Genomic DNA, 72089 nt, shown 5'->3' with positions numbered 1-72089 from the left:
CCTAAACCAATTTGTAATAATAACAGTCATTAAATGATCTAAAGCCAGAGTTAAATGGGCACGGGAAATAATAACAATTACTGTGCACATGTAGGTTTTCAAGACATACACACTAACCACTAACCCATAATGATTATGACTGATTTATCTCTTTTAAACCAATATTCTGAGAAAATATGACCGTTCAAGTATGACTTAAAAAATAAACCAAGTAAATAAATACTGCCACGTCAGCAACAGAACTTGATAATTATCAGGATTTAAAAGTCATCAGAATATGGCTCCTTAACTCGAAAAGTGAATGTTTACTTCTGTAATTCTTCACACAAATACTGATATGGGTACATCAGAACTTAATCATCAGAACTTCCATCAGAACTTGTCCTCAGAATTTATGCAACTGACACTTATACTGTTCATTTAAAATAACATTTATCACCACAGTAATTTTCATCATTCATATGGAGTGTATGTGTGTGCAATAAGCTAAATATCAGACAAAGAGTAAAGTCTGATTCACTTCAGTACATCTTAGAAGTAAGGCATAACTAAGAACTTTGCTCAAAATCTATCATTATTCTGAAGTCTACTGTAGAATGAGTTCATGCATGAGTCCACCTCAACTGTTTTGTGCTCATTTTATGCATCTTTTGAAATTCTTTTTACAGTGGCTTCTCAGTGTAAGTGAGTCACAGCTGCTTATCAGAATTTATGCTATTATCAGAGTATTTCTCCAGTAATCAGAGAATGTGAAAAGTCACCAAGAAAATTTTGATTTTGCTTTTCTAATGCATATTACTTAATACCAGCAATGCACTTGGGTCTTCCCTTCCACATTTTTACTCTAGATCTCAAAGGAGTACCTGATATTTATTTCCTTTTTTTCTTTTGATAAGTGAGGCTTATCAGCACTTAGTACATCCATCAGATTTACTAACATCAGAACTTAATATATAAGAAGCACTATTCTACTTTTTGACTTAGTAATAAGATACACAAAGTAAATTTCAACAAAGCTCAGTATCAGAATTTGCTAGTATTAAAAGATTTCCATATAAACAATTACTTCATACATGGGATCTTTAGTATATTAAAGACTACTAGGTAAGCATCTAGCACAGTTATCCTCATTGGATTGAATAGTCACGGAAACATTCATATCACTATCAGAGTTTAAAAATTCACATCAGACAACAATCAGCACTTAAAAAATTTCAAATTAGGCACAGAATACACAAAGATAGTAATATCTGTAAATACTGATCATAAAGTCTGATGTATCAGAACATAAACTAAGCAGATTTAGAGAAAGAACCTGAAACCATTCCAAGTTCATTTACCAATATTATAAAAGTAGCTTCACATAGTGGTTTTGTGAAGATATCTGCTAGTTATTGATCTATTGGAACAAAATACAATTCCACTGTACCTTCATCCACATGTTCCCTTATGAAGTGGTACCTAATGCTGATGTGCTTTGTCATTGAGTGTTGAACTGGATTACCTGTCATAGCAATAGCACTTTGATTATCACAGTTAATAGGGATTTTAGAATATGTTAACCCATAATCCAGTAACCGATTCTTCATCCAAAGAATCTGTGCACAACAGCTTCCTGCAGTAATGTACTATGCTTCTGCAGTTGATGTGGAAATTGACTTCTGTTTCTTGCTAAACCAAGAAACCAATCTGCCTCCAAGAAATTGGGAGCTTCCACTTGTGCTTTTCCTGTCAATTTTGCATCCTGCAAAATCTGCATTTGAGTAACCTATTAGCTTAAAGTCTGATTCTCTAGGATACCACAATCCTAGATCAGCTGTACCCTTAAGGTACTTGAAAATTCTTTTTACAGCTGTTAAGTGAGGTTCTCTTGGATCTGCTTGAAATCTTGCACAAAGACAGGTAGCATACATGATATCAGGTCTACTTGCAGTTAGATAGAGTAGTGAGCCAATCATACCTCTGTAATCAATAATATCTACTGATGTACCAGTATCCTTATCCAATTTTATTGCAGTGGCCATAGGAGTGTGTTAGGAATATATGTGCATTAGTTTGATGATATGTTTAACAAAACACTTAAGTAGAAATCTAGTGTTTGTAGCCTCAACGGATAAGACCATTTTGGCTATCCGTTGATGGTGTAGCTTTACTTAGAAATAAGTCTAGTGTTGTAGCACATTTCAGTCTCTGAATTTGAGATATAAATTCTTAAATGTTGAGGGAAATTATAAGTCATGTTGACTACTAGAGGATATGCAGATAGGAAGGCCAATTGTAAGTATTTCATGCCTTGTAATTTTGTATAAATGAAATGGTGTCAACGGATAACATAAAGACCTTCAACGGATGAGAAACAAAGCTTCAACGGATGTCTCTAAAACTTCAACGGATAACATCCTTCAACGGATGAGTGCATCAACGGATAGAGCTTCAACTGCTAACACATCAACGGATAAAGCCATCAACGGATGAAGGCTTCAACGGATGTTTTGTTGAATAGTAGTTGACAAGTGGTAGTTGTACCTACAAACAGAGGCACATGGGTTGACAGAGACAACTGAGATGTGGTAGCCTATTTCAGGAACATCAGAAAAAAGCAGCCGTTCTACTCTAGTACAAAGAGGCAATAGTCAACAAAGTACTTGAGTGATATGGAGAAGAAACAAGTGGATAACTTATTTTATTATTGTATTTTTTATCTTTGTCTTCACTTGTACACTTGGTGATATATTAACCAAGTAGTAGCTAGTAATTAGAGAAGAATTTTTCCAGAGCTGTTTAGAAAAATCTTGAGAGAAAAATTATCTAGTTTGTACTAGGACGCAGCTGTGATCAACTTCTTGAATCACAGATTTTCTGAAATACCATCTCTGGTGGAACAACAATCCACCAGAAAAGTTTTTAAGGTCTGTTGTGTTCTTTACATTAGTGTTTGAATATATATCTGTCAGTATTAGCTTAAAGCAATTCATACACTTGTTTATCTTAAACACATAGCCTTTGAAACTGCTCAAAACTTGAAAAAGTTTTGAGATTTACATTCAACCCCCCTTCTGTAAATCTCATTGTTAGTTCATTAGGAATAACAATTGGTATCAGAGCAGGCTCTTGACACACAAAGAGTTTAAAGATCTTGGAAACTAACAAAGATGAGTAAGAAGGATATTGGAGTAAAAATCCCAGTTCTTGACAAAGACAGTTATCACCATTGGAAGGTGAAAATGCACCTTCATCTACTCTCCCAAGATGAAGGTTATGTAAACTGCATTGAGAATGGTCCTCACATTCCCCACAAAGTAGCCACAGTTGCTACGGCCACAATTGCTGTTGGTCAATCCATTCCAAAACCTAGAGCAGAATGGACAATGGAAGACACAGAAGAAGTCCACAAGGATAAGAAGGCTATGAACATTTTGTTTAATGGTCTTGACAAGGATATGTTTGATAATGTGATAAATTGCACAACTGCCAAAGAGGTTTGGGACACAGTTCAGCTACTGTGTGAAGGTACAGAACAAGTAAAAGAAAACAAAATGCAGCTTCTCATTCAACAGTATGAGTATTTTTATTTTGAAGAAAATGAATCTTTAAATGACACATTCAATAGATTCCAAAAGCTGTTGAATGGACTGAAGCTGTATGGTAGAGTGTACCAGGTGAAGGATTCAAATCTTAAATTTTTAAGATCCTTGCCAAAGGAATGGAAACCCATGACTGTCTCCTTGAGAAACTCTCAAGATTATAAGGACTTCACTCTTGAAAGATTATATGGAATCTTGAAGACTTATGAACTAGAGCTGGAACAGGATGAGGTATTGGAGAAGGGAAGAAAGAAAGGAGGTTCAGTTGCCTTGGTAGCTGAAAATGAGAAAGAATGCAGACAAGAAACTGTGAGATCAACATTAAAATCCAAAGATGGCACAAGCAAATCAGAATCAAGCAAGGGTAAGGAGCAAGTTGCTGAGAATGAAGACAACTCCAGCCAAGATGACTCTGATGGTATTGATGAGCATCTTACATTTCTGTCCAGAAGATTTGCAAAGATGAAATTTAAGAAAAACACTAGAGCCACTAAACCTCATAAGAACATGGTGGACAAATCCAAGTTCAAGTGTTTCAATTGTGGTATAAGTGGACACTTTGCAAGTGAGTGCAGAAAGCCAACTTCTGAAAAGAAGAAATTTGACCAAGTAGATTACAAAAAGAAATATTTTGATCTGCTCAAGCAAAAGGAGAGGGCTTTCATTACTCAAGAAAAAGATTGGGCAGCTGATGGAGAAGAAGAGGATGAAGATGTGGAATATGTCAACTTGGCTCTCATGGCTGCTTCTGAGGAAAATGAAGTTAGTTCATCAAGCAACCAGGTAATCACTACTGATTTAACACAGCTTACTAAAGAAGAGTGCAATGATGCTTTTAATGACATGTCTACTGAACTGTATCATTTGCGTGTGTCTCTTAAATCTCTTGCTAAAGAAAATAGTAGGATTAAAGAGAACAATTTGTTTTTAAGTAATAGAAATGCTGTGTTAGAAGATAAGTTGATTGACCTAGAGAAAACTAAGCTACATTGTATATCTGTTGAAAATGAACTAGCTGAATCTGTTAAGAAAGTAAAAATACTTTCTAATCAATTAGAGAGAGAGCAAGAGGTGATTAAAGCCTGGAAGACATCTAGGGATGTTAGTGCTCAAATTGTCAAGGTCCAAGGAATTGAATCATTTTATGAGACTGCCTGGGATAAAAACAAAAAGAAAATGGAATTAATTGATGGGCTGTCAACGGATGTGGAATCAACGGATGATAAAAATTATCCGTTGAAGGAAGAAAAGGAGCATCCGTTGAAGGTTCCTCAATTAAAACAGGCAGATGTTTCTAAAAGTGAAAATCTAAAGAAACTCAACAAAAAGTTTGGTTCAACTTCCAAGAACTTTGTCAAAGAAGAAGCAAGCACATCCAAAGATTTCAGTAAGGTGAATATAGGACACATGACCTTAGAACAGTTAAAGAATAGGCTCAAAGTGGTTGAGGATAAAAAGGAAACTAAAAGGAAATCCAATAGAAATGGGAAGGTAGGGGTTAACAAACATAACAATTACACACCTGATAAGTATGCTCCTAGAAAAAGCTTTGTGCATTGTAGTAGTGTTAATCATCTATCTGCTAATTGCAAATCTATTAAGAAAACTCCCATACCTGTGCCCTCTTCCATGCCTAATATGTCTGCATCACCTCTGCATGCTATGCCTGTTATGTCTCAACAGAATCCTTATGCACATTTTGCAAACATGCCATATTTTAATAATCCTTATCTTGCTGCATTTAGTATGCCTCAAATGCCATACAATATGCCAATATGGAATAACATGCTTGCACAATCCATGCCTTATCAAATTCCAAATGTGCTAAATGATTCTGTGACTAACCCTACACCTCAACCAACTACATCTAAGATCAAGGTTGACTCAAAGTTACCTAAGTCTAAAGATGCAGGAGGAATGAAGTCTAGGAGAAAGGCTAACAAGAATGGACCCAAGGAAACTTGGGTACCAAAATCAACTTGATTGATTTTATGGTGTGCAGGGAAAAAGAAGAAATCTATGGTACTTGGACAGTGGCTGTTCAAGACACATGACAGGAGATTTCTCCCTGCTCACAGAGTTTAAGGAGAGAGCTGGCCCTAGCATAACCTTTGGAGATGACAGCAAAGGGTTTACTATGGGATATGGCTTGATTTCAACAAGGAATGTCATAATTGATGAAGTTGCATTAGTTGATGGTCTCAAGCACAACTTACTGAGCATCAGTCAACTATGTGATAGAGGGAATACAATTTCCTTCAATTCAGAAGCCTGTGTTGTCACCAGTAAGAAAGACAACAAAGTGGTTCTAACTGGAGTTAGAAAAGGAAATGTGTACTTAGCTGACTTCAACTCTACAGATGCAGAATCTATTACTTGTCTCTTCAGCAAAGCAAGTTCAGCTGAAAGTTGGCTATAGCACAAGAAGCTATCCCATTTGAATTTCAAGACAATGAATGATCTAGTCAAAAAGGACTTAGTTAGAGGAATTCCTCTTGTTGAATTCTCAAGGGATGGTTTGTGTGATACTTGTCAGAAAGGCAAACAAAGGAAAGCATCATTCAAAAAGAAGCTTGAAACAACAATTGATGAACCATTACAGCTGCTACATATGGATTTGTTTGGACTAGTCAATGTATTATCAATTGCAAGAAAAAGATATTGCTTGGTGATTGTAGATGATTTCTCAAAGTTTTCATGGGTCTATTTTCTTGGATCAAAGGATGAAGCAAGTGAAATCATTATCAATCACATCAGGCAAGTCAATAATCATCCTGACTTGAAGGTTAGGAATATCAGGAGTGACAATGGAACTGAGTTCAAGAATTTGACAATGAGGCTGTTCTGTGAAGAAAATGGAATCATGCATGAGTTCTCAGCTCCAAGAACACCTCAGCAAAATGGGGTAGTTGAATGAAAGAACAGATCTTTAATTGAGGCTGCTAGAACAATGCTTGAAGAATCAAAGTTACCAACATATTTCTGGGCTGAAGCTGTTAATTGTGCCTGCTACACTCAGAATATTTCTTTGATCAATCAAGCTAAAGGCATGACTCCTTATCAGTTGTTCAAGAGAAGAAAACCAACTCTAAACTTTCTTCATGTCTTTGGATGTAAATGTTTTATACTGAGAAATCAATCTGACCATAAAGGGAAGTTTGATGCAAAGGCTGATGAAGGGATATTTGTTGGTTACTCAACTGGAAAATCCTATAGGGTCTACAATCTAAGAACCAACATTGTTATGGAATCTGTGCATGTTGTGTTTGATGATAAAAAGATTGATGGACTAACAGATGAGGGACACCATGAAAGACTCAAATTTGACAACATTGAGATATATTGTGATGATAGTGAAGAGGAGATTGATGGAGATGACACTTCAAAAGGGATTCAAGATATGCCCTTGGATAATGCACAGAATTCTGCATCCGTTGAAAGACATAGTGCATCATCCGTTGAAGTACATAATGAAGCATCCGTTGATCATAGTTCATCAACGGATAATCGATTTACATCATCAGTTGATAGAACTCCAAGTTTCCTGCAAAGGACCAACAACTCAGGGGGAGTTTCAACTGATCAACACTCTGTCTCACATCACGACAATACTGAGGCCACCTCATCTAGAGCACATCTTCCACCTCAAAGGAAATGGACCAAGAATCATCCCTTTGAACTGATCATTGGTGATGCATCATCTAAAGTGCAAACAAGAAAAGCTACTCAAAATGAATGTCTGTATAGTAGTTTTCTATCTCAGGAGGAACCTAAGAAAGTGGAAGAAGCCTTAATGGATCCAGATTGGATATTAGCTATGCAGGAAGAGCTGAACCAATTTGAGAGAAACAAAGTTTGGAAGCTGGTACCCAAGCCAAAGAACAAGAGTTCCATTGACACAAAATGGGTATTCAGAAACAAGATGGATGAAAATAGCATTGTCATAAGGAATAAAGCCAGATTGGTTGCTAAAGGCTATTCTCAACAAGAGGGAATAGATTTTGATGAAACATTTGCTCCAGTTGCAAGACTTGAAGCCATCAGAATATTTCTAGCCTATGCAGCTAATGCCAATTTCAAAGTCTATCAGATGGATGTCAAGAGTGCATTTCTAAATGGGGAATTGGAGGAAGAAGTTTATGTAAGCCAACCTCCAGGTTTTGAAGATCAAAATTTTCCAGACTATGTGTATTATCTGTTGAAAGCACTCTATGGACTAAAGTAAGCACCTAGAGCCTGGTATGAGACTTTGTCAAAGTTCCTTCTAGATAATCATTTCACAAGAGGTACTGTTGACAAAACTCTCTTCTTTAGAAATGTTAATGGCTCTAAGATACTTGTACAAATTTATGTAGATGATATTATATTTGGATCTACAGATGATAAGTTTTGTAAAAAGTTTGCTATATTAATGCAAAGTAAATATGAAATGAGCATGATGGGAGAGCTAACTTACTTTCTTGGGTTACAAGTAAAACAAGTTAGTAGTGGAATTTTCATTAGTCAAACTAAATATATTTATGATTTTTAAAGAAGTTTGACTTAATGGATTGTTCACCTGCAAAAACTCCCATGGCCACTGCCACTAAGCTTGAATTAAACAAGGCTGAAAAGTCTGTGGATATTACAAGTTATAGAGGCATGGTTGGCTCACTTTTATATTTAACTGCTAGTAGACCTGATATAATGTTTTCTACATGTCTCTGTGCTAGATTTCAAGCTGACCCTAAAGAATCTCACTTAGTGGCCATTAAAAGAATTTTCAGATATCTCAAGGGGACTCCAAATCTAGGAATTTGGTACCCTAGAGAGTCTGGTTTTGATCTAATTGGCTACTCAGATGCAGATTTTGCAGGTTGCAAAATAGACAGGAAAAGCACAACAGGCACCTGTCAATTTCTAGGGAACAAGCTTGTATCATGGTTCAGCAAGAAGCAGAATTCTGTTTCCACATCAACAGCTGAAGCTGAGTACATTGCAGCTGGTAGTTGCTGTGCACAAATACTATGGATGAGGAACCAGTTATTTGACTATGGTATGACTGTTGACAAAATTCCAATATTTTGTGACAACACAAGTGCCATGGCCATTACTGAAAATCCAGTGCAGCACTCAAGAACCAAGCACATTGATATCAAGTACCACTTCATTAGGGAACATGTGATGAAAGGTACAGTGGAACTTCATTTTGTTCCAAGTGAACAACAAATTGCAGACATATTTACCAAGCCACTTGATGAATCAACATTCACAAGATTGGTAAGTGAGCTAGGTATGCTTAATTACTCTTAAAATTCATGTCCTTATTGCAATTTGAATTGAAGCCTGAAATGTATTAGCTGCAAGAACAAATTTGATTTTTAACACAGATTATTCCATCAATGGATATTCCCTATCCGTTGAAAGTTAAAATTATTCTGTCAACGGATGTTCATTATCCGTTGAAAGTCATATACATTTCTGGAATTTTTATCCGTCAACGGATAAAACTGAAGTGCTCTTCAACGGATGACAGTTTACCTTATCCGTTGAAATATCACATCAGTCGATCAAGTGTTTCACAGCCGTTGATTCTATTGTCTTAACCGTTGATACTCATACATACAGCTGTATGTATTTGTTTTAAAGGTAGTTTTTAGAATACTTACAGTTTATTCTTAAACGGCTGAAATTCACTTACATATATTTATTGTTTAATCTCTTATTTATGCTTTTTAATTTGAGAAAGTATATAAGCCCTTCTGATTTTTCATTTTTTTTTACTTTACGCTTTCTTGAAATTTCAAAGCTTTTACCATTTTCTCTCTGCAAAACCTTCAAGTTATTATCTGCAAATTCTACTCACAACAATGGCACCAGTAGTAAAGATTATGTCTCAATCCGGATTCATCTATGAGAAGAACAATTTCATAGCTTTGGTAGAAAAGAATGAAGCCCACTCCGATTATCACAAAATGATGGACTTCATCAAAAACTGTAAACTTAGCTATGCAATGCTGGAAGCCCCAACGATTTACTGTGAAGTAGTTGAGGAGATTTGGACAACTGCTGAGTTCAACTCAATAGATATGACTATCTCCTTCACTCTCAAAGGTAAAAATCACTGTGTTAACTGTGATGATTTACTAGCATGTTTTAAATTACCTGAGAACAATGTCATGACACCACACACTGATAATGATGTATCCAGCATGTTAGATTCCATAGGTTATTCTCTTAACTCTGCTAGTTTAGGGAGTATTAAAAGAAAAGGCCTTAGGAAAGAATGGAGTTTTCTTGGGGATGCCTTTATCAAGGTTTTCTCTGGGAAAATTAGCAATTTTGATGCCATAACTTCATCTCTTGTTAATATGCTCTATATGCTTGTTTCTGATAGGTATTTTAATTTTAGCAACTATGTTATGCTAGAATTGGGTACTAGATTAGGTAACAAAGCTAATAGATCTAATAACATCTATTATGCTAGATTCTTTATGTTATTGGCTAACCATGTTGCTGAAGGTTTGGTCATAACCAATGAGAATAACAAACTCAAGTGCTGGGCACAAGAGAAAAGAGTTCTTGCAGATTTATTGAGAATGGATCTGAACAGCAGTGTGCCATTGGTATATTTACCAATCATGAATGCACCTCAGGTAAGTGAGGTAATTGCTTCTACAACTCCTACCTCTTCCAACCCCTCTATTTCTTTATCTTCTAGTGTGGCCATGGAATCTGTGACAATGCCCCAACAGATTCCTACCAAGGTCACCAAAACTAAACTTTCAAAATCAAAGACAAAGAAAGCTACCTCTGTTGTTTCTCAAAAGACAACAGTTGTAACATCTACCATTAACCTTGAAGGGAGTGAACAGGGTGTGAGTGGTGAGGGGAGGGGTGAACATCAAAGAAACCCCCAGGATAAGGAAGGAGAGATAAGTGCTTCCCAAGCTAGCCAAGCCACAGTTTCTCAAAAAGCTGTGGTGGTTGAAAGGGTTACTAGCATATCCCTAGCTGCATCCTCCCAAAAGGATGTAACTATTGAAAATAGTTCCCAACCAGGAACACAGAACAAACGAGGGAGGGACACTAAAGCTAAACACTCACCAACAAAAGCCTTTATTAGAAAAAATAGAGCAAGAACCCAATCTTCTACACAGGGTGCACACACTGCACAGATACATCCATCTATATCTATGCCTTCTCAAACTCAGTTTGATGTGGCTCCAACAAATGTGGAGTCACAGCCCCATTCTCTCACAATTAACACACATCAATCACCACACACTTCTTCACCATCTCTAGATGTAGATATGTTATTCCCATCAATTCCTGATTCTCCCTCTTTACAACTCAGGGAGGAGCCCCACTCAAATACAGGTGATCATCATCTTTTAGATGATTTGTTGGATCACCCGCAAATTCTTTCAGATGTAATTGAAGGATCTGTGTCACCAAAACTCATATCAATCTACACAGATTCAACACTTATATCACTTTCAATTTCTACTTCTTTTCCTTCTTCAACGGATATCACTCATCCGTTGACAAGTGGTTGTTCTTCAACGGATAAGCTTAACAGCAGTTATCCGTTGATACCATCAGTTTCACCTTCAACGGCTATTCCTCATCCGTTGATAGTCTCTACACACACAACTGAAACAATTCCAAGTGTAGAAGACTTGATTACTGTACAATCACTTCTAGGACTGAGGGAAGGGAGTGACAATTTGAGTGAGAGGCTGGGTTGCTCCCAGGCAAAAGGAGAGATTGAGAGCTCAAACATGCATGCTATTTTTTCCAGCATGGCAAAAGTAAGTGAGAGGAGTACCACCTTAGTAGGTGAAGGTGGGGGAGTGAGTTGTGTGAGCCAGGGGGAGCCCCTGATGCAAGAACATAGAGAAAATGAGAGAAAGGCAGGTACAGCAGAAATAAGGATGGATCCAGCCATTGCTAGTGAGTCAATGATTGTGAATGATGCTGAAAAGGAAAGACAATCTCAACAACATTACAAAGCTGTTATTGATAACATTTCCTTGGATGCTGACACTTTTACTCATCCTATTTCAGCCTATCAATTATTGGCTGCACAGGGAAATGTGGAGGCAGAAAAGACACTACATCTAGTACATACAACAACATCTCTTCAAAGGGACAAAGCTGCTATTAACAAGATGCCTTCAACAGCTGGTGAGTCATTTGAAGAATTTGGAGTAAATTCTGATGATGATGACTTTGTTTCTTCTGATGGAAGCATGAACTTAGGGGGAGATGAAGGCCCTAGTTCTATTCCAAATCTACCTGAATGGGCCTTCACAAAGGAGTCTACAACAGGGCAATTCAATGTCTCCTTAGTCAAACAAATCAGTACTATCAAACAGGCCATTCAGAAAACTTCTCATGCTGGTACAAAGGCTATCCTTACAGCCCACTTGGACTCACTGCATCTCATGAAGTTGCAGCAAGTAAGACAGAATCTGAGTGTGGATGAACTCAGAAAGGATATTGCTGACTTGAAATCCTACAATTCTGAAAAATTGGATTCAGTCATGCCCTATGGTACAATGCAGGACATTTTGTTGAGATTGAAAAAGGAATCACATACTGAAAAGAGGCTGGCCAAATTGGAAGACAGAGTTCAAGTTATTGAAGATTCTGTGGCCACCATTCTTCACAACCAACAATCTCAAACAAATCTACTTATGCAGCTGGCAAAAGCACAGGGCTTGACCCCTCTCCTTGATGATAACAAAAAGGGGGAGAGTAAAAGGGAAGGGGAACGAGAGCCATCTACAAAAATCCAAATATCTAAAGTGCTAGTTCCTGCCATCACTACTTCTCCAATCATTCAAATCAAAGGAAAGCCTGATGGAATTGATTTAATCCAGCTAGCAGCAGCTGAAATTCAAGTGAAAGAGCAAAGGAGGAGAATTGATGAAAGGATGCAATAGCTGTTTGGCTCAACACAAGATAAATCAATATCTGTGAAACATAGCACAAAGGTTGAACCAATCAATATGGAGCACAAGCCAGAAAGGAGAAATAAGGTTGGAGAGACTTCTTTCAAGAATCTAAAACCTATGGTTCTCAAGCCCAACACTAGATCCAGCAAGGACTCCACAAAGAACCCTCTAGACTTTGCTCAGATGAAAGAAGTGGACTTTCCTCTTCCAAAGCCTGATGAAGACAAAGTTTTGGGTACTAGCATCATAAAACACAAGGAGACCATGGATGAGGCAGTAAGGAGAAACATGGCTATTATCTTTAGAGAGGGAAAGAGCATATGTGTGATGCAAGGACATCCCAAATTCTCAATAGCCAAGAGGGAAGAAACCAAAAGGTTAAAGAAAGAAGCTGAAAAACTCAAGGCTGACAAAAGAGCACAAGCAAAGCTTGAACAAAAGCTAAAGTCAAGTCTAGTTGAAAATGAGAAAGGAATTGAAGTCAGGGGTGAAGACAAGATTGCAAACTTAGATGAGGTTTTTGGGAGTATATTTGGTGAAAGTATGGAGGAAAAAGAGGAATGGCAGAAGGGAAACAGAAGAAAGGCCAAGGCACATAGAAGGAGTGAAGGCAACACTGAAGAAACTAAATCTCTACCTTCCATACCTGAACCCTTTGTTGCTGATCCCACTATAAACATCCATGGTGAACCAATCATCCCAAAAGAGGAACCTATTGATTGGGACACCATCAATTTGCCTACCTTTTTAACCACTCTTCCACTACCAAAGAAACAGAAAAGAAAATCCAAATCTACACCTCCCCTAAACTCTAAGAAATTCACTCAAAAACATAAACCTAACCCTAAGCCACCCATTTCTAAAGATGATTATGTTCACATCTGTGACATAAAAGAAATTTCAGACATTGAACTCTATCTGGATGAGCTGGAGGATGTAAGGGGAATTGCTGCTTACAGACAGCTACCAGAGAGATTGGTGTTCAGATACAAAGGAGCTGGGGAAAGAACATGGCCTCTCTACAGGATTCTGAATGAAGGCTACTCTACCTTGATCAGAGTCTTTTCAGCCATACAAAAGGATTCTGGCTTTACCAGGACTGCCAAGACTGAAATTCTCAACAAGATTGCCAACATAAGGAAAACTTGGAGGGAGCCCAATGCCTTGCCCAGAACCTTACTCATTCAAGAAAGGGGAACTACAATTCACAAATCACCTCATTGGTTGATGGAATTCAGAGATGATAAAGGAGTCAGAATATTTTTCAGACTTGAAGACCAACTCAAGATTGCCAGCAATGAAACTCTCAAAGAAATGCAATCTAAGTTGGATATCAGTGATGAAGATGAAGCTGAATTCTTCAGACAACTCCAACTCCAAATTGAGGAAAATGACAAAGGGCTAGGAAAGAAAACCAGGGATCAAAGAAGAAAAAGATGATTTGCTCAGGCTAGAGGAGCATCCTTGGAAATACTGTAAATCTTCAATTACCTTCTAGTACATACACTTTTGCAGCACTTTTGAATTTCTACTTAGTTTCAGTTCATATATTTGTTAAGTGTTTCGTTATCATCAATTTAACCTTGAATTTATGTCTACAATTCTTATAGACATAAATAGGGGGAGATTGTTAGGAATATATGTGCATTAGTTTGATGATATGTTTAACAAAACACTTAAGTAGAAATCTAGTGTTTGTAGCCTCAACGGATAAGACCATTTTGGCTATCCGTTGATGGTGTAGCTTTACTTAGAAATAAGTCTAGTGTTGTAGCACATTTCAGTCTCTGAATTTGAGATATAAATTCTTAAATGTTGAGGGAAATTATAAGTCATGTTGACTACTAGAGGATATGCAGATAGGAAGGCCAATTGTAAGTATTTCATGCCTTGTAATTTTGTATAAATGAAATGGTGTCAACGGATAACTTAAAGACCTTCAACGGATGAGAAACAAAGCTTCAACGGATGTCTCTAAAGCTTCAACGGATAACATCCTTCAACGGATGAGTGCATCAACGGATAGAGCTTCAACTGCTAATACATCAACGGATAAAGCCATCAACGGATGAAGGCTTCAACGGATGTTCTGTTGAATAGCAGTTGACAAGTGGTAGTTGTACCTACAAACAGAGGCACATGGGTTGACAGAGACAACTGAGATGTGGTAGCCTATTTCAGGAACATCAGAAAAAAGCAGCCGTTCTACTCTAGTACAAAGAGGCAATAGTCAACAAAGTACTTGAGTGATATGGAGAAGAAACAAGTGGAGAACTTATTTTATTATTGTATTTTTTATCTTTGTCTTCACTTGTACACTTGGTGATATATAAACCAAGTAGTAGCTAGTAATTAGAGAAGAATTTTTCCAGAGCTGTTTAGAAAAATCTTGAGAGAAAAATTATCTAGTTTGTACTAGGACGCAGCTGTGATCAACTTCTTGAATCACAGATTTTCTGAAATACCATCTCTGGTGGAACAACAATCCACCAGAAAAGTTTTTAAGGTCTGTTATGTTCTTTACATTAGTGTTTGAATATATATCTGTCAGTATTAGCTTAAAGCAATTCATACACTTGTTTATCTTAAACACATAGCCTTTGAAACTGCTCAAAACTTGAAAAAGTTTTGAGATTTACATTCAACCCCCCCTTCTGTAAATCTCATTGTTAGTTCATTAGGAATAACAGAGTGGATGCACTTGAACAATCTTGCATTCCAAATTTCTTCAACAAATTTCTGGTGTACTTAGATTGACAAATAAAAGTTCCTTCTTCATTCTGCTTGACTTGAAAGCCCAGAAAATAGCTAAGTTCTCCCATCATACTCATTTGATATCTTGACTGCATTAGCTTGGCAAACCTTTTACAAAGTCTGTCATTTATAGAACCAAAAATGATATCATCAACATATATGTGCACCAAAAGTAAGTCATTTCCATGGTTGATATAGAACAATGTTTTGTCAATAGTCCCTCTGTTAAATCCACTTTCCAGAAGAAACTGAGCTAATGTCTCATGACATGCTCTTGGAGCTTGCTTAAGGCCATAAAGTGCTTTATCAAGTCTGTAAACATGATTAGGAAATTTTGAATCTAAAAAACCTGGAGGTTGTTCAACATAGAATTCTTCTTCGAATTCTCCATTAAGAAAAGCACTTTTTACATCCATTTGAAAGACTGTAAACTTTTTGTAAGCAGCATAAGCCAAAAATATCCTTATGGCTTCCAATCTAGCAACTGGTGTAAATGTTTCATCATAATCAATTCCCTCATGTTGAGAATATCCTTTTGCAACCAGCCTTGCTTTATTCCTTGTAATTATGCCATCACTATCAGTTTTGTTTCTGAACACCCACTTTGTACCAACAACAGATCTGTTCTTTGGTCTTGGCACCAGGGTCCAGACTTTATTTCTTTCAAATTCATTTAACTTTTCCTACATTGCTTGCACCCAATCAGCATCTTGAAGAGCTTCTTCCACTTTCTTTGCTTCAGTCTGAGAAAGAAAAGAGTGATAGAGACATTCATTTGATGTTGATATTCTACTTCTAATACCTGCTTCAGGATCTCCAACAATCAAGTCAGGTGTATGTGTTTTTGTCCACTTCCTAGCAGATGGAAGGTTATCTCTAGAACTGGATGCTCCCCCATGATCCATGTTATCTCCATTAACATTGTCTGATGCCTGAAATTATGCTCTCTGAGTTGGATCCTTCAGAATTTGAGTTTCCAGAATTATCAAAACTTGAGTTTCCAGAATTATCAGAACTTGGCCCATCAGAACTTGATGAATCAGAACTTGAAGAGCCTGTTCTAGAATCTGATGCCTCTTGAGATGTGGTTGAATCTTCAACATGCTCCCCCTGCACAGGTGCATTTTCCTTTGGCGTAGTTACCACAGTTTCAATGACATCAGAGTTTAATCCATCAGAATTTGCAGTATCAGGATTTAGACTGTCAGGATTTACAGTATCAGAATTTAAAACTTCATTCTCAAATCTCAGCTGATCGTGATCATTGAAATCTTCAAGTCCAGTAATCTTCTTATCATCAAAAGAGACATTGATAGATTCCATGACAACCCTTGTTCTTAAATTGTAGACTCTGAAGGCTTTTGTGGAAAGTAGATATCCAACAAAAAACATTTCATCAGCTTTTAGATCAAATTTAGATAGCTGTTCAGGATGAGTCTTAAGAACAAAACACTTGCATCCAAATACATGAAAATGCTTCAGATTTGGCTTCTTTTCCTTCACCATCTCATATGGTGTCTTTCCATGCTTGTTAATAAGTGTTGCATTCTGGGTAAAACAAGCAGTCTGCACAGCTTCAGCCCAATAATAGGTTGGTAACTTTGCTTCATCAAGCATAGTTCGTGCAGTTTCAATAAGAGTTCTATTCTTTCTTTCAACAACTCTATTTTGTTGTGGAGATCCAGGAGTAGAAAATTCCTGCTTGATTCCTTGGTCTTTGCAGAACTCTTCCATATTCAAATTCTTGAACTTAGTGCCATTATCACTTCTTATGATTTTCACAGAGTCTTTAACCAATTTATCCAGTTGCTTGACATGATCAATCAAGATAGATGCAGTTTCACTTTTTGTGTGCAAGAAATACACCCATGTGTATCTGGTGAACTCATCCACTATGACCATAGCATATTTCTTCTTTGCAATAGACATGACATTCACTGGACCAAATAGATCAACATGTAGTAGGTGATAAGGCTCAAGAATTGAAGATTCAGTCTTGCTCTTGAATGAAGATTTTCTTTTTTTTGCCTTTTGACATGAATCACAAAGGCCATCAGGAGCAAATATTGATTTTGGCAGTCCTCTCACAAGATCTTTCTTGACTAGTTCATTTATATTGTTGAAATTTAAATGAGAGAGTTTCTTGTGCCAATTCCAGCTTTCTTCGATTGATGCTCTACTTAACAGACAGATTGCAGAACCATCGGTACTTGTTGAAAGCTTGGCTTCATAAATGTTACCATGCATGTATCCTTTCAGAACAACTTTGCCTGTAGATTTGCTTACAACTTCACAGTGTTCTTCAAAGAAATCCACATGATAACCTCTGTCACATATTTGATTAACACTCAGCAAATTGTGTTTAAGTCCTGAGACTAGAGCTACTTTTTCAATAATGACATTCCCAAGATTGATATTGCCATATCCCAGAGTTTTTCCCATGTTGCCATCTCCATAAGAAACACTTGGGCCAGCTTTCTCCACAAGTCTTATAGTAGGGCTTTATTTCCAGTCATATGTCCTGAACATCCACTGTCCAGAACTAGGATATTTTTTATGTTGCCCTGCAATCACAAAGACCACTAATGATTAGTTTTAAGGACCCAGACTTGCTTGGATCCTTTGGCCTTATTAAGTTTGTTAACATTTGCAGCGGATTTAGCATCAGATTTTATGTTAACAGTTTTCTTATCAGAATTTGCAATATCAGACTTTGCTTCAGAACTTACACTAGAAGGAATAATGCTAACTTTCTTTAAAGAAGGTTTTATTTGATAATAATCATAGTACAAACTATGATATTCCTTACAAGTATAAATGGAATGCCATAAAGTACTACAATGAAAACAAGGATTTTGTGTCATATATCTAACAGACTGACTCTTAACTCCTGATTTTGAAGGTAAGGAGTTTATGTTCTTATTCTTCCTGCAAAAAGAAGCCAGATGGTTAGAATTTCCACAGTTATAACATTTCTTTTTAGGAGAATTAGGAACGGGCTTATAATCATTGCTTTTATTCACACCTACTTTTCCATTCCTATTTTTCCTAGGTGGCTTTACCTTGTTTACAGCTTATGCTTAAGCTGCTTCTTTGTCATTAAGCCTATGTTAACTTTAGTTGGCTTATCCTGTTTTGGTTTGTCAGAAGTTAATTTCTCTTTAACTTCTGATTTATCAATATCAGACTTTACAGCTACAAACTTAACAGGATTTACCTTTGGATTTTGTTTAATAACTATAGGCTCAATTTCTACAGTTCCTTTATTATTCTTATCATCTCCATAACCTAAGCCCTCTTTCCAGTTTCCACTACTTAACAAATTCTGAGTTGTTCTGCCAGAGTTAGTCCAAGTCCTGATAATCTCTCTTTCCTTTTCTAACTCAGTTTTTAGAGATTCATTCATTTTAAGCACTTCATCTCTAACATAGAAAGCATCATCTCTATCATTCTGAGTTTGATGGAACATAACTAACTCTTTTTCTAAATAATCATTCCTCTTTTTATAAGCAAGATTTTCAGGAGTTAATCTTTCACATGTTAAAGTTTGATCTCTATAACTTATGAACATGGTTTTAAGATATTTTCTCAACTCAGTAATATCATCAGTATGAAAGGCATAAGTTGTTTGAGGTACCTTTAACTCAGCAGCTTCAGAACTGCTATCAGCATTTGCCATCAAGGCATAGTTCACCTCACTTTCAGAATCTGAAGTTTCTGTCAATCTTTTCTTCTTTGTGACAAGTGCGTTGCCTTTGTCACTCTTCACTTTCTTGCAATCAGGAGATATGTGGCAGTTCTCACCACAGTTGTAGCATTTGACATTTGAGTAATCTCCTCTGTCAGACTTTTCTCCTTTGCCTTCAGATTTTCTGAAACCTTTCTTATCAGAACTTGCACCTTTCCTGAAAAACTTCTTTCCCCTTCTGAATTTCCTGTATGCAATCTTTGTGATTCCTTTCACCATAAGAGCACACAGCTTCATCATCTCTTCATCAGGGTCCATCTCAGATAGACTTTCTATTTCTGAATCCTCATCACAATCAGAACTTGGTGACTCAGTATCAGACTTTGTGATGAGAGCCTTTCCTTTGCCTTTCTTTGAGACAGCCATTTTAGGGGATTCCTCCTCATCCTTAAAAGCAACTGTCCTTGACTTTCTCCCATGCCTCTTGCTTTTTTGATCCATCTCAAGTTCATAAGTCTTGAGCATACCATAAATTTCATCAAGAGTAGTTTCATCAAGAGCATAGTTGTCTCTTATAGTTGTGGCCTTCAAATCCCAACTTTCAGGAAGAGCTAAAAGGAATTTCAGATTTGTATCTTCAAGATCATATTCCTTATCCACCAGTGACAAATCATTCAAGAGTTTGACAAATCTATCATATAAACCAGTCAATGACTCATCAGGTTTTGAGTCAAAGTGCTCATACTCTTGAGTGAATATAGTCCTCCTGTTCTTCTTATTTGAGTCAGTTCCCTGGCATCTTGTCTCCAAGGCATCCCATATCTCCTTTACAGTCTTGCAGTTAATTACCTTGTTTGACATGACATTATCAATGGCACTGTGCAGAAAATGTCTTACCTTTGCATCCTTTACAATAGATGAGATATCTTCAGCTGTATATTCACTTTTCTCCTTTGGTACAGTCTGTGCTGGCTGATCTGCAACTACAACAGAGAGCTTGGTTGGCTTACGTGGTCCTTCATTAATTCTGTCAAGGTATTCTGGATCTGTAGCTTCCAGAAATATAGACATCCTCACCTTCCATATGGAATACTCAGAAGGTTTCAATATGGGAACCCTTATAGTCTCATATCGATTGTGGATTTGAGTCTTTGGAGTTTCTTCAGTTTTGGTGGGCTTGGTTGGAGTTTGTACTTCTTCAGACATGATTGTTTTTGGATCTTTACTGTATGTATATTAACAGATAGCTCTGATACCACTTGTTAGGTCACACACACTGTAGAAGGGGGTTGAATATAGTGTTTACTACAATCAAATCGAATGTAAGAACTCAAATAACAAAACACAGATTTTATTCAACACAATAAACTCTGTTACAAAGAACTATCATCTCTCTGTGATGAACAAATTATCACGAGAGCTGCTAGGGTTACAATGAATAATAATCTCGATTATGATAACACATATAGTGTAAACCCTATGTCTGTGTTTATATACTACACAGTTACAAGATAATCTTCTAATTGATATCGAATACAATTATGCTTCCTAATATATATCAATCAGTTATCTTTTCTTCCAAGTATTCTATTCTTCATAGAATTCTTCTCCATACATATCTCTTCTTATGTTTGTCTCGATTTTCTTTCCTATCAATCAGTCACCTTCCTTATCTGAAAGCCTCCTTAAATTCTGATATTATCTCCTGATAAATATCTCCTGATAAATATCTCCTGATAACTTAAGTTCTGACAACTTAAGTTCTGATATCTTAAGTCCTGACTTCAGTATAAGTACTGATTTCCAGTTAAGTACTGATTTGTCCTGTGAAGTAAGATCTGAAAACTAAACACAAATCATATTAGACATGACATCACAAATATATCTAACAAAACAGTGATCCAAAGAATTTAGCATAAAGATTAAAGTTCCCTTCTAATGTCTGTGAAGACATTTCCTTGTGACTCATCAGGTAATATCTGAATCATTGTCAACAAGTTGCCGATCTGCACCTATGTCAAATCCACTATCCGCAGATGCATCCAGGTTTATTAGTCCTGGGGAGGTAGACACTGACCACTGACATATGGCTATTGGATCAGTATCCTCTCCTAGCACCTGTAAAGGCAATTAGTCCATTAAGGAACCTTGAACAATCGAATCTGACCTTAAAATGGTCGAAACTCTTGTTTCCGTCAACTCATCCTTTTTGTGTGTAACCTTTCCTTGTGCATCAAGAATTGCTTATGTTTGAGGTGGTGACACTACATCGGATACCCTGGCCGACAGGCGAATTTCAATAGACGCACCATGTTGAGAGGATGAATCTAGTAACTGTTTTTTGCCTTTTCAGCCATTACATCTTTTTGAGAAGATGTATGGGAGCTAGCAGTTGTCTCGGTTTAAATACTACTCATCTTTGTAGGAGACAGAGCTGCTGGGTTGACTTCAGAACCTTCTTTATGTGTGCACTAAGGTACTTTCTCCCTTGCGCTCATTCATACTTCATTTTAGTGGTAAGAGAGTGTTGGTTGGTTCTGTTTCTGTGTTTGTCTTTACAGTCCGGGATAGAAGTTGTGGGTTTTCAACCTCATGACTATCAAATGAAAGAAGGCCATTGGAGGCTGAACCTGCATCACAGAGCATATGGCAATGTAGAGATAAAATGCACTTAAGATCTATAAAGAATAAAAATTATGCATTTAATCTTTGAGAGAGATGATGTACAATAGTGATTTCAAAAAGATTTTAATGAAATAAGCAATCACCAATGTAGAAAGAAGTTTGATTTTTCTCTTAAAACTGTTCGAGTGCACAAGTCTGTTTTTATGCCTAAAAAGATAAATGATTTGATAAGACACAGACTGATGACCTAGCAGTATTAAGAAGAGAAAGAAAGATTTTATCTTTTAATATAAATGAGTTTTTGTAAAAGCATTTATCACTTAGAATAAAGTCTAAGCAATTCTCATTCACGTCAAAAGCTCCATACTCTATCTTTATAAGATTATAATCAACAAAATTGTTTATTGATAAATAATCTTAATAAGAATGATTATGCTGCTAATTTCAAATTGTAGTGAATCTGTCAAATATAGCAACTAATATAAATTCACTAGAACTTAAAATCTCACAATTATCTGCAACAAAATATTAACAATATATCATTATCTGATACTTGTCAAGTATTTTAGATACCAATAATTATGTTGCATCCTATTTTAAATATTACAATAAGATATCAATGAATTAAATACCAGTTATCAATTAAAAAGACATCAGCATTCAATTTCATATATCATATAATTGTTAACTCCTTACAACTGTAATATCTCAAACAATATTGGTTCAATAAATAAAGCAACATTACCCAACATTGACTTGTTTGCAATCTTAGAAATATTCTAAGTCCTATATACTTTGATCCATTGAGTATTGCATCTATTATCAAAGTGTTTAGGAGTTTGCAAATAAGTATAAAAATTATTCTAGGTGGACAACATATGGTTACTTCTAATAAAGCAAAATCCTTATTGACCATAGTTGTACTTTAAGAGATATTTTTACACTTTCAATATTAGTATAAGTGACTGAAGATAAGCATTGATTACTTAGAGGAGTTTTAAGTAATGTCATAAATACTAATACTTCACAATTAGTTCATAGTTAAACTCTTAACTAAATATCATTAACTGATATAAGTCAAAAATTACACACAACTAATCATGCTACAATCATATTCTGATTTTAGTGAATTTTTGAGATATAAGCATTGCTAAATTCACTAAAACCAAAATCTCATAATTAACTTATAACACACAAGTTATAATCAATATACTAGATATCAATTGTTGACAAATTTAGTTATAATCAATCATGGTGCTTATTTACTTTAAGTTAGTTTGAATTATGGAGCAAATAAAATCATTGAATTGCTTCAATTTTCATAATCCAAACTACCCAAAATAAATATTAAATAAATAAATACTAAATATCTATGAGTTAGATACTAGCACTTAAATATTTTTATAATTATCCTTGAATAATCACCAAAAGGATATATGACTTATATACATGGCAATCACCCTCTGGATAATTAGTAACTTTAGAAATACTTTCTAAGCATATAAAATATTGAGAGTTTTATACACATCACTTAGAAAATACTTCAACTTTCAATATCAGTGATTTTTAGAAATAAGCATTGATTACTTAGAACAAAAATTCTAAATAATATCACTAATACTAAAAGTATCACAATTATTCGTACATGATACAAATAACTATGCTGCATATTATTTTAATAATAATTTAAATTATGAGACTGATATAGAATGGAATTGTTTACAGTCATAATTTAAATCAATTAAAATAACATTCAAACTTAATGCTGTAATATTTAACTACCACAAATGTATATGACATTGTAATCATGATAATCAAGATAGTAGCACTAAGTACGAGGTGCTGGATTACTGATAAATTCACAAATCCTTTAAATATTGAAGATTTAATACTTGTGAACTTATATTAAGAATTCCTTACAGATGGGATTTCCAACTAATGTGCAATGAATAAAATATCCCACACTTACAAACCAGTCTTGAAAAATTAACTTTATCAAGTGATTTAATACATGTTTCTGCAAGTGACTCTTTGACTAAAAGACATGCTCTCGAAAGAAATGATACCTGGTGTGAAGGTACCTTGTCATAGAGTGTTCACAGAGTTGTTGGATTTGAGATTGTTTCTTATCATAACAAGAAATCAATCTTCTTTCATGAAGTTGACAGCTTCCTGAGATGCTTTTTATGTCACTTATGTTGACAGCTTCAGATATGCTTCTCCTATCTTTCTTACAACCTGCGTAATCTATATCTATATAGCCACACATGTTAAGCACAATATCTTTAGGGTACTTTACTCCAAGAGTTGGTAGTTCCTTAAGATATCTAATAATCTTGTTAATAACTATAAGATTGGATTCTCTAGGATCTACTTAGAACCTTGCACTTTGGCATCTTGAGAACATTACATGTTGTCTATTAGTATTTGAGTAAAAGAGCGAGCTCGTCATACCTCTATAGCTTGTCATTATACCTGAGTTGCACTGATCAAATTTTAGTGGTTTCTGTTGGTAAATAGCCTTGGCATGTTCAGAATCTTCCAAATTTTGCATCTTCAAAATATCCTTAACTTACTTGTATTGCCATCATTCTTTTGGTTTACTTGTGCTCCTAAAAGAATTGTTCTTTTGGCTTGCTTGAGCTCCTAAAAGAATTATTCTAATGGCTTGCTTGAAGTAATTCCAAAAAGAATTGTAACCTTTCCAACATGCTCCTCCAAACCTACTTTGCAATAACTTAGCAAATAATCTTGCACAAGTCTTTGTTAGTAGACTAACATATAACATTATCATTATATCACTGCACATATAAAACAATATATTTGTGCCTAGTGATAAGAGAGTTATTAGTATAACGACTCTACTAGTTTATATTAAACTTGTAACTTCAGTTAGAGTGCCATACCATGTCCTTGACGATTGCTTGAGTAGTAAACTAGTTCATACTAACCTGAAGTGAGATTGTGAAGAAGAGATATACATAGTCCAATAGATCTGTAACTGCAAAGTCCATGAACTGTTGTGCATTGACTACTTCATTTGTCTCACCAAGCAGGAGTGCACTTGTACACATCTACTAGAGTCCAATTCCAAGTGTAATGTGCATCAAGTGCCTGATATGTCATAATATCCTCAAGTCTCGTCACTGGTGCAATCTGTTAGATATTGTTTCCAGATAATAACCTAGCATCCAGTTTGGCTTTGTCCCTCGTAACAATGTCATTGTCATCCAGTTTGACTTCTGGTTATCCTTGTACCAATTACAATATTGTCATTTAGTTTGGATACCAGCTTCCCTATAATCTGCTTGCTGACTAATTGAGTTCATCTTGCTTTTGCATTCACCCAATCAATCCGGATCTATCAGAGCTTCTATAACTTTCTTAGTTTCTTCCTTAGATAGAAAACTAGAGAAATGAACATTCAAACTCAGTAGCCCTGCTAATCATTACTTCACCATCTGTATCACTTAAGAACTAGACTCTGGGAATAATATTGACATCAAACCCTTTATCTTAGCAGATAAGTTCTTGTTGTGTCCTCTGAATTTTCAATGTGGTGTTGTGTCTGACTAGTTGATCCTTCTTTTGCTCCCCCTAACCTGTTGCTGGGATTTCCTGAAAATCCTTACCCTTGCTGAATGGCTTCATTGAATTAATGAGTTGTGTTATACATTGTCATTTCACTGTTTGGATATGAATCATCAATACCGTTAATTTCTCCTTTAACAGCTTGGAGCATGGAGTTGTTGAACTGTGCACTTGGACTGTCTATCACCTTCTGTTGATCAACCACAAATGCCCTGTAGGTTGTATACTCCACTGAGTAGCCATGGAAAATATCCTATCTAGTCTTAGCTGTAAATTCCAAGATCCTCAAACAACTGAAAACATTTAATTGTTTGCTTCTGTAGAATATTCTCTCCAAACACTTCCAGGTTATCCAGTGTTTGCTTCTGTTGGCCATTGACTCATTAGTAGTCTTCATGTATACATCCTGATCAAGGCTTGATCTTACGTGTTGCAAACTGTTTTGACTGTTTCAGCCCTTTGGTATTTAGAAAGTCTTGATTAGCTTGATATTTCCCTTGTAGCTTTAATCAAGTTCTAGTTCTTCCTTTGCACCACTCCATTCTGACACGGAGCTCCCAGTGTTGAATATATCTCTACAGTTGCCTCCAGTTTGATCTCCTGATATGATCAGTCATCATCTGTGATGTCTTGTCTTGAGAACGCACGAACAACAACTTTGTTTCATAAGAGTAGTCAACCACCATCACTAAGGTATATCTTTACTTTGATGTGATGTTGTCTTTGACTTCTCTTCTTGACATGCCTAACATTTATCGTCTTCTGAATTCTAGATGAGGCAGTCCTCTCACTAACCACTTTTCACAGAAGAGTTCCTTGAGTTGATGTTCAAGGGTGAGAGCTTCTAATGTTATAGCTAAACTTTTGCAAGATGAAGCTTTCTAGTAGAAACCATTGACTTCACCTTTCCAGAGATTCTAGTTTAACTATGAGCATATCATTTCCTTACTCTAAGAAGAGCAAGCTTCTCAATCTTCCTGCTTCAGATGAGACACTAATCCTTCATTGAATTGACATTTTATTCTTTGATGCAGAACTGCCTGATAAGAGGAGTTGTTCCTTGATTCTCTAGCAAGAAAGTTGCTTCAATTGTTATCAATGACTCCGATGATTGGTTGTTATCAGTGATAGCAATTGTTGAATCCAAGATGACATCCCTTTTCTGCATAGCTTGTCCCGTAATGAAAACCTTTGATGTCATCTCCAAAGATTACTGACAAAATAGCTTATGTTGATCACATTTGATTGTGAGGCTCTTTCTTTGATTATATGCCTTGAGTACTTACCAAGAATATATATGAATCAATTAACCTGTTATGTCCTGCACTCACAAATGGATTAACAGTTCTTGGTACCCAACTTATCAGTTTGGGTCCATATGGATTAGAGATATTATTATAAACAGAGATAACAACAGCTGCAACATTATCATGCTAATTCTTATCTTTGACTGATCATTTTCTCCATTTTGATACCCTTGACAGATATGTCTTAGGCTAGGGGATAAATGGTTCCAACCTTACATAAGGAGGACTAGCAGTCTTTGCCCTATTGTAATTCTAAACATGCTTTTTCTACAATTAATGCAAGTACTAAGAGATGCATTCATGGCATTGAAATAAACAAGCATTGGAATAGGAGTACATGGCATACATTCAGAAACATTATGCATAAGAATTAAGCAAGACATGCATGATCTGAAACAAACAGAATTAACACATAAATCACTAATTCTATCTAGTCCAATCATGTTGATGTATCTCATCTAGCTATCTCAATCCAATTGTAAACTAATACATCTTAACAAATAATTCAGAATAAATGAGCAAATCATATTATAATAGGATACAGAGAATAAGCATAAACAAAGGTCTTAAGTGCTGGAAAACATATATCTCACCAACGCAATTAATCATGTTCAACAAATATTCAAACACATATTTAAGATCATCTAAAGTAACATGCACAAGTTAAACATCAATCCTAGTTACGAGAATAATAATATAGTAAACTAATTCAGCATTATCTATGTGTGATGCTATCATGCTTGTGTGAGTGTTAAACATTTAAACAGTAAGATCTTATCACGCATTGAATATTGAGAACAAGATATTGCACTGGTTCAAGAAATTAAAACCTGAGATATGTGAGTTGGACCATCTTCATGAAAGAGATATGTCCTAAGTCCAATCATGTATGAGGATTTAGGAATAACTTTTATATAATCTGTTTTGATTTCATTGATATTAATAAAAGACTTGTTTTGTTTTTATTGCGGGCTCTATTTATTTAAATGTTTAAATAAGATATACCACAGTTTAGAGTAAAGCTTTTTATGGATTGTGATGAGATCATAATAATGAGACCTAAAAAATGATAACTTTAAACTTAAATAGTTCCTGGTCATAGGATTACTAACTGGTAATTAATAATCCGCAAAGATTGGTACATACTATGCTTGCTTCATTATGAAGGATGTCTGTTCTCATAGACATTTGTGTGGTGACACTATAGCTAGTATGTAGGTGTTTATTATAGAATAAGTTCACTGAACATGACTCACACAGCTGAACAACTGATGGAGTTCACTCACGTGTCAACAGTTGTTCACATAGTGATAGTTGTACAAGTATCCTTAGACTTGAGGTCATCATAGTCATCTTGTGTACACTGAACTATGCTTTGGTTTAGTTCTTAGTCTCAAGGGACAATTATAAGGGCTCTACTGGGTATAGGAATTTGTACACAAAGATAGTGTATGATCAATAAAGGATCTACCCCTTCCAGTGTAGGAAGAGAATGTTCAATATTGATCCACTTATGTTAGTTCAGGAATCTCTGGCCAGAGTGAATGAAATTAGAAAGGAGTTTCTAATTTACATTAAATAGAACTAAGCATAGTGAATGGGAAAGCAAGTGATTAAATAAGATAGGCTTGACACAAGTTCCATGCCTTGTATTTAATCGTGACATTGCAGGGTAGAAGGAATTAATTGTACGGTAACTACTCACTGAATAGGTTCTTGGTATTCTAAACAGTGAATTCGTATTATCCGGATAGTCGCGATATGCTGAGAAGTATCCCTCACGATGTAGAATAAATATGATTAATTAATTAATCATATTTAATGAATTAGAGAATTTATATAAATAATGATAAAATAGTTTTATTATTATTTATTTCTACTACCGGCTTAATATTGAACCTACAGGGTCACACCATAAAAGAGAATGATTTAATGGTGGAGGAATTAATTAATAATGGCTGATAATTATTTATTTATGAAATAAATAATTAATTGGCAAATTTAATAATTGATTAAATGAGATTTAATTGATTATAAATTAATTAAGAAAAGGTTCTTAATATTATTAATTAAGAATTTAATTTTTGGAAATTAAATCAAGAGAGAGAATTATTTCTAAAGTGTTTAGAAAAAGGATTAATAATTAAAAGGTGTTTTAATTATTAATGAGAATAATAAAGGGTTAATAATAATAATATTTTATGGGAAAATTTTCAGCTGAAAATTTTGCCTATAAATATACTATTATAAACCCTATTTTTGCCTCAACCTAAAAATTTTACAAAACCATAATTCTCTCCACCTCCTCCTTCTCCATTACATCGTTTTCTTGGTGGATACCGGTGGAGTGCTTCACACTTGAGGAGCAGCTGTTAAGGATCTCCGCTCGTGGTTTTTGGATTGCTATTAAAGACCTCCATCTTTCCATTAATGTAAAGCTTCTTAAGGTAAACATACTGAACTACGAATTAAATATTATTTTTCGCATGGATCCTGCGGAGGGTTTCGGTTTTTTTTTTAAGATTCAAGTTTTCGTTTTCGCTGCATTTATGTGCTAAAAACCCTTCACTTCAGATATTGCTATGAAAGCAAGATATTCATTATTCTCGTCATCTGATCCATCCCAACTCTTTCCCGTGCACTATAAGTTTTGACTGGCTGCTTCCCTAAGAAAGCATTCCACCTTTGTCTCAACTCCTCAACTGAATCCCTATTTATCCTTGTTTGTCAAGCTTCTTGTTCTGTTATAGCAAAACCCCTGATAGTTACTTGAAGCATAAATCTTGTCAAAACTGTAGCTATCAAATCTCGTATTTGTCCCAATCTCAGTCTTGTAATCACCTCTTGAACTGAATCTGTAAAAATCTTTGCTTCAGAATAGATAGGCTTGATCCTTGGATATAGCTTATGTATTCCTTGTGAATCTGATGCGACCAAACTTTCCTGACAAGTGAAACACTGCCCTGACGTCCAGTCCCTCAAGTACTTCTACCTGAGCTTCTTCTGATTCAACTATCAGTGACTCATACATTCTGTCCTGAGGTTCCAATTTTACTGCATATAACTGAGATATCTGTATGTCCCCACTATTCTCTCTGACCTCCACAATTCCTGCCTATTTGATCTCATTGATTCGCGGATAAATCTAGCATTGGTACAAACCACTGTGTGACTGTATAATTTGGAATCATAGAGTTGTCTTAAAATCTCCGAGAAAAATATTACCCGTAGAAAATTCATTCATTCCCTGCGTCTGAAAACCCAGTGGTATCCTATGGAGTAAGCCTTTGAGGAAGTTCCACAATTTTGTCTGTAGGGCTTGAAATCATTTTCATTGGAATAAGAAAACCATTATCTTCACTTTCCGTATTCGGGAATTTTCCGTCTGAATAGCACATGGTCTTCGTTTTCTTCGAAAGATTAAAATCCACTTAAAAAGCCTGGAGGAATCTCGAGTCTACCAATCCTTTTAGTACCCTTAATTTAATATTTAAGAGAAATTTAAATTTCTAATATTTTTAAGTTTCTTAGAAAATAAATTAATCAAAAATATATAATTACGAGAAAATTAATTTTCAAGAATTTTGAATTTTCTTAAAAATTAAATCAAACATAAATTATTATTTAAGAAAAATTTAAATTAAAGAATTTTAAATTTTATTGGAAAAATAAATAAATCATAACTAATTAATTAAAGGAAAAAAATGAAGTGTTTCTCAGGCGACTACACTACAGTGTATTTACTTTGAAGCGCACAAGAGCGGTCAAAAGGTTTCACAAAACCAGCACCTCTCCTGGAAGGCACGCGCGCGTGTAAGAAACATACGGCCAAGTTGCTCCCATCCGCGCGTGACATGCAATCTCGCGCGTGGTACTCAAGCTAGCCAAGCCGTGCGTGTTGCAGCTGTCAACCCAGGCCCGCGCGTACACTACCAACTGTGACTCCATTTCTTTTGTTTTGCACATGTACGGTATAGGCGCGGGGTGCCAGGCGTAGGTGATAAACAGGAATTGGCAGTAAATTTGCAAATGAATGTACAGGTACTGAATCCCAATATGTACGCCTTTTAAATACAAATGAAGCTCTTAACTCTGGCAGCTAATTAATCAAAAATGTACCATAAAATTAATCTAAATCAAAAATTCTTATTTACTATAATTTAAATTATAAATTAATTTAAATCAAATTTATAAAATTAATTTATTTAATTTAAGTTTAAAACATAAACTTTTTTAAGTTTAAATAATAAACTCATTTAAAATAAATTTATAAAATAAATTTCCTAAATCAAAATTATAAAATAAATTAATGTAAATTCAAATTAATAAAATAAATTTATTTACGGATCCTGATTTGTGTATCAATCAGTCGGCTCTGATACCAATTGTTAGGTTCCGAATTATCATAGAAGGGGGGTTGAATACGATAATGACTAAATTAAAAAAAAATTCGAATCTTTAGCGGATAAAATATTTAGTGGTCGGTTAGTGGTTTCGTGTTCTTGAGAGGAATAGTATTTGGAACGATAAAAACAAGGAACACAAAATATTCGGGGAAATATATATTCGTATATAAATCCTCGAGGGTGTTGCTACACTCCGGTAAATAAATTAACCGACTAAATTTTAAGAACAACAAAGTTCCTAACTACTACAAAGATTTACAAATCAAATTCTCTACAATAATCTAGCTTTTATTTGTACTAGGATTTAATTACCGAGTAACGATTATAATGCACCTAAGAATATACAAGAATTGAATCGGGCATTATAACGTTACTCCGGTGAGAAGTTAAACGGGTATACAAATAGCTTGAACTTCTCTGTAAATTAATGCCGCCATTTTCACTTCTCTTTTGGAAGAGAAGATAAACAGAAAAATAATGAATGGCTGACTATCTTCTGCTGCAAAATGTAGACTTTATAAACAATAAAATTGTGTAGCCGAGTACGAGTGAACTCTGTGACGACAACCTTTTCTCTGGTGACAGGAAATGTGTGACAACTCCAGCTTTACCAAGTACATATACTTCTACTTAATCAAAAAAAGTAAGGAGGCTCTGGGGAGACTACTAGTACCTGTATATGATTACTTTTATATTAACACTCATGTGGCGATTGTTAATATTGTTTGTTATAGACCAAAACAAAACACAACACCTTTGCACACGTTTTTGTTTCTATTGTTTGTTTCGTTTTACCTTTATTCTTTTTCTTTTTTCTTTTTTTGTTTTCTTTTTCTTTTTATTTTCTTTCTTTTTCTTTTTCTTTTTCTTTTTTTTTTCTTTTTTTTTCATTTAAATTTAAATTGTAACTAAATTAATTTATAAAATAAACTTAAATATAACTTATATAAATAAACTAATTTAGATTTATAAAATAAACTTATTTAAAGTTTATCAAATAAATCATTTTAAGTTTATTAAATAAATTATATTAAAGTCCTTTAAATAAATTTATTTAATTTACTAATTAAACTTTGAACTTCGCCAGTCCCCTGAGTTGTTGAGCTGTATACCCCGCGCACCACTTCTCGTACTTTAACAGATAAACGTTCAATCCAAGTACGTTTCTCAACTTAACAATTCTTCTATAAATAATACACAGATTCCTTTCACGAGCTGTTGACGCCTAGTGCAACTGGTCTGGTTCACAGACGACTAACCCCGATTCAGGTCTTCGTATTATAGCTTTAAATACATTGTTAAGCTTGCCTCAACTTTATTGCTTCAGACACTGACATTCAATAAATAACTGTATTTTCACTGGAATCATTTCTAGTACTTTAGACAACGTCTTCATTAACCTCTATCTATACCCTATCTTCAATTCTTCAGATTCCTATGCTTCGAATACTGTCTATCTTCAATCAATGCCAATACACTGAAATCTTCCGGTAGCACCTGTATACTGAATCTTCAACATTTCTGAAACCCTGAAAGTCTTTAACCTTTATTCTTCACTGAGACATGATCATATTAATGAACTTCTTTTAGTGACATGTAGACAGACTTCAGACTTTCTTCTAATCTTCTGATTCTTTGTATTTGCCTTATCTTCATTCTTCCTGATTTCTTATGTAGACATAGTAATTAACCTATCATGTGCTAGTGTTATTATTGTGTTGAGTTATCACGTAACTGTTCATACAGCTACGCAGTCTCACCAACAGGCATGAAAATTTTTTCGGACCCCCCTAAAAAAGATTTTTGCGTCCGTCACTAATTGAGAAGCAGTTTTAAATTTTTTGATAAACATATTAGTTTGTTGAAAACGTTGCTAACAATATTTCCTTGGGTAAAAGTACTTGGATAAATTAGGTCTGTAAGGACACATTTAGGCGTAAATTTCTTATGTTCTGGTTGGCCAGGACAAAGCAATAAAAGCTATTCATTGTCCCATTAAATTCTATACATTACTTTTTGGCATGTTTTTCAATAATCTTTTAAAACATAATTTCATAATATTTTTAAAAAAAATTCTGAATAAAAGTTTTATATTTAAATTTTTATTCAAAAAAAATAAATTAAAAAAAATATTATGAAACTATATTTTATATAAATCTCGAAATACGCGCAAATAATAAACGTAGAGATCCCGGATGGGACGGAGGTAGTACTAATTTTAAGATAAATGCATGTATCTCCGCATGGGTCAGCAGAAAGAAAGTACGAGTTAGTCATAACTTTCAGGAAACAAGTAGATGTAAAAGCAATGAAGTACATAAGGTCACAAGAAAACTGAAATATAACGGGTTAATTATCAAGTAGGTCACTTACTGCGTTCAAATGTATCAACTGAGTCATTGATTATAAAACAGACTCAAATGAGTCACTCATTTGAAAATTTGTATCAAAAATATCACTTCGTCGTTAGTCAAAATTCTTAAAAGTATTATATATTGAGTTTCACACATTTTTTATGAATGATTTACATCTAAATGAAAGATTTTGAGTTCTAGTAATTTAGATAATATTTTTAGATTTTTAAAATTTTATCTACTATTTATTTTTATTTAAATCAAATAAAACAACCAAAAAAATAAAAATAAATAGTTGATAAAAATATAAAAATCAAACAATATTATCTAAAATAGTAAAACTCGGAACCTTTCATTTGGATGTAATATCATTCATAAAAAATGTGTGAAACTTAATATATAATACTTTTAAAAATTTCGATTAACGATAGAGTGAGTTTTTGATATAAATTTTTTAATAAGTGACTCATTTGAGTCTGTTTTGTAATCAGTGACCCATGTGATATATTTGGATGCAGTAAGTGACCTATTTGATAATTAACCCGAAATTAGAGATGCACAAAAAGCCCGGGCCCGAAAATCTGGCCCGGCCCGGTCCCGGCCCGGGCTTAGGGCCTTGACGGACCCTATATTTTTAGGCAAAACCCGGCCCGGCCTGGTTAAAAGTCCGGGCTTCGGCCCGGCCCGACCCGATTAAAAGCCCGAAAAAGCCCGGTTAAAATCTGATTATTCCAATATATTTTCTTATATATTTATGAATTCACATTTACTATAAATATAAATAATACTTTAAACACATATATATTTACATATTTGTGATTAATAATATTATTTATATAATTCATTGCATAAATAATGAAAGAAGATATAGTAAATACATTATTTATATTTGGATAATAATGATAAAACATATTATTCTATACACATGTTTATTTTTTGCCGAACTTAAATATTTTCAACGAAGTAATGTTTACATAAAATATTTCATGTAAACTAATACATTTTTACGATGATCTAATTGCTAACATATGTAGTCTTCGGAATCTCTAATAAAACTTGATCCAATTTAAATTAGAAAAAGCCCGCCCGATCCGATCCAACCCGAAAAAAGCCCGGTTAGGCCCGCCTCAAGGGCCCAAATCGGGCTTTGATATTTTCATAAAGCCCGGTCCGGCCCGGTCAAAGTTAAAGTCCGAAAAACCCGGCCCGGTCAAAATCCGGATTTTTTAAGACCCGATCAAAGCCCAGGTTTTTTAAAACCCGATCAAAGTCCGACCTGATGGGCCTTTAGTGCATCTCTAGCCGAAATATAACAAGAGAAGAACCGTGGAAATATAAAATAAAATTTCTAAACTGAAGATAACATACAAGTAATGTGTGTGTCTGTCTGTGTTTGTGTGTGCGTGACAGAGTAGGTGCCAGGTGCCAGGTGCTAGTAGACAGTTGACCTAGAGCAAAAAAAATTATCAAATGACCAAATTTTATTTATACTAGTATTTTAAATTTTTATTTATCCAGTTATATTATATTTTTAAAATATTTATATAAATATATAATGATTATAAATTTATAATAAAAATAATAGAATAACATGTGGTCGTAATTTAGTAGAATAAATAGACTATTTGTAGTAGTTTACCAATTTAGTAGTTTAGCAGATATATAACACTAATATTTATATCTTTTAATAATAGGATAAGTTGTATTCGTAGTTTAGTAGGATAAGTATACTATATTTAGTAGTAGTTTAATAATTTAGTAGTTTATTAGATATATAACACTATTTATCTATTTTTGTAATAATCAAAATTAGGGAATTATCGTTGAACCAAACCGTTGCACCAAATTATCTATATTCCGACTATTATAGTATAGTATAGATATAGTATAGATTGCTAAAAACAAAAAAAATAAATCAAAATTTGATATCCAAAAAACATAGTGATTAAACTTGATTTTAATAATTTACTCTAGTTGATGACAGGACACAACTAGAAACATAGGACACAACTAGAAACATAGAGATAGCTTAGCAAAATGAATAGAAACATAATGATAGGGAAAGACAAAACTAAGGATTATGTACAACCAGGTAGAGGTGACCATCTGTGCGGGTCGTGCGAGCCGGGCCGGGTTGAAGACGGGTTAGTGTCCGGATGTTTGAACTTGTAATCGGCCCGAAAGTGAAACGGGCTGTGTCGGGCTCGGGCCGTGCCGTGAAAATTGAATTCGTAGCCGGCACTACTGATTGGAGCCTGTTGTGTGTGCATGGGCGGGTTGTGCGGGCTTGTGGACTACTTGCCTGGTTTGATTCTTTAATAATTACTGCAACATGTGGCTGGTAACCAGTTTAATATTGAAGTACAAGATTTGTTGAGCTAATAAAAAAATAGTTGGCTACATTTCTACTGCTCTTTGGCTTGTATTGGATTTGGGGGTTAAATAGTTGTTGCTATTGAATAAAATATTACATGAAGTAGAATATCTTTATTTAAAAAATTTGTTCAAGTTTGACAATACATCAAGACTCTTAATTCAAGAGCCATGACTTTATATGTAGAAAACAGCTTGTATGTTTTAAGGATGTGCGGGCTGAGTGGGTCGGTGCTTGTGCGGGCCGGGTTCGGTCCCGAATTTTTGTTTTCATATTCATAACCGGCACTCTAATTTTAACGAGTTGTGCGGGTTTGAACCGGACCGGTTCGGGCCGAATAAAATCAGGGTTGTATGCGAGCCGGTTTCGAGCGGGCTGTTCAAACCCGCCCAGTTGGCCACCTCTATAACCAGGTAACAAAACTATCTATGCTTCCAAGCCGGAACTTTAAAACTAAAGAAACATAAGAACATCAGAAAAGGGGTACAATCCGTTTCTTATTAGAAGATCTAGTAAGCATAACTGGTAAGGAGAAGTCAATCCCTTTTTTCAACTGAAAGAAGCATCGGAGCAGAATAATATCAAAACTAAAATTTCTTCCAGCATTGAGTATCACCACCAGAATATCGTATAACAGACAATTCTGGTACAGTTAAAGCATAGACCAACAATGTGTAAAAATGAAGAGTAAGAGATTGTAAGAAACGAGCATTGCATAGTCGTTTATGCAACAATCGTGTGTCTAGTTGATCTGTGGACTACTTTTTACACAGGGAGACCAAGAGAACATTAGAAAGGAGGGTGGATTAACCGAGAATGACAGACTTTATAATAAAAATAGTTGGAGGGGATATAGAAACTTATCAGTAACATGGATACTCTCTTATGTGTCCTAAGTTATCTAGGCAGTGTTTGATTTCGTTGCTGCAAATAAATTATTTGAATTAGTTTATTAGTTTATGGTATGAATATGTTTGAAGTAGTCTTGGTTGTTGCTAAAATAAAGGAAATCATGGGCATACCCACGTTTCCACTAGTTTCCCTATTACTTAGGAGCAGTAGTAGTTCTTTCTATATAATGTGTGTTTACTTTGAGAAATATATATGAGAAAATTGCCCCAACTCTCCTTCTGCATTCTTCTATTTCCTTTTCTATTTCTTGGCTATTGGAACAGCCGTTGGTGCCGCTATAATAGTGGTATCAGAGCGCACCTGATCCGATGGAGACACGCAAGCAATCTTTTGAACATTTCCAGCAAAGTACTAATGAAACGCTTGAAAAATTGACTACCATGTTCCACCAATTGGTGACGGATGTCCAGGCCATTAAGGAGAAGAATATAGCCTCACATTCGGGATCCAGCCAAGGTACCATCGCTGGGAAGGAAACTAAGCCTTACCTGAAACTCCATTTTCCTCGGTTCAGTGGAGATGATCCTACGGGGTGGATTTACCAGGCTGAATAGTATTTCGCGTTCCAAAGAGTAACAGAGGGTGACCGCGTCAGCTTGGCTTCGTTTCATCTTGACGGCATCGCCTTACAGTGGCACCAATGGTTTACAAAGACACGTGGACCGATGACATGGCAGAGTTTACCAAGGCATTGTTGCTTCGATTTGGGCCAACCAAGTTTGATGATCCTTCAGAGTCCTTACACAGACTGAAACAAAGTACTACCGTTATGACTTATATTGAGTCTTTTGAACGGCTGTCGCATCGCATTGAGAACCTACCAGAGTCGTTCTTGCTGGGTTATTTTGTGGGGGGCCTGAAAGAAGAGATTCATTTGGAAGTAAAGCTCAAGAAACCACGCACTGTCGTGGATTCAATGGGATTGGCTCGGCTGGTTGAGGAGAAGATGGGGTTGCACCGACGGTTCCCTTCTTCCACTCGAGTTCCTAGTATCCAGCCTCCATCTTCAACATCGGCCGTCGCGGGACTTTTAGGCCCAGCGCCATCTCAACGTTTGGCTTTACCGGCTCCAAACCCAGTACGCCGTTTATCAGGAGCTGAGGCCAAGGAACAACGAGAAAAGGGGTTATGTTATTACTGCGATGAACGATATATAACAGGTCATAAATGCAGCAAGCCCCAATTATTCATGATCAGTGAAGTAGAGGCTGTGGAAGACAGTACCAACCAAGGAGAAGAGGTTACGGATGTCCCTTCTGACTTGGATCATGCTGAGATATCTTTTCATGCCATTTCAGGTTCCATTCTGCCTCAAACTTTACGATTACCTGGCAAGATTAATAACAAAAATGTGGTGATTTTAATCGATGGGGGTAGCACACACAATTTTATCGAGCAGTCCGTGGTGGAGCGGTTTGGACTCAGGGTGGACACGACGGTCAATTTAGAGGTGGTTGTCGCTAACCGAGAGAAGTTGTCTTGCGTGGGACGAGTTACGGGTCTTACAATTCTCATTCAGGGTAATAAGATCACCACAGATTTCTTTGTTCTACCCATTGCAGCTTGTCCCCTTGTCTTGGGGGTTCAGTTGTTTAAGACGTTGGGCCCTATCGAAATCGATTTCCAGAATTTTACACTGGGGTTCCGTCAAGGAGATACAACACACAAGTTACAAAGGTTGCAAGGTACGGAGCTGACTGCCTTAAAACCAAGCGAATTGATGGGAATGCAAGGTTTTGCCTTTCTTCTTCAAGTTTCCCCAGTGGAAGCAGAACCTCCTAATGACTCCATCCCTTGTCCAGAGGTACAGCGTGTATTAACCGAATTTGAGCAGGTCTTCCGAGAGCCAGAAGGTTTCCCTCCTCAGCGTTTCCATGTTCACCATATTCCTCTAATGCCTGGATCCAAACCCGTGAGTTCCAGACCATACCGACAACCATATTTACAAAAGACTGAAATCGAGAAACAGGTCGCGCAGTTGTTGCAGAAGGGACTGATCCGCCCCAGCCACAGTCCATTCTCGTCACCGGTCTTGTTAGTAAAAAAATCTGTTGGCACGTGGCGATTTTGTGTCGACTACCGGTCCTTAAACGATATTACTGTTAAGGATAAATACCCAATTCCTGTGATTGATGAACTCCTCGATGAATTACATGGTGCCACTATTTTCTCTAAGCTAGATCTCCGTTCCGGCTATCACCAAATTAGGGTTAGTGAGCCAGATATTTCCAAGACGGCCTTCCGTACGCATGATGGTCACTATGAGTTCATTGTTATGCCTTTCGGCCTCACTAATGCCCCGGCTACTTTTCAATGCTTGATGAATGACATCTTCAGGCCACATCTACGTAAGTTTGTTTTGGTCTTCTTTGAAGATATTCTTATTTATTCAAAATCTTTGACAGAGCACCTTGATCATCTACGTACGGTTCTGAGTTTATTATGTGCTAATCATCTATTTGCCAAGCTCTCGAAATATTGTTTTGGAGTGGCACAAGTTAACTATATTGGCCACGTTATTTCTTCGGGGGGTGTAGCTATTGAAACTCGAAAGTGCAGGCTGTCCGTTCTTGGCCAACTCCAAAGAATGCCAAAGGGGTTCGTGGGTTCCTTGGGCTGGCGGGGTATTACCGGAAATTCATCCGGGGATTCGGAGATATTGCAGTTCCTCTGCACAAATTAGTAGGAAAGGGGCCCTTCATTTGGGATGAACAAGCAGAGACAGCGTTCCAGACCTTAAAGCTGGCCTTGACAACTTCCCCGACACTAGCTTTACCTGATTGGTCGCACACATTCACGTTAGAGTGTGATGCAAGTGGGGTGGGCATTGGGTCGTTCTTACTCAACGAGGATGACCACTGGCTTATTTTAGTGCCCCTCTGAAAGGAACCATGTTATCTTGGTCCACATATGAGAAGGAAATGCTAGCTATCGTGAAGGCAGTTCGAAAGTGGCGTCATTATTTACTTGGACGGTCATTCGTGGTGAAAACTGATCATGTTAGTCTCAAATACTTGCTGGAACAACGAATCACCACTCCTGCTCAGTCCAGGTGGTTACATAAGCTGCTAGGTTTCGATTACAGAATTGAGTATAAAAGTGGGGTCTCAATCAAGTTGCGGATGCACTCTCGCGTCAGTCTGAGTGTCATTTCCTCGGAGTTTCACACCCTTGTTCCACCATCTGGGCAGACATTCAAGCTGAGGTTTGTACTGACCCATTTTATTCAAATCTGTTTTCAACTATTCCTCACACAATAAGAGGGGACCTGGTAAATCGTGATGGAGTTTGGTTTAAAGATGGTGCTGTTCTGTTGAGCTCAAAGTCTCCTCTCTTACCTACCGTGATGTCTCTGTGTCACTCTTCAACCGAAGGAGGCTATTTCGGGTTTCATAAAACACTTGCCAAGGTGAAATAAAATTTCTGGTGGTTGGGCATAAAGGATTATGTGAAACAGTACATTCGCGAATGTCATCCTTGCCAACGAGCTAAGACAGATAGTATGCGGCCTGCTGGATTGCTGCAACCCCTTCCGGTTCCGGAAAGGATTTGGGAGGATGTTAGCATGGATTTTGTGGAAGGTTTGCCAATCTCCAACGGGTTTTCAGTAATCATGGTGGTTGTTGATCGTCTTTCTAAATATGTGCATTTTGTTCCTCTTCGGCACCCGTTTACAGCCTCCAATGTAGCTCGGGAATTTATTTCAAGCATTGTTCGTTTACATGGTGTTCCTCTAACCATTGTAAGTGATCGTGACAAGGTATTCATTAGTTCTTTTTGGCAAGCTCTATTTAAGTTGCAGGGTACAGTTTTTTGCATGAGTTCGAGCTATCACCCGCAATCGGATGGACAAACTGAAGTTGTCAATCAGATTTTGGAACAGTACTTGCGCTGCTTTGTGTGTGACAAGCCGAAGAAATGGGTGGACTGGTTACCCTGGGCTGAATACAGTTATAATACCTCGACCCATACGTCCACTAAGCTGACTCCTTTTCAGGTGGTGTATGGTCGATTACCTCCCAGGCTTTTGCAATACATTCCAGGTACAACTCAGGTGCAAGCTGTTGACGTTTATCTCCAAGACAGAGATTTGTTGTTGAAAACTCTCCGCACCAATCTTTTGGATGCCCAGAACCGAATGAAGCAGTTCGCTGATCGCCATCGATGAGAGCTAGAATTTGAGGTAGGAGATTATGTTTATGTTAAGTTGCAGCCGTACAGACAGACAAGTGTGGTTACGCGCTCTTCGACCAAGTTAAGCCCCAGGTTTTTTGGTCCTTATAAAATTCTGGCTAAGTTGGGTTCTGTTGCGTACCGGCTGGAGTTACCTCCGGGTTCTTTAGTTCATGATGTTTTTCACGTGAGTCTCTTACGGAAGCATGAAAGCCCTGTACCGGAACCAATTCCGTTGTCTGTTAGCGAACCTATTCAGTCAGGGATAGGACTTCGGCCAGCACATATCTTGGAGGAAAGGGTTGTGCAGAAAGGGAAGTATAGACCTAAGACGGAGATCCTAGTGCAATGGGAGGGACAGTCTCCTGAGGATGCTACCTGGGAGAACAAATGGCGTTTTACTCGCACTTTTCCACAGTTTCACCTTGCGGACAAGGTGTCTTCCAGTGGGGTGGATTGTTATGTGTCCTAAGTAATCTAGGCAGTATTTGATTTCGTTGCTGCAAATAAATTATTTGAATTAGTTTATTAGTTTATGGTATGAATATGTTTGAAGTAGTCTTGGTTGTTGCTAATATAAAGGAAATCATGGGCATACCCACGTTTCCACTAGTTTCCCTAGTACTTGGGAGCAGTAGTAGTTCTTTCTATATATTGTGTGTTTGCTTTGAGAAATATATATGAGAAAATTGCCCCAAACTCTCCTTCTACATTCTTCTATTTCCTTTTCTATTTCTTGGCTATCGGAACAGCCGTTGGTGCCGCTATAACATGCTCCTGAAAGCAAGTAACATGCATACTCCTGAAAACAGCATGTAAAGTTCAAAGACACAAAATCCAAGAATGTTCAGTTAGCACAGCGAAGTCGATCAGGCCAAAATATGAATACAAAATTTTTTGGATCCTAATCAGAGCCCACAACAGGAATGCAGGGGCCAGAGTCTCACAATTCTAAAATATAAGACGCTAACAATTGAAATAAAAAGGGTTTAATCCCCTTCTCAAACATAATCATAAACAATTCTATAGCCTAATATGCACAGCCATGTTGTTCGAAGGCAGACATCATGTAAGAACATTTTAACCCTCACTTTCAACAAAGACTCGATGAGCATCATCAGCCAAGCTATCGCATTAAGCAAACATCTTGATTAATGAGTTTACAGTGCATAAATTAACCCCGAAACATGTTTCAATTACATGATTATCGACCATCAAATTCAAACAAAAAAAATTCTTTTAGGCACTCGATCAAACACTTTCTTTGCAAGCCCCATATCACCAAACTTACCCTACAAGGCTACAATCAATCAAAGCACTACCCACGCACGAATACAACAGAAACCCATGTTTAAATATCAAAGAATGAACCTGTTCCCGATTAGGTATAACCCCAATAGATGCAAAACTATGTAATAGACAACTGAAGCACTAGTTACTCATAACTTTTAGGAAACAAAAAGATGCAGGGCGTTCCATTAGACCAAAGAGATGTGAACATAAAATAGAAAACAATCACCTAGACGGAGCCAAAAAAACACCCAAGCACCCAAGCAGATTTATATAAAACACAACCATGTTGTCGGAAGGCAGAAAACATGGTCATCCAAGTAGCCACATTTTTACCCTCACTTTCACAAAGACTTAATGAGCATCAGCCAAGCTACCGCATTTTGCATACAATATGATTAACCAGTTTACAATGCATTAATTAAGCCCGAAACATGTTTTCTTTACCTAATTATGGACCATCAAATTCCATGACACAAAATTTCTCTAAGGCACCCATCAAACACATTGTTTTCCAGCCTCATATCACCACACTTACCCTGCAATTAATCAATGCACCACCCACAAACAAATCAACCGAAAATAGGATAGATGTAAGTCTTTACTTAAACAATTGTTTCCGGAACCAATTTTGGTACTGCAAAACTATCCGTGCAGAGAGTTAATCCCCTTGCAAAACTGAATCACACAAACCAATGTTTTCATGTTTGCACCTTAATTCACACATAATGGATACTCTTTAAATTTTCTAACCTGTTAGAATCTATGTGATAACCATGACATCAGGTTGTATGTATGGCACTTTAATTCAAACATAACTTACAAAAAATTAATCAATAAGTGAATGACCAGAATATTGTAAAAGTTTAATATAGTTACTGCTGTAAATCCTTCAAAAATTTCATATAGCTAAATATTTTAACACTAACTACAATTTTAGTACAGAGAGCCTTCCTGGCCTTCACGATTAAATTCTAGTTCCCCACAAAAAGCAATTGCAAACATCTATTACCATAAGCTGTTACAAAAAGTATGTGTTAGAGAATTCCAGTACTTACGAAAATGTATCCTCACGGTCGACTCCAGCAGTGCTTTCACCTCCCAATGTATCCTCGCGGTCGCCCTCTGCAGTGCTTTCACCCTCCATGTTGCCAAACTCCTTGACAGTTCTTTCAACCTCCATGTTGTTAAACTGTAAAATATGAGTAGGTCTGTGATCCTCATGATAGAACTCGCGCGGAGTGCCAAGCTTAGTTCCATACTTGATATTCCTTGTGTGCTTCACCCCCATGAAGTTGTAGTTCCATGGACCATTATCGGGCACCATGTAGAAACCGAGAAAACGGTCACTGAGCAGCATTTGGACTTTCTCATAATGAGTAGGTAAATACCCGTAAGGGTTACTTCCAGTATCTTTATTCGCTCGTCCCCATTCATAACCAGTTGGAGTAACCTTATATGCAGCTAAAGAGCAAGAACCAGGAGTAAAGCTACAAGTCAGTATAATGCACTTGTCTCCATCCCATTGTTTGTTGTTCTCCAGGATCCGGACATGAGATGTGAGATCCCGAGGCGACAACTGTGGAAGCTCGTTAGGCTGTGTGTGCATCCATCCCAATGGCTCCAGATCATTAAGGATGTCATGCTCAGGAAGAGCTGACGGAAGATGAACTTGCTGATGTGTCCCCCACTGTGGTGGCATGGCAATGCATCAAATCTCCTTCACATGAGGGTTATCAGGAGGACTAACTCCATACATAAAACCTGCAATTTGAGTCCGCAGATCTGCTATGCATATGAATTTTTTCAATATATTTTTTGGCATAATATACGTGTAGCCCGTTTCTTTCATGTCCTCTGAATTAACATATATATGATTCACTCTAAGATGAAGATTTGTTGCTGAAATTGCTCTCACACGCCAGTCAGTTTTAGACCCAAATGCAGCCTGTTCGTAAGGACTCGTGGTATTGACAATTAGTTGATCACCATGGACATTTGTGGTCTTTGTGCTGACTGCAATTAACTGACTTGCTTCCTTTGCCTGCTTCTGAATCTCAGCTATTTGTTGCCGCTGTTGTGAGGGTGGAGTAATCTCAGCTCCAAGAATAATATCACGAATTTCCGATTGAGTCAATGCTGAAGTATTCACATTGTTCTTTTTGGCATAATCAGAGAGTATAAGATCGCACAAAGCACACTCAACCTTCTTCCACTGATCGTCCGTAAGGGAAGGCCAAATATGATGAGGTTCAGTGATGATAGTTGCATCAGGCCTTAGTAACATTTTTGCCTTCTCATTATTCACATGAAGGGCACGCAGGATCAGTATAAGCCTGGAAAATGCAGTGTACGATGAAATACTATTCAACCAGTCATCATATATATTGAACAAAACCATCTGTGGTTCTGTAGCTTTCAGGATAAGATCACCAAACTTTTCGATCTTTAAACATGCTTGGAAAGGAAGCTGCAGTTCACTTCCCTTTATGACAATATTAGGGAAATCTAGCAAGTGAACTTCCAAAGGATCCATCATTCCTTTACGAGTCACAATGATTTGTTTGGGCTGTTCTTCCACAGGCAAGGATCGCACAAGCGCAGCTACTTCCTCTGCTGTTTTCCACTTGGCTAGCTGACCAAGACGTTTCTGCCCCGCCCATACACTAGTGTGAATTACCTTTAAAAACAGCTGCCCTGTCCTTGGGTTGAATATGAATATGGCACCATTGATTGGTTTTGTTGTCAGATTTCCATCGAATGTCTTGTGGATTGTAACGCGATACACATTTGTGTCATCAATAAACCAAATAAGATTATTACTAAATATCTCCCCATAATTCTGAGATGACAGATGCGGCTCTGTAGGCTCTGAAGAATACAATTGCAACCCTTTCCTTATTCGCTCCCGCAGAACATACAAAGCTGGATTTGACTTCATAATCTTATTCATGGCCTCAGCAAGCAGTGGTTTTGAGCCAGGAAACCAATTTCCATAAGCAGAATGCAGGTTGTATGCAAGATCAAGGCCAATCATCACCCCAGTGGGGGATGGATAGATAGACATATTATCTGTTGTGTAATCCATGAACTTTGCCCTGGTATAACGCTCAATATCATGAGAGTCATAATCACCCCAACGGAGCTGCACATCTAACCAATATTTGTTGCTTGATTTTTGATCAAACACGTCCTTCGACTCAGCAACCAAACTGGGCTTTGACATTGGCCATCTATGTGCAGCAAATAAGAGGATATCTGCACAAGAGCTGTTCATTTTGTAACTCTTTCTCGGATGTATAGTCTCTTTTTGCACCGCCTCAATTTCCAATGCATCTAGCTGTTGATCCAAAACCTGGCAGAGGTCCATAACAACGCTCTCATGAATCTTTTGCCACAAATGAGCACGGAATATCTGAATAAGAGAGATCTTAAGTTGTGAAATTTTCCCATGCATGAAAATCCCAGTCAAATCGAGCTGCACTTGGAAACCAACATACACGTTGGCTCTATTGATGGTGGGAGACCACCGAAGGGTGAACCTACGGTTAGGGATTTGATTGAGACCCGACCTCTGAGCATTTGTCAGCTTTTTATACTTCATCGACTCCTCAAAACCTGAGGCCTTCTCCCAAAAAAGACCTTCCCAAGTTGGGAAGTGTGTCCCTTTAAACAATGTATGTTCCAGGATTCCCTCAACACCACCAAGTGCTTGAATAACATCAGTACGGTAGTTGTTCAAGTTCCAAAGTTTACCATCATGTCTCTGGTGTGTCCACCAGAACGGGTTCTGTTTAAGAACCTGATACTGCTGAAAATCTGTCCTAACTCTCCATCCCTTATCATAAGCCAGAGTGTGCCTATCCTTCTGAAACAAAGTATTAATACGAGGTATACCACGATCCCAAGAGTCTTCCAGATCTTCAAGAGTCAAGCGCCTATTCTGTGAAAGAGCTTCTTGCCTCTTCAGCGCATACTCTGCCCAAACACGTTGTGAGTCGATAAATTCACTCTCCCATGGCTGTATGTAACGATAAAGATTTGGAATCAGCTGGCCTTCTTCGTGACTCATCCCACTCCTAAAGTGTGTGACACCAACATCTGTTTGCTGACTATAACGAAGATCGCTCTGAGGAATCAGTATTTGACCCATAGATAACATACCCAACCCTCCAATTTCCTTTGGTGTATAATAAATAACTGGAGGGAATCTGCTAGGCATCTTTTAGTTCAAGCCAATTTTTATTCGAGTCTGGACTTTATTTTCACACTTTACCAGCAGATCTAATAATTCTTGAGTATGAATTGTTGCTTCACGGAAGTATGTCATGAGACCTATCAGAGCTGTGTTCCACTTGTTCACAATCTTTGTGAATGTTGTTGAACCTGACGACATAAGGATTTGCCTAACACGATTCTCAAAGATCTTCATATGTTCATCATCTACGCGTAAGAAAGCAACAGCTGTACGCTCTTTGGTTTGTTCATTTTGCAAGTTCCAAACTCCATCCTTCAAATTACTGAATGTCTCTTGAGTTATTCTAGTTTTGGGAAGAATACGGACCTCAAATCCACACATGCTGAAAAGCAAATTGGGATTGTCTTTGCTGTAAACAGAAACAAAACCATTCTCCCACTCTAGCGTGGTGACACTTCGTGGAAGTCGATTCTTCATGTCCCAAAAGACACTTCTTCCCAGATTGACATCATGCTTCATAAGCCTCATTCTTGCATCCCTTGGCCAACACTTCTTATTGTTATAACCTACCATATTTTCATTGTTGGGATCAGGATGCTCAGTAAGATATCGCTGGATAAGGTCTCGAGCCTCTTCATGAGTAAACCTGAACAATATATGCACCTTGTCAATGTACCTTGAGTACAATCGAATTGGGTGTCTTGTTTCAACTTTAGAATCGCAGTAAGTAATGAACTCATTGGGCATCTGAGGCGGTCCAGCAATTTCACTTGCACGGGTTAAACCAAGAAGCAAAAGATCCAGGACCAACCCATAATACTGAGCAACAAATGAGGCAAATTGAAGACCACAAATAAGACCATACGAGTTTGTGTGGTTCATGTCTTTGTAAGACAGCACAACATTGTTCTTCGCCGTGATATAATCAGCAATATTATGATCAAGAATTAATCTCAGAAGCCTGTTCAACATGGTCAGGTCAATCTTCTCAAAGAATTTCTCAAACTTGGTCTGAAGCATCACTAGACATTGCCCATCACCAGTGTCCCATATACCTTGTAAATTGTTTATTCCCTGACACCATTTGTAGACAAGCAGGGGTGGTGGCTCCGAATCGGATGGTTTAATCCAATTAGGGAACAAAGGGCGCTTATCACCTTCATACCACAGATACTGATCAAGATAAGCATCTGTAATTTTCTCCAGAGGTTCGATTTCATAAACTGGGATTAAGTGACTATAGAGATCCATAAATTGAATACCCACTTCTTTGAAAGCACGCTGGGTAAGTAGATGACGCTTTATCCTTGTTAAAGCCTCATGTGGATTATCATAAGCCTGCTCAATTAGACCAAGCTCTTCCCTCTGCAGCTGATTCAATCGTACAGCTACGCTATAAGATTCTTTTAATCTTTCAAGAGTGAGTATAAGAAGCTTCGTGTCATGCTTGTAAGACAAAGGTGGGAACTGTATTGGTGAAAACTTTCTTGATTCCAACCAGTGCACGGTAGTAGTGTACATGGCCACAGCTTCCTCTGGAGAGACATATGGCCCATCTTTCAAATAATTGTGTTGTCGTTCTTGTTCTGCCTTGAGCCAAAGACGAGTCAACCTGCCCAAATTTTTCCTGCAGACTGTCTTGTCGACAGTAGCCCCCGTTTTATATGTTCACGTTATAATGTGCAACATTCGTCCACCAATCAGCTTTTGACTTGACATACCGAAGAATCATGTTCTCAATTGGAACTGGCAATCCAGGTACCTTCCAAGGAATATTTGCCTTCCAACAACGCCACGCTTCACTTAAATGCTGCATAATGGTTTTTGCTTTGTTTTGCTTAATACCCTCTGGCATAGCATCAAGAACATCATGAATGACAGAAGCTCGAAGCTCCACATCAAAATTGCTTTCACCTCTCTGCTTAGTAACTGTCTTTGCCACACCTTTAGAATGACGCCCCTCAAACTGCCGAGCGAGTAAATTACCCAGCCATCGTTCCAAAAGAGGAACTATTCCACGAAGAAAGTTTTATCAATCTTGTACGATAAAGACATTATTACATATATATTGAATATATAACTAATTCATAAGAACATTGCTAATTCTTAAATCACATAAGCATATAAGAATTAACAATTAAATTAGGAGAAGGGTTTGAGAAAACAAACAGAGATTGGATTTAATCTCGAGTCCAGAAAACTGTCTTCTTAAAGCAGTTTCGCCCCGCACCATCCGTGTTTAGCGACCTGCTTCCCAGGATAAAACGAGATACTAGTATAATCGATAGATCGAATATACTCTCAGCGAACCTGAACTGAGCCCGAGAACTATCACCGGAATATTGGAAAAATTTAAGACTAAAGAGACCAAGAATGAAAGAGATGACTCTTATTTCCTTGACTTAATAAAACTGGTGCCCTAAGACTCTATTTATAAAGAGAGGCTTGAAAGGACTTGTTTTTCTTTTCGATGTGGTACATGGTATTTATAAGAAAAACTAAGGAATAGGTTTGTGCTACTCTCGATGTGGTACAAAACCACTTTTCATATTAAAAGGTAAAACTTTGGAATATCAGTTCTCATTCACCTTTTACTCATTTTGAGCGTGTTAATATGCGTTGGAATCCCCTCGAAGAGAAGAATATGTTCCAATAAATACACACCACTAACACATAATGTGTCTCACTCATATAGAGTCTCAAAATGATTCACAACTTAGTCTAAAATACTAAGTTTGTCCAACAATCCCCCACAAATGAGATTGATGGTCCAGTAGCACGCACCACATAGACACCACATAGACAGACAGACGCGGAGCTTGACTTGGTGATAGTTCCGGCGGTCAGATATAGCATACGATAGGTAGAGAATGCTCCTTGAACCTTCGCTCGAATAAGTATATCGACTTTACTGGTAGACAGTATGACGCGATGTCCTTGAACTGTTCGACCGTTTGTGTAAACGATGACATACTCATCACTATATCTTTCCTGACTCATTCAGTTCTCATGATTATGTCCATTTTGGCCCTGGAACATCGTCCTGGTTCTGCAAGAGTTTCTAAAGAATTGTGCCTCGCAATTCTCCTTTGAAGCGGCCATACTTCTCTCTTACATAGGTGATCTTTATCTTATAGAGTAACCCGCGTTTACTCAACCGAATATTATGTATTCAAACTTGAAATCCTTGTATTCGTCAAAGATCATTAAAAGCATAAAGCTTAACCTCGTACCTTACGGGTCTCACTGTTTCATCATCATAGAAATAGGCCGGGGGTTACCCCCACAGTGATTTAGTCATCATGATTTAGTTGTCCCATTGAACCAAGTTCTTGGGATCTCCAGTCAGCAAGGTTGGGTGTCCACCATGACGCCGTTAAGCAATAGGCAAGGCTCATTCCTCTCGATGATTTGACAACTATCTCTCGGTCTAACTAGATTCCCTTGTCTTAAATAGATTCACTCAATTTAACCATCTGGTCAGTGGATCCAAACATTATCATTTGACTTTACATAGTCAATCATGATAATTCTCGTTGAGAATAGTTGTTTAATGGTATTATGTCCTCATCATAGATGTGAGACATACCATTTCATACACAATAATGTGATCTCCCAATTTACATATTGATTACACGATATATGCATATTGAAGACACATTTTCCTTGTCATTTAGGAATATCCTTACAAAGCGGCTACTCAGCCTTTTAACTGCATTTATTTTATGCACCAGACTCGTATTCCATCATGAATCGAGCTAAGTTTAGGATTTCCATGACACGACTGCTAAGTGTGAAATGTATTCTCGAATGACTTTTAAGTTCTTAAAGTCAAATATCTAATTTACATACTATATTCACATAGTACAATTAGATATCTTTCGTATTGCAGTCCAAGCTCACGAGCACATATCATACACCTTAAATCTCATTGCAATCACTTCCAAGTGACCAATTTCCATTGTACTCGTGCATCTACCCAGTTTACCAACTGTATAGCCTATGTCTAATTTTGTACAATTTTAAAAAGTACAACAGACTTGCAATCCTTCTTGAGAGATCCTTGTTCATTTACGCTTGGATAAATATAAATCCATTCCAGCTATGACAACTTTAGCTTCGTTGATCTCTTCAAAATTCACATCACCAACATGTGACATGTATCATCTAAAACTTTTAAAGTCATGAAGATTGTAATCTTCAAATAAACCTTTTCAATCTCATCAAGATTTTCAGAGATGATCCTCTTGTCATTACTTCTCGTAATGATCAGATCACTCACATGCAATCAATTATGACTTGCATATCATGTGTAAATAACACATGCACGCTTGTCAATTCTCTGATTTTGAATCAGTTTGACATCTCATATTGACATATTTCACATTTATGAAATAACTTTACTAGTTATTACTTAAGGCTTCACTTGTTATTGATATTACCAGCTTTTAGCGTCCCAAAAACCAGCAATTTCAGTTTGCATTATTACCGAGTTTAAGCGTCCTTAAACTGGCAATCCTTATTCACATAGCAACCAATTTTGAGCGTCCTCAAAATGGCAACCATGTCATTTATTTGAAGCCATTGCTTATCATAGCAATATCAAATTTAATATGCCATTATTTCGTGTCAATGTTGTTTCACTCAACATGATCACCGAAAATACAGATTTTCTACTCTTGCTTTATCTAGAGCAACTCTCGGGTTCACGTAAATAGATATTTCTCCAAATATCTATTTAGAAAGACCATCTCAATGTTCATTGATGCACTTTTAAATTTCACAATACGATAATTTTAGTATCATCTTAATGAACATTATTCTCAAAACTCGAGAATATTTCATAAATTATATAAGGTCATCACTTTCGACTGTAATATTTTTGTATCAGTCTGACCTTATACTTCCTTCAGACCCAGATATATTTTTCCAATTTAAAAATTCATTTGGGTCCTAATGCTTCTATCTCGTAAGAAGATCTATATATTTTTTAAACAAGATTCTGTCAAACAGAACCACTCTCTCTATTTCTTAACATCCTTTCCCCCACAAAGGACATAGAGAGAACATGCACAATCCATTTTCTAGTACACGTGCTAGAAAATCTTGATTTATTGACTCTTAGTAATAGTCAAATTTTCTCTTGATATATTCACTTATCAAGAAATTATACGAGAAGCACATTGCTTCTATTAAATTTACGAGTTCACCTTCAAGCAAATTATCAAGACAATCGGGACTAGCAATTATCCAAGTCTTTTGCTCTCTGCAGGTTCATCATCACATTCATCCAATAACTCGTAAGTTCATTTAGATGACTTTTAATTACAGATCTACTAGGATCTACTAGCTTATCGCATAAGCATTCCTAAACTCTGTAATAGTATTCTTACAAATCTCAAAAATTAGATTCATATATCGGATATTATTAGACTCAACCATTGTCTATGTATCCATCCAAAATATCTCAATTGATTTTGGATCTCATGCTACCAACAGAGGTATTGGTATCAAGTTTCGAGATACCCCCACATTTCAATTATTTTCAAGAATGTTTCATTACATTCCAATATTCATAGAAAATTCAATAATTTTCTATTTTAGATACCCCCACAATTTTAATATTTTACAGAATGTCAGAAAATATTCCAAAACTAATAGGAAATTTAATTATTTCCTTCTGTGGTATCATGTTTAAGGAACGATTAGCCCTTCGTAACTAATATCCTCAAATTCAGTGATAGTCTGAGCTGATCACAATCGTTTTGCATCTCTCTCAGAGCGCAACTCAAGCCTGCATCTACTCCATTTATTTAATGCGAGTAAGGTGCAACGACCTCATGAATATTCACGTTGCAAACAGAATTTGCCCAGTGATTATTCATCATCAAATTTATTCACTACCATCTTAATTATCTGTATTAAGTTGGATTTGCCCTTGAGTTTATAGAGCACACATCTCTCTATTTAGCTTCAATATTGACTCGACTACGAGTACGAGTGATAAATGTTTTACTATCAAACCAGACAGTAAACACGTATCGTGTCACTACCTCTCATCTGAGCAGGTTTTACGTCATTCATTAAAACCTATAAGATTTTAATATCATGTTTAAAGAACTTCCCGTGGTTCTTATCATTAAAAATTCAATTACCAAATTTCTCTAAAATATTTACATGGTTCACACGAACCTACATTTCTGGCTCACCTACTGGTACAACCATAAAAGGCCCAAGGAAGAATATAAATCTTCAATAACCCCACATTCAGTGATCCTTGATCAACTGATGCGTTAGGGTTAACAACTTTTCGGATTCTCTCCGAAGTTCAGCGTAACTACTGAGATCAATATTCGCCGTATTAAGTATCATATGGATCACTATAATAGGCTCGTGTGTCACTGCCGCAGCAGACCGACACCAACACGTGAAATTACTATTTAACTGGAGGAAAAATCCAACCAGAAAAATATAAATTATATGCCGACCCATAACCTGTACTCCAGGCCCATTAGGTTTTTTAATGTGGAGAATCCTGAGCAATTGTAAATCTGGTTCACTTCAGCTGCCCACCTCGTCACATTATTTAACAACAAACATGTTACTGCATTCTATCCAGTATTACAAATTTGTGATATAACTCCATTATTAAAGATTAAACAATAATAATTGATGCCTTATCATCACTCAACAATGATTAAAAAATTAATCACCAAATAATCAAGTTCCATCATGAAGGGTAACATTTATATAGCCATATCATTTAATTGCATAGCAATATCATGTTATGAACTTGCAAACACGCATGTAAACTATAGCATATATGATTCTTGTATCAGTGTACTAATAATTCCAAAATTAATTCAGAATTAAGAAATCAATCACCATGTTAACAAAACATAATAAGCTATCCATTAATAGCGAAAACATGGACGAATTATAAATTTGGGTTTAATCTACCAATTTATAATGATCAACCCGAGAGAGATGTCACCAAATATGTCCACTTGAATATAAGTTGATCATAAATCAATAACCATTAAAGCATCAATAGCCTTATAAGAAACCAATTATCCAACAACTTTGTGCTTACTTTTGCATCGTACCTGTTATGCTTAAACAAAGCACCACTTAAAATCAAATTTATATTAATTTCAAGCACATGGCAACAAGTGATCAAAGAAATTAACGAACTAAATTTAATTTAATTAATGAGGCAAATAATGGCCACTCATATACCCATAAATAAATCCAATTTAAACAATCAAATTGACCTTTGCGTCTACTCACAAGAAAGTATGAAAATTGAAGAAAACTGCTTTAAGATTGTTATCAATCTTGTACGATAAAGACATTATTATATATATATTGAATATATAACTAATTCATAAGAACATTGCTAATTCTTAAATCACATAAGCATATAAGAATTAACAATTAAATTAGGAGAAGGGTTTGAGAAAACAAACAGAGATTGGATTTAATCTCGAGTCCAGAAAACTGTCTCCTTAAAGCAGTTTCGTCTCGCACCATCCGTGTTTAGCGACCTGCTTCCCAGGATAAAACGAGATACTAGTATAATCGATAGATCGAATATACTCTCAGCGAACCTGAACTAAGCCCGAGAACTATCACCGGAATATTGGAAAAATTTAAGACTAAAGAGACCAAGAATGAAAGAGATGACTCTTATTTCCTTGACTTAATAAAACTGGTGCCCTAAGACTCTATTTATAAAGAGAGGCTTGAAAGGACTTGTTTTTCTTTTCGATGTGGTACATGGTATTTATAAGAAAAACTAAGGAATAGGTTTGTGCTACTCTCGATGTGGTACAAAACCACTTTTCATATTAAAAGGTAAAACTTTGGAATATCAGTTCTCATTCACCTTTTACTCATTTTGAGCGTGTTAATATGCGTTGGAATCTCCTCGAAGAGAAGAATACGTTCCAATAAATACACACCACTAACACATAATGTGTCTCACTGATATAGAGTCTCAAAATGATTCACAACTTAGTCTAAAATACTAAGTTTGTCCAACAGAAAGAACAACCGTTGTCCAACAGAAAGAACAACCGCACCCTCCACATAGGCGCCCAAAAACCACATCCAGGTCCCTTACCAACTGGCCCTGTATTGAATCGGTAATAAATCAAGTGCTTCAAATCTTTGCACATTCTAATTTGTCGCATCAGCCTGTACTTGTAACGGTACATCCCTGTCAACTGGCCAACATGTGAGAATGTATACTGCAGGCCATCTGCCAACTGAAACGAATCAATATTCCCTAGGCGAAACTGGACATGAGCATCAACAACTAGCTTTGTCAAACGCAGAATCTCACGGCACAAATGAAAAGCATTACCAAACCGAGACTTCTTCCTTTCTTTTGTCGTAAGAGTCTTCACAGGCTTCAAGTTGAAGTTATAATCAAGGTGAAGATAATTCAAACCCTTCCTATGTATCAGCAAATTTAGCATGTTGTGCCCTTGCTTACAGACTTGAAGCCCAGCTTCAACCCAATCAAGTTGTGTGGTATGAAAAAATTTAGTAGCTTGGAGTGAACTGAACAAGTGTTTCTTCTTCTGAGCTTTAGGTGGCCGATGATGTAGCTCGTTTAACACAAAGCATTTCAACAACTTTTGATAGCTAACTCGAACTTTAACAGGGTACGTTGAAGGGCAATGCTCCTTAAACCACTCTGACACCAAGGGTATATCTTCAGCTCGTCTCATCCGACCTGATCTTCTGTTAAAAGGGCGTGGAGCAAACAACAGTGAGATTCCATCAGCAGTGGTCTTGGTAAAAATATCTGTGCTTCTGAGCAATGGTTCAACTCCCTCTGGCAAACAGAAATCATCATCATCCTCCCCTTTAGAAACTTTCCTATGATTCCCGGAACTTATAGGGTGAAGCATTGGGTCAAAATGAAACACTGGTAAACGTGGATCCTCCGTTTTTATATACATTATCATCGGGCTGTGGTATACACAAAGCTTTACTTTCCGGGGTTTATTGTTATATAGATGAGGAAAAGCAATTCTATACTCTGTCCTAAGAGGCGATCTAATAATAATCTTATTAATGTCGTTGAATTCATTCCAATCCTCATCCCCTTTCTCCATGTCACGATACAGAGGTTCAAATTTAGGCCCGCCAGGAATACACATATTAAGCGCTTTGGCTGTGAAAAACGACTCCTTATCAAACATGTAAAAATAATTACGATCAACCAAATCAGACAATAGTTGCCCCGATAGTCTATTAAGTGTAGCCATTACAGGAAGCGTTAGATGCCATTGCTTTTTCGGGGTTCTGACAACCTTAGGTTTGTGGTCATAAAACCAGTTACACACAGCAGAATCTTCTTTCTCATCTAACTCCAATTCAATAGGCTCCAAAGGCTCCAAATCAAGAAGATTATCAGCATAATCAATCGGATGCTCCTCATCATCAAACGGAGGAAACCGCATTCTCTTAAAACTGCGACGATCTCTTTTCTCCCTTCTCATCATAAGCCACATTGTACTCCACTGAGCCAAATAAATAGGCTCAACCACCCACGGAATTTCATTCACAAAAGTAATCGCTCCACTAACATGGTACAAAACCTTGACGTCACGCACTTGCTCCCAAGGCATTGGCATATTTTCGAGGAGTTTGTAGACAGCATGGGGAACAAACTTAAGAGCTCCAAGGTACACACGTTTTTCACGTACATATCTTCTGCATGACATGTCACCGTGCTCTCTCAACGTCTTTCTAACATGTTCAGGAGGCAAATCCTCCTTCTTTGGCTGCACTAATCCAAATTTTCGCTTATGGCGGTATCTATTAGACTTCAACTGCATCCACTTCCTGGCCTTTTCTTCTAACCTAGCTGCAGATTCTATCATCGTATTCGAGGCCTCGTTGTTCGACGTGGCATGTTCAGTATTGTTCCACATAGTTCGAAAACACGGATTTTTTATATATTCATACGGGGATGCAGAGATTGGTTGCTAATCTCGCTGGCCAGGGTTTTGGAGATTTGGGGAATATCCAAATTAAAGAGAGGGAAGGGCGACTCATGTGTATTTATAGGAAGGGGCAGCAGGTCGGTCGGTTGGGAATATATTTATTTTTAGATTCGAATTTGAATTCTATAAATTGAGTTTTGGGATTATTATTAGTCTAGGAGTATACAAAATTCAAATCTTAATTTTTATTTGATTAGTTTCAGATTCGAGTCAGGAGGATATCGAATTCAGAACATGTTCTACATTCAATTTCAAATAAATATTTCAACAAGTGTTACAAATTTCGGAAATCGGACTTATTCGATTGAGGCACCGATTTACGATTTATCGGACGATTTTTAAAAAATCGGATAATTTATCGGCGATTTATCGGAAATCGGTCAAATCGGACAAATATTTTTGAATGATTTTTCAGTAATTTATCGACGATTTTTGAAAAATCGGCCAATTTTTATAATAGAGATTTCAACCAATAAAAGAAACTAATATGATGCTTCAAAATATAAATTTAAAAACTGAAATAGTTTGCAAAAATATATATGCACTTAATATTTGAAATTTATTTGTACAATTTCAAAACTGAGCTCTAAAAATGTAATCTTTCAAGTGCATACGGAACAAAAAGCTAAAATATAAAGTTCAGTAAAAAACCCATTAATCATTTGACGAACAGATGGATAGGCGACTTTAATATTAAATAGAAAAGTGATGCGGGTACACTCAAAACAAACGATAGTGAACTGAAAATGTCACTATTACAAATTGGTTGCAAGAAAATCCTCTGAAGGATGTGTTTGGCTGGTCGAGATTGTGTAGTGAATTAGGGATACTGGTATGAAATGTTTTTAGCCTACTTTCTCAGCCTTTTGCGGAGGAAATGGAACAAGTGTTCTAAAAATTCCCCATAAATTATTGATTCAACCGATTAATTCCGGATTAATTTCCTGTAAAGTATTCAATTAATTTTATTTTTGAAATTAAATTAATTTTTACAAATTTTTTTTATTAGAGTATATATAATTATTTATTAAAACTAAAATATTATATTAATTTAAATATAAATAAGTATAGAAATTATGATGTAATAAATATATATTTGTTAATAAATAACTACTATAATGATAATAATATATTAAATATAGTTTAATATTGTATATCCGATTTTTACTCTGATTAATCCTTTTGATTAATCCCTGAATTTCAATTATTCCTAAATCGGCAGCTCGACCGATTCCCGATTTTTACAACACTACGTAGAACTAATAATACTAGCTTAAATCATGTGCGATTTAAATTTTTTTATTTAGCCCGTCAGATTATATATTTAAAATTATTAATATAAATATAATAATAATATATTTATACAAAAAATAATAGGATAGCATGTGGTCGTAGTTTAGAAGGATAAGTATATTATATTTAGTAGTTAATAATTTAGTAGTTTAGCGGATATATCACACTAATTTGTTTTATAATAGGAAAAGCTGGGGTTGTAGTTTAATAGGATAAGTAGACTATGTGTATAATACTTTGATAATTTAGTAGTTTAGCGGATATATAACACTATTTATTTATTTATTTATTTAATAACCAAAATTAGAGGAAAACAGTTGAAACAAATTATACCTCATTCCGATTATTATAGTAAAGTACTAGCCTAAAACATGTGCGATGCACAGTTGTTTTAAATAATTATTATTTTATTATGTTTATTGTGATTTTGTATTAATTATAGTTATTAAATGAGTAAGTATATATTAGTTTTTAGTCTGATGTCATTATATCGATCAACAAATTATTTTTTTGTACAATTTTGTTTAGCTCGGTTAATAGTCTAATTGTCTTGGAAGCGTCGATAGTATATATTATTTTGTTTTAGATCTATATCTACCCAAACATCTTGTCCTACTCGCCTATATAACTTTGTTTCAGAATTTCATAATTTTTAACAATAATATTATATAAGATACTTATATAAAAAATTTAATTAAGTGAAGGCAATTAAGTAATTTCTGCAAGTACTGATCGACTACCAAATTTTAATATTCCGTCATTATAATATAGTATAGAAATAATATATTTTATTAAATACTCGTAGCATTTTTGAAAAATGATGTGTTTTTGTTAAAGATAATAAAAAAAATAACGTGTTTTAGTTAAAAAAAATTGATCTATATTGAGCATAGACATAGCTACCTAATATCTATATGATAGATATTATAATATTTACATTTATTTTTAATCAAATAATAATTTAATTGGAAGTTATAGTAAAGATTTGGTTTAGAATTTTAATTTAAAAAATTAAATTAGTAAAGTAATTTAACTTCAAATAATATAAACCTCAATATAAATTAGAATTTAATTTGATAGAGAAAGCTGACTTGAATATCAATCGAAATAATATAGAATCGATATAAAGTAGAATTTAAATTGATGAAGTAAGTTGATTTCAATATCAATTAAATTAGAATTGACCAACTAACGACAGACCAATTATAATTTTAATTTTTTCCTATTACAATACATATAATATATTTTATTAAATAGATTATTTGTAATATTTTTGGAAAAAGAAGAGTTAGGTAAAAAAACGTGTTTTAGTTAAAAATGATAATTGATTTATATACTAATTAAGTAAGAGTAATACATACTTTAAATAAGAATAATTATGTAAATTAACAAAAGACCGTACCAATTTTGAAAATTCTCGCAGTTGCCTAATTGATCTTTAATTGGATTCTTGGCGTTTGAAACTCTTAAGAGTACACCAATGAGTTAGTATGCAGTTGGATCGATTTATTCAATTGATCGTGTAATTGGAACGAATTGATTTGGAGTTGTTGGATATAGGAAGCGCGTTATATGCATTGAAGTATATCTGACATAATTTTGGATTATTCACATAACTTTAGTTATATATTTTTTATTTTTAAAAGATTTATAAATAAGGGTAATCCGGTAAATTTAACGTGTAAAAAAAGGTGTGGGTGAAAAAAATGTGTTTTAGTTAAAAATGATAATTGGTTGATATACTAATTAATTAAGAGTAATTCAGTCTTTAAATAAGAATAATTATGTAAATTAACAAAAGACCATATCGATTTTGAAAATTCTCGCAGTTGCCTAATTGATCTTAAATTGGATTCGTGGCGTTTAAAACCCTTAAGAATACACGAATAGGTTAGTAATTTATATAAATTTATTCACACAGTTGGATCGATTTATTCAATTAATCGTGTAGTTGAAACGAATTAATTTAAATTTGTTGGATATAGGAAGAGTGTTATAGGCATTGAGGTATATCTAGTATAGTTTTGTATTATTACATAAATTTAGTTATATATTTTTAGTTTTTAAAATATTTATTAATAAGGTTAATTTGGTAAATTCACGTGTACCAAAAAACAGGTATCATACCAAAACTTTTAATGTTTCGTCTTTTATATAATCTGTTAGATATATTTGATAATGTCATGGCTAATATGATTTATGTTTAGTTTTCAGATCTTACTTAAACAGGATAAATCAGTACTTACTGGAAGTCAGGACTTAAGGATATCAATACTTATATTATCAGGAGATAATCATCAGAAGATGGATATCAGAACTTAAGTGCTGAATGACGTTCAGATAAGGACAGTAGCTGATTAAAGGAAAGAAGATCGAAGAAGAGATATGCATGAAGAAGGAATTCTATGAAGAATAGAATACTTGGAAGAAAAGATATCTGATTGATATATTTTAGGAAGCAGAATTATATTCCATATCAATTAGCGATTATCTTGTAACTGTGTAGTATATAAACACATACATAGGGTTTACACTAAAAGTGTTATCATATTTGAGAAGATTATTCATTGTAACCCTAGTGGCTCTCGTGATATTTGTTCATCACTGAGAGGTAACAGTTCCATAATGTAACAGAGTTTATTGTTTCAATAAAGTTTGTTTTCTGTTATTTGAGATTTTAAAGTTCGATTTGATTGTACTTTACACTGTATTCACCCCCTCTACAGTGTGTGTGACCTAACAAGTGGTATCAGAGCAGATCTGTTAACGCACATACAGTTTAAGATCCAAACACAATCATGTCTGACACAAAAACTCCAACTAAGCCTACCAAAACTGAAGAACCACCAAAGACACAAATTTAAAGTCGGTATGAGACCATCAGAGTTCCCATACTGAGACCATCTGAATATCATATATGGAAGGTGAGGATGACCATATTCCTGGAAGTAACAGATCCAGAATATCTTGATAGAATCAAGGAAGGGCCTCACAAACCAACCAAGCTCGTTGTTGCAGTTGCAGGTGAAGCAGCAAAGACCGTACCAATGGAGAAGAGTGATTATACTGCTGAAGATATCGCATCAATTGCTAAGGATGCTAAGGTACGACACTTACTGCATAGTGCCATTGATAATGTAATGTCAAACAGGGTCATAACTACAAGACTGCTAAGGAGATATGGGATGCTCTGGAAACAAGGTGTCAGGGAACTGATACAATTAAGAAGAACAGGAAGACAATACTCACTCAAGAGTATGAACACTTTGACTCAAAGGCTAATGAGTCATTGACTGATTTATATGATAGATTTGTCAAACTCTTGAATGATTTGTCATTGGTTGATAAGGAGTATGATCTTGAAGATTCAAACCTTAAATTCCTGTTAGCTCTTCCTGAATGCTGGGATTTGAAGGCAACAAAAATAAGAGACAACTACAATCTTGATGAAACAACTCTTGATGAAATTTATGGAATGCTCAAGACTCATGAACTTGAGATGGAACAAAGAAGCAAGAGGAAATGAGGAAAGGAGGAAAGTCAAGGACAGTTGCTCTTAAGGCCGAAGAAGATTCCCCCAAGGCAGCTACCTCAAGGAAAGACAAGGGTAAAGCTCTTTTCATAAAGTCTGATACTTAGTCATCAAGTTCTGAAAGTGATAATGACTCAGATTCTGAAAGCTTGCCTGAGACTGATGCTGATGAGGAGATGATGAAGCTGTGTGCTCTTATGGTGAAAGGGATCACAAAGATTGCATACAGGAAGTTCAGGAAGGGAAAGAAGTTTTCCAGAAAAGGCATAAGTTCTGATAAGAAGAATTTCAGAAGATCTGAGGGCAGAGGATGAAAGTCTGATAGAGGAGATTATACCAATGTCAAATGCTATAACTATGGAGAGAAATGCCACATATCTCCTGATTGCAAGAAAGTGAAGGGTGACAAAGGTAAGGCTCTTGTCACAAAGAAGAAAAGCTGGACAGACACCTCAGACTCTGAAAGTGAGGAGAACTATGCTTTGATGGCAAATGCTGATAAAGAAAGTGCTGAGAGCAGTTCTGAAGCTGCTGAAACAAAGGTACCTCAGACTACTTATGCTTTTCATACTGATGATATTAATGAGTTGAGAAGATATCTTAAAACCATGTTTGTTAGTTATAGAGATCAAACTTTAACATGTGAAAGATTAACTTCTGAAAATCTTGCTTTTAAGAAAAGAAATGATTTCTTAGAAAAAGAGTTAGTTATGTTCCATCAAACTCAGAAGGATAGAGATGATGCTTTTTATGTTAGGGATGAAGTGCTAAAAATGAATGAATCTCTAAAAACTGAGTTAGAAAAGGAAAGAGAGATTATCAGGACTTGGACTAACTCTGGCAGAACAACTCAAAATTTGCTAAGTAGTGAAAATTGGAAAGAGGGCTTAGGTTATGGAGAGGATAAGAATGATAAAGGAACTGTAGAAATTAAGCCTGTTGTTAAGCAAAAGCCAAAGTTAAAACCTGTTAAGTTTGTAACTGTAAAGTCTGATAATGAGAAATCAGAAGTTAAAGAGGAATTAACTTCTGACAAACTAAAATAGGAAAAGACAGCTGAAGTAAACATAGGCTTAATGACAAAGAAGCAGCTTAAGCATAAGCTGAAAGATGTTAAGAATGCAAACAAGGTAAAATCACCTAGGAAAAATAGGAATGGAAAGGAAGGTGTGAATAAAAGCAATAATTATAAGCCTGTTCCTGAAGCTCCTAGGAAAACGTGTCATAACTGTGGAAGTTCTAACCATCTGGCTTCTTTTTGCAGGAAGAATAAGAACATAAACTCCTTACCTTCAAAATCAGGAGTTAAGAGTCAGTCTGTTAGATATAAACCACAAAATCCTTGTTTTTATTGTGGTAGTTTATGGCATTCCATTTATACTTGTAAGGAATATCATAGTTTGTACTATGATTATTATCAAATAAAACCTTCTTTGAAGAAAGTTTCCATTGTTCCTTCTAGTGTAAATTCTGATTCAAAGTCTGATAGTATAAGTTCTGATAAGAAAAATGTTAACATAAACTATGATGCTAAATCCGCTGCAAATGTTAACAAACTTGATAAGGCCAAAGGATCCAAGCAAGTCTGGGTCCTTAAAACTAATCATTAGTGGTCTTTGTGATTGCAGGGCAACAAGAAAAATATTCTAGTTCTGGACAGTGGATGTTCAGGACATATGACTGGAAATAAGGTCCTGCTATCAGACTTTGTGGAGAAAGCTGGCCCAAGTGTTTCTTATGGAGATGGCAACATTGGAAAAACATTGGGATATGGCAATATCAATCTTGGGAATGTCATCATTAAAGAAGTAGCTCTGGTCTCAGGACTTAAACACAATCTGCTGAGTATAAGTCAAATCTGTGACAGAGGTTATCATGTTGATTTCTTTGAAGAACACTGTGAAGTTGTGAGTAAATCTAAAGGCAAAGTTGTTCTGAAAGGATACAGGCGTGGTAACATTTATGAAGCTAAGATTTCAACAAGTACTGATGGTTCTGCAATCTGTCTGATGAGTAGAGCATCAATTGAAGAAAGCTGGAATTGGCACAAGAAACTCTCTCATTTAAATTTCAATAATATAAATGAGCTGGTCAAGAAAGATCTTGTGAGAGGACTGCCAAAATCAGTATTTTCTCCTGATGGCCTTTGTGATTCTTGTCAGAAGGCCAAACAAAGAAAATCTTCATTTAAGAGCAAGACTGAATCATCAATTCTTGAGCCTTATCATTTACTACATGTTGATCTATTTGGTCCAGTGAATGTCATGTCTATTGCAAAGAAAAAATAAGCGTTGGTCATAGTGGATGAGTTCACCGGATACACATAGGTGTATTTCTTGCACACAAAAAGTGAAACTGCATCTATCTTGATTGATCATGTCAAACATTTGGATAAATTGGTCAAAGATTCTGTGAAAACCATAAGGAGTGATAATGGCACTGAGTTCAAGAATTTGATAATGGAAGAGTTCTGCAAAAACCATGGAATTAAGCAGGAATTTTCTGCTCCTGGAGCTCCACAGCAAAATGGAGTTGTTGAAAGGAAGAATAGAACTCTCATTGAAGCTGCACGTACAATGCTTGAATAAGCAAAGCTTCCAACCTATTTCTGGGCTGAAGCTGTGCAGACTGCTTGTTTTACTCAAAATGCAACACTCATTGACAAGAAAGAAAAAACACCATATGAGATGGTGAAGAAAAAGAAGCCAAATCTGAAGTACTTTCATGTATTTGGATGCAAGTGTTTTGTTCTCAAGACTCATCCTGAACAGCTATCCAAATTTGATCTAAAAGCTGATGAAGGAATTTTTGTTGGATATCCACTTTCCACAAAAGCCTTCAGAGTCTATAATTTGAGAACAAGAGTGGTCATGGAATATATCAATGCCTCTTTTGATGACAAGAAGATTACTGGTCTTGAAGATTTTATTGATCATGATCAGCTGAGATTTGAAAATGAAGACTCAAATTCTGATACTGAAAATCCTGACAGTCTAAGTCCTGATACTGTAAACTCTTATGGATTAAACTCTGATGTTATTGAAACTGTGGTGACTACGCCAAAGGAAGATGCACCTATGCAGGGGGAGCATACTCAAGAACATACCACATCTCAAGAAGCATCAGAACATACATCTGGCTCTTCAAGTTCTGATCCGTCAAGTTCTGATAAGCCAAGTTCTGATAGTTCTGAAAATCTAAATTCTGAAGAATCCAACTCAGAGAGCATAGTTTCAGGGGGAGCATCAGAAAATGAAAATGAAGACAGCATGGATCATTGGGGAGCATCCAGTTCTAGAGAAAACCTTCCATCTGCAAGGAAGTGGACTAAATCACATACACCTGATTTGATAATTGGAAATCCTGATGCAGGTGTCAGAACTAGAATAGGTACTTCAAACGAATGTCTTTACAATTCTTTTCTCTCTCAGACTGAGCCAAAGAAAGTGGAAGAAGCTCTTCAAGATGCTGATTGGGTGCAAGCAATGCAGGAAGAGTTAAATGAATTTGAAAGAAACAAAGCCTGGACCCTAGTGCCAAGACCAAAAAATAGATCTGTTGTTGGTACAAAGTGGGTATTCAGAAATAAAACTGACAGTGATGGCATAATTACAAGGAATAAGGCAAGGCTGGTTGCAAAAAGATATTCTCAATAGGAGGGAATTGATTATGATGAAATATTTGCACCAGTTGCTAGGTTAGAAGCCATAAGGATATTTTTGGCTTATGCTGCTCACAAAAAGTTTACTGTCTTTTAAATGGATGTGAAAAGTGTTTTTCTCAATGGAGAATTGGAGGAGGAAGTATATGTTGAACAACCTCCAGGCTTTGTAGATTTCAAACATCCAGATTATGTCTACAGGCTTGATAAAGCACTTTATGGACTTAAGCAAGCTCCCAGAGCATGGTATGGGACTTTAGCTCAGTTTCTTCTGGAAAGTGGATTTAACAGAGGAACTATAGAAAAAACATAGTTCTACCTCAACCATGGAAAAGACTTACTTCTGGTCCAGATTTATGTTGATGATATCATTTTTGGGTCTACAAATGACAGACTTTGCAAGAAGTTTACCAAACTGATGCAGTCAAGGTATCAGATGAGTATGATGGGGGAACTCAGCTATTTTCTGGGCCTTCAAGTCAAGCAGAATGAAGAAGGCACTTTTATTTGTCAAACAAAGTACACCAGAAACTTGCTGAAGAAATTTGGAATGCAAGATTGTTCAAGTGCATCCACTCCCATGGCCACTGCAACAAAACTGGATAAGGATACTGGTAAATCAGTGGATATTACTGATTACAGAGGTATGATTGGCTCTCTACTCTATCTAACTGCTAGAAGATCTGATATCATGTATGCTACATGTCTTTGTGCAAGATTTCAAGCAGATCCAAGAGAACCTCACTTAACAGCTGTGAAAAGAATTTTCAAGTATCTTAAGGGCACAGCTGATCTGGGATTGTGGTATTCCAGAGAATCAGATTTTAAACTAATAGGTTACTCAGATGAAGATTTTGCAGGTTGCAAAATTGACAGGAAAAGCACAAGTGGAAGCTGCCAATTTCTTGGAGGCAGATTGGTTTCTTGGTTTAGCAAGAAATAAAAGTCAATTTCCACATCAACTGCAGAAGCAGAATATATTGCTGTAGGAAGCTGTTGTGTACAGATTCTTTGGATGAAGAATCAGTTACTGGATTATGGGTTAACATATTTCAAAATCCCTATTTACTGTGATAATCAAAGTGCTATTTCTATGACAGGTAATCTAGTTCAACACTCTATGACAAAGCACATCAGTATCAGGTACCACTTCATCAGGGAACATGTGGATGAAGGTACAGTGGAATTACACTTTGTTCCAACAGATCAACAACTAGCAGATATCTTCACAAAACCATTGTATGAAGCTACTTTTACAAGATTGGTAAATGAACTTGGAATGGTTTCAGGTTCTTTCTCTAAATCTGCTTAGTTTTGTTCTGATGCATCAGACTTTATGATCAGTATTTACAGAATTTAATCTCTTTGTACATTCTGTGCTTAATTGAAAAATGTGTTTAAGTACTGACTGTTGTCTGATAAATGTTTCTAAACTCTGATAGTGATATGTCTATTTAGGTAACTATTCAATCCTATGAGGATAACTGTGCTAGATGCTGACCTAGTAGTCTTCAATAAACTAGGGATCCCATGTAAGAAGTAATTATTTCTGTGGAAATCTATTGACACAAGCAAATTCTGATAATTGAGCTTAGTTGAGTTTACTTGGGCTATCTTATTACTAAGTCACAAACTAGAATATTGTTTCTCATCTGTTAAGTTCTGATGCTAGTAAATCTGTTGAATGTACTAAGTGCTGAAAAACCTCTCTTATCAAAAGAAAAATAAAATAATCATGGATTAAAATCAGGTACTCCTTTGAGATCTAGAGTAAAAATATGGAAGGGACGACCCAAGTACATGGCTGGTATTAAGTACATATGCATTAGAAAAGCAAAAATATTTTCTTGGTGACTTTTCACACTCTATGATTACTGGAGAAATACTCTGATAATAGCATAAATTCTGATAAGCCGTCGTGACTCACTTACACTGAGAAGCCACTATAAAATGGAATTTCAAAAGATGCACAAAATTAGCACAAAATAGTTGAGGTGGACTCAAGTATGAACTCATTCAACAGTAGGTTTCAGAATAATGACAGCTCTTTAGCAAAGTTTTAGTTATGCCTTATTTCTAAGATGTACTGAAGTGAATCAGACTTTACTCCTTGTCTGATATTTAGCTTAATGCACACACTAACCACTCCATATGAATGATGAAAATCACTATGGTGATCTATGTTGTTTTAGATGAACAGTCATTGTGTCACATTGCATAAATTCTGAGGACAAGTTCTGATTGCATGTTCTGATGATTAAGTTCTGAAGAATATAAATCAGAATTTGTGTGAGGACTTACTAAGATAGGCATTCATTTTTCGAGTTAAGAAATTATGTTTTGATGACTGTTAAGTTCTGATATAAGTCTAAGTTCTGATATTAAAGTATGATTCTTTACTTGACTTATTTGTGAATAAAATTTGACAACAGTCTCAGTTTAAACCAGAATATGTTGAAGTGGAAGATTAATAGTCACTATATTTAGGGATAGTGGTACTCGTACATGAACAGTCAACTTTTACTTGCTTTTTGTGCGTATTAAACCATGTTTTCCCTTTCCAATGAATGTTTTTCTTTTTCCAAGTCTGGGGAGACGAGGTAGAATTAATTTTACCTGTAAGCATTAAATTTCTTTGCGTCTCCTGGCATTCTCTTGCCTATATAAGCAACCACTTCACATCAGCCTTCCCATCAGATCTTTTATCACACACTCATCTTCATAATCTTTATATCAAAAACACCATGGTCAATTACAACATGTTTTTGAACTACGAAACATTCAACATGGAGCTGAGTTGTGCCGATTGGCAGCAGGAATGGCACATTACTGCCATTCCTGATGAGATATGGGACTCCGTTCCCCAGGAGGTACTCACCCACCTCCTGTTCTTCTACATGGACTACCATCGCCATCTGGAGCGATTGGAGGAGGAAAGGTTGGAAGCTCTCCGCCAGCAAGAGCGAATCATACGACTCGCTATTCTGTTTGTCGAGAGTAGGAAGAAGAAATGATTTATTTTCTTCTTCCTGTTTTTCTTCATCATCAGCCTTGCCCTGCTTCTTGAGCTAGGACAAAGGCTGTTGACGTTATGTTTAGCAGCTTAGGGAAATCTTGTAAAAAGTTCTGATGTAATTTAAATTTCATGAATGTATTCTCTTGATATATTAATGAAATTTGTTTTTATTTCAAGATCTTGTCTCTGAGATATGTTGTAATGCATTGATAAATCCTGATACATATTCATATTCTGATGACCATATAAATTCTGTTTTAACTTAAGTTCTGATTTTACTTTATCAGTACTTGCTCATCTGATTTATTATGGTCATTTTCACTCGAATTTTTTTTCCAGAATATTGATGTTGCAATGATAAATAATTAAATAAGTGGGAACAGTTTCAATTTTGAATTAAAACTGTTTCACCTTGATTAATGGAATAACTGGGTAAGTGGAACGGTTTTTCCTTGAAAATCTGCAAGTGGGTAAGTAATGATTACTGTTTTCTCGTGCCCATTAACTATTCATTTTTACTGCATGTCTGACAGGTGTCCAACAGTTACATTTTTTTTTCAAAAGTATAAGTAAGACAGAGAGAGGATTTTTTAATCTTTTATTTCCTTTCATACTTTTTCTCTCTATTTGCTTTTACTCTCTTTCTTCTTCTAACGTTGGTTTTTCATATAGACATTCTATCAAACACCTAACAGGCACTTATACATCTCGATTGATTTCATGGCACCTAAGGATTTAATCATTGATGGAGCTAAATTTGTTCCAAACAACTATGTTGCAATTCTTGATAATGCTGAAGCTCCGTCTGAATTGCATTTTGTGCAAGATCTTCTTGCACACAGTGAAATCGGGTATGCATTGACCCAACCTTCAGTATTCTCAAGCCAACAAGTTCTGACACTTTGGAGGAGTGGAAACTTTGATAATGGTGGTCAAAATGGTACTCCTAGTATTATTTTCGAAGTGGGTAATTCTCCATATGCAGTCACTCCTGGTACAATACGCAAGGCTCTACATCTCTCAGAAGGATGTACTTTTTCAATTCCAGAGGAATTAACTCTTCAGGAGTTAATGGCCAGTTTGGGGTATGAACAGAGTTTGGCAAAGCTTGGGCAGTTGAAACGGGCTCATATCAGAAGGGAATGGAGCTTCTTCTTCGACTGCATCACTAAAGCTTTTGGGAACAAGTGTTCAAACTTTGATGCCATCCCCATAATGAGTCAGCACATCGGGTATGCCATTATAAACCAAACTCATTTTGATTTTGCAACTGCTATAATAGGTTTTATTGGGGATAGGATGACAGATGATAGGAATGTTGTCTACTTTGCTAGATTCTGTCAACTTATATATACTTTTTATACTGATGAACCTCGACTAACCAGTACCTTAACTCAACCTTTCAAAGTTGTAAAATGTTACTTTAATGACCTGGTAAATGCTGACACTAAGAAACAAGTGGTTAGACCTTTACAGATTTCTCAGTCTGTAAAACAGATCTTAGTAAATGCTGATCCTGATTCCTATAGATCTGTTTATCCTGATGTTCAACCAACAACAACCTCCCAAATACCACAACAACCATCAGCACATACCACTCATACTACTCAACCAACTCTCAGGTAATATATCAAATCCTATCTCTCCACTTCACAGACAGTTCAACCCTCATCCTCAGCACCTACTGTGAAGCCTTCATCTTCCAAGCCTAAGAGGATAAAGACTGTTCCTCAAACACCTCAAAAGAGAAGGAGGATTGCTTTGAGAGATGAGTCAGACAGTGAGGAACAGGTTTCTACATCAGAACCTGTTGTCAAAGAAGCTGAGAAAGTGACTTCTCAGAAGGATTCTGGAATTGAGGGATCTAGGCTTCTCAAGAGGCTTAGAAGAATGACTGTTCCTAAAACTCCCAAGGAATCCATATCTACAAAGAGATACAAGAAATAGAGGGCAAAAAGGCCAGTTTCAGATGATGAAGAAGCAGCAGCTAAGGAAGGAGATCAGGAATCTCTGATCTCACAAGAAAAGGAATTTGCTAAAGTCACTTCTTCTCCATCAACTCCATCTCAGGAAGCTGTTCCTGAAAAGGCCAACACACCATATGTGTCTCCTGTTCGAAAGTCTGTATCTCCTGTTGTTCCAGGCACAAGTACTGAAATTGATTTTCAGAACCTGGTTGTGCCTGAAGTAATTCTCTTAGAAGCTCCAACAGCAACTAATCCATCAACAACACCTGTAACTGATGCTGCTCAAACTCCAGAATTATCTACTACACCTTCTCTGCATCTAGATACTGATGATCAGAATATAGGTGAGCATCAGGATATGGCTGTTGATTAGAACTTGGAACCAGATCAGAAATTAGAGGATGTTGAAGCCTCCATTGCTACTCACACTGTTGTTTTATCAGAAGATACTGATTATGTAAGTTCTGATGCTGCAAATGCTGGAGATACTGGTGATGCTGCTCCAAATGCAGATGCTGATGAAGCAGGTCCTTCAGGACATGCTCCTCAACAAACTGTTCTTAAATCTGAACTTGTTAAGAAGTTTGTTACCAGAGAAGCACCAGTGCCTTGGAGTGAAACTCCTGCAGGACAGGAATGGACTAAGGAATGGAACTCAGTTTCCTGTATTCCAACTGCAAAGCATCTTGCTGAGCACTTGACTAAAGCTGATGAGATGTTAATTACTGATGATTTTAAAACACAGCTTAAAGTCACTGCATTGAGTACTAAACATCTACAAGGTCTCCATTCAACTACTCATGCAGAGCTACACAAGATTCAGGAAGAATTCATCAAACAGGAACAAATTCAGAAAATTGAAAAGAAAAAGTTCTTCCAACCTACCTTTGACAGGATTGCTTATATTGAGAAGACTCAAGAGAAATAACAAGCCCAGATTGATGATATTCTGAAAAATCAAGCTTCTCAGTAATCTCAACTTACTGAAATCCAAGCCTCAGTGGAATTGCTTGTCTCTCTTCTACTACCTGCTGATGCCAAAAAGGGGGAGAAAGTAATTAAGTCCAAATGCAAGACTGACAAGACACTGAAAGGGAAGGATGATGAAAAGGATGATCAAGGAAACTCTGGAATGGGTAGAGTCAAGGTAGAGGTTTCTCATCAAGAAAAGCTGAAATCACAAGTCACAGGACAAGTTCTGATACTGGGAAAAGAATTAGTTCTGCTACTGGCAAAAGGATAAGTTCTGATGAACTTTTAGATCTTGATGAAGAAATGTCAAGACAGTTATTTCTTCAGGAAAATCCAGGAATGGACTTGGAGAGTTTAATGGAAGAAGAAGCCAGACTTAAATCAGAGAAAATCACATCTAAATCTGAAGCTTCTGGTAAAAAGACACTTCCAAAACTCAAAGGCATTGTGATAAAAGAAAGGACAAATACTGAAGCAACATTGGCTAAATCACAACCGCAGATAGATCCAAGATTTAAGGGTAAAGAAAAGGTTGGTGAACCTATCAAGGTTTATGTGCCTCCTGAGAATGAAGAAATCACTGATGAAAAGGATGATCTTGCTCTGACTTCAAGAAAAGTTCTTAAAACAACCTCTGACATGGCTCAAGTTGTTCAGAGTCAAGAGACAAAAAGTTTTGATATTTCGAAGAAGCAAGTAACCTCTGACATAGCTCAAGTTAACTTGATATCAGAAGATAGATCAAAGACACTCCTACCAGGATTCACTAAAGAAAAACAGACTCAACCTTTGAAGACTGCTGCAAGTGGTTTTGAAGCAAGAGTAGTTACTGGAAAGGAAGCAAGAGATAAAACTGGATTGGAAAGTGCTGATGAAAGAAGAATACAGAACACTACCAATGATCCAACTTCCTTGAGTGAACCAGGTATTGGAGCAACTCCTGAGAGATTGAATCAACTGAAATCTGTACAAATGGTTTACCATACCTACTTGAAAGAACACATCTTGTTGTACGTCATGACAGATGGTAGGGTTTATCATATAAGGCAAAATGCCATTCCATTGAAGTATTTTGAAGAATTGGAGCATGTACTATTCTTACTTCACGTGGATGACAGATTGACAGGAAGTGCTGCAAACTATTTGAAGGATCAGATTCTGAGACAGAAAAGGCTTTATTCTGTTAAGTCTGACAGTACATATGTTCCAAAGTACAGAGATCACAAGGGTGATATAGTTGAAATGAAGCCCAACACTGCTAAAATTATAACTACCTTTCTGGGTTAGAGGGCTATGGAATTCAATCTTGAGTCTGATAAAGCTTATTTGATCAGACTGGATCAGGATATAAGAAAAGCAAAGATTAATGATCTCAGGGCTGCAATCTTTCAAATTGGTGAAGATAATGCAGAGCTTAAAGATGCTAAA

At 36.2% G+C, this 72089-nt stretch overlaps 1 protein-coding gene and 1 pseudogene across 1 annotated transcript; one reads left to right on the top strand and one right to left on the bottom strand.

Annotated features, from left to right (window-relative positions):
- Window positions 1-37177: 37177 nt before the first annotated feature.
- On the top strand, window positions 37178-39420 carry LOC141692108 (uncharacterized). Its single transcript, XM_074496868.1, has 2 exons — window positions 37178-38899; window positions 39097-39420. Exons 1-2 carry the CDS (start codon window positions 37178-37180, stop codon window positions 39418-39420), a joined length of 2046 nt encoding a protein of 681 aa, XP_074352969.1.
- A 3469-nt stretch (window positions 39421-42889) lies between these two features.
- LOC141665334 (pre-mRNA-processing-splicing factor 8A-like) lies at window positions 42890-56163 on the bottom strand (annotated as a pseudogene).
- Window positions 56164-72089: the final 15926 nt, after the last annotated feature.

Source organism: Apium graveolens, chromosome 1 (assembly GCF_009905375.1).
Source record: "Apium graveolens cultivar Ventura chromosome 1, ASM990537v1, whole genome shotgun sequence".
Taxonomy (NCBI): domain Eukaryota; kingdom Viridiplantae; phylum Streptophyta; class Magnoliopsida; order Apiales; family Apiaceae; genus Apium; species Apium graveolens.
The sequence above is the reverse complement of the archived record's forward strand: the minus strand, read 5'-3'. Positions and strand labels throughout refer to the sequence as shown.

Excerpts from the sequence above, each read along its gene's own strand:
- LOC141692108 (XM_074496868.1), top strand. The coding sequence starts at position 37,178 with ATGGTTTACAAAGACACGTGGACCGATGACATGGCAGAGTTTACCAAG. Across the intron at positions 38,900-39,096 it reads ATCTACGTAAGTTTGTTTTG|GCTGTCCGTTCTTGGCCAAC; the intron begins GTCTTCTTTGAA and ends TCGAAAGTGCAG.